Consider the following 72,089-nt stretch of genomic DNA (forward strand, 5'->3'; position numbering starts at 1 on the left):
AAAAATATTCAGGAATTTCTTAATGCTATGGGACAATTTATTAGAATTAACTAAGTGTTATATAACAGTTTATAGTAAAGCAGACACAGGAAAATGTGCTTTAGTTTACTTAAGAACTCATGTGCTTAGTTTATAAATGAGAGAACAATGACATGAAATAACTGTAATACTTGTTGTATTTTATGAAAATTTTAGTGACTAATTGAAATGTGATTTAGTTTAACTAAGAACTCTTGTGCTAATGTTATAAATGAGATAATAATGACATGAAATAACTGTTATACTTGTTGTATTTTATGAACATTTTAGTGACTTATTGAAATGTGATTTAGTTTAACTAAGAACTCTTGTGCTAGTGTTATAAATGAGATTACAATGACATGAAATAACTGTTATACTTGTTGTATTTTATTTTTTTTTAGTGACCAATTAAAATGAATAGAAACTGATTTGTTGTCATAGTTGTATTGTACTGCTTATCTTTCATATATCTATATATCTATAATGCTGGTTATTATAACTTTATGAAAATAGAAACCACACAATTCCCCAAAGAGGGGATTTCAATCATGGGGATTTTGATAGCCCTGTAATTTTCATGAAGGGGATTATGATGGCCCTAACATTTTTATGAAGGGGATTATGATAGCCCTGTAAAAATCACAGAGGGGATTATGATACCCCCTTCAAAAGTTTGAAGGGGATTTTGTAACACCCTGTCATTTTTTCAGCGGAGGGGATTTTGATAAACACTCATACCACAAGCCAATGTCAAAACAGAAAGAAAACGATGTATGAATAAGATTCATTGTGGTCACTGTCAATAAACTATTTTACATATACTACACATACAAAATCTTTGACAATTAAGAAGTGTATAAGGTATTTGTATAAAAATCGAAAACATTATCGGAAAAGTATAAATCATGATGCACCATTTTCATCAGATAGATAGATTAAAAGGTGTCACAGGAAAAATATTACTTAAACTAAGTTGTGAGAAATAAGTATTTTGCATATGTTCCAGAAAAGCTATCTGAATATTAATACCTGAAAACGTTCAGCTAGCCTTTCAAATGGTTTTAGGACTTATAACTGACAAGTTTTACTTAACAAAACAAATATGTTTTTGTACAGAAACTACTTAGTGCTTTCAAAATTAAAATGTCTTTCATTTAAAACAGGCTAAAAGACGTTTTCGCAAACACATTTTTTTTCTAGACACAAATAATTTTTATATGAAATGTTAATGGAGAGAACAGCGAGTGTCTTCCAATTTAGTCACATTGAAAACGGCTTGAATATTGATGGATACATAAATCTATGAAAGAAGATGACTCGGTTTGATTGAGACTGTTCATGAGAGGTAATATAATGTGCAACACCCCTCAGGGTTAGGGTTTATGTTGTCATGCAAACATTGTCCAAATTGCTCACCTAGTGAGAACTGTCCCGTATTAGCTACAAATGACTGACCCGAGGCGTATGTATATTTTTACAGCATGAGGCCAGAGTCGCATTTAAGACGGATCTAGATTGATAGATGACGGTTTCAGTTCTGACTACACCTCATTTTAGACCCAACCGCCACTAAGGAGCTAAAAAATTCTCATTAAATTCTATTATTTTATACTACACAGCAATTACTACTTCGCGGGAATATTTACATTATAAGTAACCAACTGGCAGGAGACACTCCCCATCCCAAATGTAAGGAAATAAGGGTCACTAAATAATCTACCATCCCCACCATACTTTGCCACCAAAAGAGTTACACAAGAGGAGGTCAAAATACCCGGAAAATGATCTAATATCTTTATTTCTGGTCCCATTGTCCTGAAGGAGCTCTTTAATTTATATGGATAATGACTGAACGTTATTTTCATGCGTGTACCACATGTCACCAACAATACTTTCCTGACCACCTTTGAACGTCTCGTCCGACTATCAAATTATATTTTCCTTCAGAGCAATATCTCTCAAACCTTTTGCAACATAGCATTTGTTTCTTGATTTTCGAGTCAAACCATAACCGTTTAACACTGATTTTCAAGCGAAGAATAACACAATATGCCTGCGAAACATTTTTATTATGTCACATTTACAATTTGACGTTATTGGCTTAATGCTTACACCATACATTGATATAAAAGGTAGCTTGAAAAATAGGTAAATTGCATGTAATATCTTAGGACATGTAAAATAGACAAAGGGAAAATATTATAACGGATGACGTCATATGTCGTTATTATGTGGACTTTTATTTACATATTATCTATTCAAAGAATGTATAGTTTTGATATATCAATTTAGTACTCCTTAATCTATATTATATACCAGTTTCATTTATTTTTGATGATACATGGAGAAATGAGAGTACTTTTCTGGGTATTTATTGAACACCAGTATTCCAAAACAAATGGAAAGATTTTTGGTTTTCCTATGGTTTTCGGGGGAAAATGTTGATAGGTTTGTAATGCAAGTCAACTAATGTTATGTTCTTGCTGGAGTTGGAATGAAAGTGCTTAACAAATTCCATTTACACAGTAAATATCAATTACATTCATACTTTGTTTGCTGTTTTGATTTTTTTGGGGGACGTGGGGGTGTTGACCAGCATTTCTGTATGAAGCTAGATTATTAAAAAAATAACAGACAGTCGCTATCCATTTAAACGGTATGCATTCCGTTATTATCTATGTGCAGCTTGAAAAAAAACACAATATGACATGTACATAATTATGTTTATCTAATAATTAATTACGTTGCTGCTGTCATTTGTCGCAATGTTCTACGACGCCGGCGAAGAAAAAACACCACGTAGTTTCAACTTTGGTATGATTAATTACGACACGGATGAGTTACAAGTATCTGCATCAAGTTCCTGAATCAACACTGCTCAGTTGTTTGTTGACCTTTTTATTCTTATTTAGCGTCTCTCAATACAACAAATCAAAAAACTATGGCAGATGATCCGTAATGTAAATCTGTAATTTCCGTGCAATTTTGTTTTACTATATGCTGTCTATTTAGCCTGGGTTTTTCATGTTCATAATTCCTAGGACGACCCCATCATGACTGCGCCCTCTTGTTTTAGAGGGTACGGACTTGGTCACGTAGGTGTAGAATATGGGTCAGGCAGCCGGTTAGCTCTTTCGATAGAGCACTCGCCCTGTAAGTGAGAGGTCCCGGGTTCGAGCCCCGGACTGACTGCACTTTTTTCTCATCCAGTGACATTTAACGCTATTTTGATCCTAAATGCTTGTTGAAACGAGTTGTCTGATTGGTTCATATAAAAATAGATTTGTGAAAATAAAAATAGCAATACCGGAAATCCAAATATACAGAACGATGAATGTGAATCTGCAGATCTTCGTTTAGATCAAATACTTTAGTAAGATTGTCAGAAAAATTTGCTTTATAGTTCATGTAATTATTAAACATGATAGACAAGCATAAATAAATTTGCAAATCATTTAACCTATCATACGCATTCAGGCAAAGATTAGTATAGTCGAATAGGACAAGTTAATTTATAAGTCAATTTCACAAATTCCTAGAAGACTGTATGTGCACACGTTATCATTCCAATGGTAGTTGAATTTTGTTCCAGGTATAATATCCACACAGTCCTCGCCTCCTCTTGATTCATCGGGCTGACTACTATGCCAATATTCATAGCCACTTGACATTAACGTGCCATCAGACCATCTGAATACACCTTCCCTTCCCTTGTCGTTGCCCCCAGTCCAGTAAGAGTTCGAATCTGAAAATAATAGTAAATAAACAGTCATTCGAATAGAAGTACATAGTTATCCGCTCTTCCCTTGTACGAACGCAAATCTGCAAATTAAAGTTAACATTAAGTAAATACATATGTATTGGAATACACTGTCGTGGCCTCTTCGCCATTGCGCAAGCGGAATCTTAAATATGTATGAATACATCTGGAATGAAAATCATGCCGTTTCCTCCACTTGACTACCATTTGAATACGATGGTCCTGCAAAACGTTCTGTCACTAATGGGCTTCCATAATTCTATACAAGGTATTCTTGAAACGCTTTATTGCACTAGAATGGTGTGTCGAATAGCTTACTATATCCGTTAATTTTGAGTAAATTGCTTATCAAATGATCGCATTATCGCAAATTGAAATACATGCAGTCATATACACTGACAAATTAATTGTCACATTGTAAAATGGACGAGAAGACTAAAGTTAGTAGCTATATTAATTAACGCATTAGGTTTGCTATAGATTCAAAGCAGATATTTAATGAATTGTGTGGTATATATGTACCCCTGGCCATTTCAATGCAAAAAGTGCTTAGGTGGGTTAAAGCTTTTAATGCTGGGAAATTATCCGCAGAATCTATATGCCTTTAAGTAATAGCTGTATGTACTTGCACGCAAAACTTTAACCAGGATTTTCTACGTCCAAAGGGGGCATAATTTGGCCATAATGCAGGTCAGAATTATGGGACTTGATGCTATCAACTAGTTTTATAACCCCGAAGACACAAGCGAAGTTTCAATTCAATATCTCCATTAGTTTTGGAGATAGTAACTTGCATGTAAAACTTTAACCAGGTTTTTCCAAAAGGGGGCATAATTTGCTTAAAATACAGAGTTATGGAACTTGAACCAATGAGGTTGGTAATTGACCTAGAAAAAGATTAAATACGTTTCAAAGCTATATGCCTTTAAATGATAGCTGTATGTACATGCATGCAAAACTTTAACCAAGGTGTGACGCCGATGCCGACGCCAGGGTGAGTAGAATAGCTAGACTATTTTTCGAATAGTCGAGTTAAATATTTTTTTGACCCTAGAGCCTTTCTCAGCGGGGATTTTGTTTACATTGTGTTACCTTACTTGTTGAAAATAGGGTAAGTGCGAGGTTGGCATGCCCTAAACGCATTTAAAACCCCAGTTTCTTTTATATATGTTACTGACCGTTCCAAGGCGGTGTCCCTATTTTCAACTGGTTTTCTGTCTGTCTTGTATTGTCTGAACATTGCGTATGTTGTCTTGTTTGTTGTAAGCGTGTTTTCCTCCTCATAACTCCCCCTTTCGCCCCTCCCCACGCCCGTTCCCCTTGCATTTGCGCCCCTTTTTCCATCCCCTCCCTTTACTTTGAGTTACTTTTCGTGGCTACCCTTTATTTTGGCTGCCGGAATCCTAATGCGGTACACGATTGTTTTTCCTGCTTATAGGAGTGCGTGTGTGTGCTTGTGAGTAAAGCGGTGCCCTACTGTGTTCTTATATCTTACTTGTCTGTTTTTCTATGTTAGCTAGTTGGGTGTGGTTGTGTGTTTATCTTTGGTACATGGATGTCCGCGCTATTGTGGTTTACGTTGTAGTGTAACTGTTATTAAGGAACGTAACATTCCCTTTGTATATTCATCCTTGTTCTACTTTCTCCTTCATCTTCCCCCCCCCCCCCCCCCACCCCCAGCCCCCCCCCAGCCCCCAGCCCCCGTTTTTACCCCTTTCCACTTCCTCCGCCTCTATATATATTTGGCATAATTTTATATGTACTTGTTAGATTTTTGAAGCAACCCGTCTGTAATATTTTTCCATTACGGCTTCTTTTTGTTGTGGGCCTACTTTGCAAACGCGTGACTCTGAGCTGTGTTTTTGGCACTCTATGCTTCCGAGAAATCTACCCTTACCTGTTTTCTTTGATAAAACGTAGCACTTAAGAAATCATAACCCAATGACAGAACTTTTTGCAGGACCCTCGTATGTGAGAAACTTATCTTATATCGAAATATATCTTCAATTTATCAAACAAAGATGTGAATAATGCTACAATATTATATCACTTGTATATTGAACACGGGGATATATCGTACCACTTTTTCCCCTTTAAGTTATATATTTTCATTCTTTAAACTGCCGCATTGTATCTCATTAAAGACTCTAAGACTATGAACGACTAGCTATAGGACAGCACTTCCCTAAAGATTAGCGTCTTATGGAAACACATATTTTTGAAACAAAATGATACATATTGAAATTTCGATATGAAACAAATTTTCAGCAAGGAAGCCCTGTATTCACTTCCTGTCAGCCGCCTACAGCGAACAAATTTATGATTGTCAAATAATGAATCAATATTTTCAACTGAGGCAACGCTTTTGACTAAGCACTAAAATTTAAATCGAAAAACAAGTTTCTTTAACTATATATTCAGAATCATTTTCCTTTAACAATCGGTTCATAAATGATTATGAAATGTTTTTAATTACATTTCGCATTGTTCATGTATCTTTTAATCAAATCTGTAAAACGATCCTTTGAAAGCAAAGAATGCCACCAAGAAAAAATAATAGCAGACTCGGTTTGATCGAGTCTGTTCATGAGAGGTAAGTCAATTTCGTTTTGTTGGATTCCAAGTGATGTTTGCATTAATGGAAACAATGATGCTGTTATGACAGATATAAGTATTTTCTGCGGCGTTTCCAGTGTAATGACAACTGATACAATTTTTGATAAAAAAGAAGCAGTTTAAGAAGTAGGAAGTAATTTATGCTCGATGACAATCAATGTGGAAGTAAATCTCGGGGTAAAATGTGACCCATTTTTTCCTTAGAAGATGCATGTAATAAACTCAGAGGAACGCTTTTAAGTACATGCAATTTTAATTACATGGTATATGCAATAGTGATGAACATCCGCTTAGATTGTGTTCGCTTTCTTCCAAAACACTATACGTATAATGCAAATGTTATTCCAGAAGTTTGTACGGAATGATATGTCTAGATTTGACATTTTAAAGCTGCAACGATTACATCATATATTGGGACAAGTACAGAATTTGCCTTATGTACTTGTAATATAGCTTTTAAAGAAAATATGAGTGAATATAAAAAACTGCAGTTTTTGGGTCAATCGTGCCAACTTGGTGAAGACCGTGTTCAACAACAGACTTATTAGATTTATTTGACGTTGACTCCTTGGGATTCATACCCGGATTGTTCGCATTTTGCAAAAGTATAATCTTTCGGCTGTTCTGCAGATCCATATGGATAGGGGAATATTTTTTGCAAAATATGTATTGAAGCGCATTCTGTCACAACATGTACTTAACATGGATTACCAGAACAGATTTTCAAGAGATTAAAACGTAAGGGTAGATTTCACGGAAGCACAGAGCACCCTAAAACACAGCCATAGGGCAATGCATAGCAAATTAGGCCCACAACAAATAGAAACAGTAAAAGGAAACATTAAAAACAGCGCTTTAATTAAAATATGCAAAATACAAAACTTGGCAAAGGAAAAAAGGTGGAGTAAGGGCCACGTTCCTAAAACGCAGACTCCATACACCGTAAACCACGACAGCGCAAATACACACACACAACTAACAGACATAGATACACAAACAGACAAGCAACAAGCAAGAAAAACTAACACAGTGGGGCTATTCGGGGCACTTAAGACATTTGTGGTTAATTTGTGTGATATATTCAAAGCTGGCAGTCACAGTGAGTAATGGCAAATATCAAGGAAGGTCCGAAAACCCGAAACTGGTTCCTGTTACAGGACGACTATACTCGGTAAGCTATATTCATGTGTGTCCAAAATGTTTTGGGATGACAGACGATATCATTGTGTATCTTCTTATCTTCTGTCTTGCAAACAGTTATCATCGGAGGGCGTTGTTGGACTGTTTCGTTACAAAGCTTGCCTCGCCTTAATTTAGCAGACTGATTTGCAAAATCCTCGTCGACAGTGTATTAGGTTAACCGCTGACACTTGTAATAAAACATTTATGAACTGTTTGCTCGTCAGGTACATATGTGACATTGTCTTCTAGGTACACATTGTAGTATGTATGAAACGATTAAGCAAATTATTACCTATTTTCAAAACAAACTAAAGGTTTATGTACATTATTGTACCTATATATAGCCCGTACTAGTAGTATTCCGTTATTGTAATGATAAAACTGTCTATTCATTTGTCATTTTAAAGTCACAATCAGGCTATCTCGCAAGACAAGGTGATGATACACTAGCTGTTATTAGCATAAATTATGACATTCTTTGATACCATATAACTATCATGAACAATTTTATAGATTAACAATTGGTATTGAATCATATTATTAATTTTTTTTCAAACACTTTTGTAACTTTTATGCTTAGGAGAGAAACTATAAGGTTCTTATTTTGAATTGTTTACATTCAACAGCTTCACTAAATTCTTAAAAATTGTTTCCAGTTCATGTTATTCTATTACATTCGGCCATTATAGTAATATGTATATATAGGCTATTCAATAAATGCATTTTATTGACTGTTGTTTTGTGGCATAGTCTGATACAATCGTGCATAATCAATTACCAGTTATAAATTGTAGAGGTTATATGCAATTTAAGAAATGGACTTTCTTTTAATTCAAATAAAGTTTTGATAAAGTGTTAATTTCCATAACATTTCTTTCTTCAGTCATGTTACTTAACCTTTAGCCTGCTGCCCCTTCGCGGCCAGTGCAGACCCAGACCACATCCGTACAGGCTGATCATGGTCTGCACTGTTCGCTATTCAGTCAGTAAATTTTTAGCGAATACCCCTTCAAATAATAAATGGTACTGCTCAAATGGAAAGATGAACCACTCCATTTTAGAAATTTAGCAGGATAAAGGATAAAAGGTTGCTAATTGTGATGAAAGTAAAGCTTCTGTTTATGTAAACGCTTCGATTCGCCGTTAAATCCGACTCATCACTTACTACAGTTTTAAACGATCATATAAAGTCATTGTTAAAAACATCATGAAATATGTAATCAGTTTTCTTATCACATATTTTTATACACATATATATATATATATGAACAAGAAATAACAAAAATTGTATCATAAAAATACTCTAAAACCCCACATTTTGTTTTATTAACTTACTGTCATTTGCTTTGATGAGTGTTACAACAAACTGTTGCTCCCCGTTTGAATTCACGTCAACCAAATGTCCACCAATAGACTCGCAATGTGACTGGAAAGTTAAAACCAGAACCATTAAACAAATTTCAGAATTGTTCTGAGTGTATCTTTTAGTTATAGATATCATACAGCGTTATGTAGTATTTTCTTGAAACTACTTGTATCATTATTAAATATGCACCATATCAAAAGAATAGACCTACCTAAACCCGGTCAAATTGACTTAAATGGGGACTGTTTATTCAGATCCTTTATTGTTTTGTTGTTGTTGTTTTTTTTTCAAATAAACTTAAACACGTACATAATGGCATTTGCATTAACAATTTGGTCACCCAAAATATCAAAACCATCAGACTCCAAACCTGGTGTTTGGAGTTTGGCGTGTGGTCGAGCTGGAAGCACTTGGACTTAAATAATGACATCATGATTGCTATCCGTGTGTTCCTCTTAAACCCACGTTATGCATAAGTCCCCCTATTCCGTCAATACGTGGCACAGGATACATGGAATATGAAGTAATCCTGACCGGTGTGGAATATCATAAACGTACACACCTGATGAAATCATCTTAATTTCCTTTTTGTCGTTACTTATGTTATCATTATATCATGTAAAGCACGCAAATTTCTGACCTTCGCCTCATTCCACGACTTTCCTTGCTTAATGACTTCATAGCATGATGTCCCGTACATCTGTTGATTGCTAGAACAACCTGTAAAAATACATGTAACTCATTTCAAACTGAACAATGTCATATACACCTTGGGAAAGTGTATTAATATAACGAATATGTGGACTGCTTTTACCTAATTAGTATGGTATGGGGAATACATATGCAATATTACTTTCGCACAGAAAAATCACCAAAATAAACAAAGTAGCTTATCTAATATAAATTTCGCTTTTTTATATACGAACTAATACACTTCACCATATACCTCAAAGCAATTTTCCATCCACTACGGGTTTGTATAGCCCTATATACACATGCCCAAGTTTTAAGATGATCTAGATGCAAGTCTTATCTTCCTGATGGTAAGGACTGGTATATCATCATTGCTGAGTTTATTCATTCCAAATATGAGCAGTTCAGCTAAACACTGCATCCCGCCCCCGCCCCAGTCCAAATCCAGGATCCACCCTAAGCATGTTTATCAATTCTGTTGATGCAACAGGTTTGTCATTTTCTTTAAAGTGGCATTGGCAACAATCCCCACATAAACAGGAAGTTATAAAGGACGTTGCAAGCGTTCTTGGTTATTTAAAACGTATTTATACACCCTAGGATTCCAAAGTATATTCTTACTTTATAGCTATCTATAAAAGGGCTACAAGTTTGCAAAGCTGAAGGCAAATACAAGGACAAACAAAACAATGCATCTGCATTCTCTGAATCCTTCGTAATAATGAAATATTATGACTTTTCTTTTTCTTTTTTTTTTTTTTTTTTTTTTTTTTTTTTGGTTTGCTTTTGGTGAGTTTAACCTCACACCGACATAATTATAGGTCATGTTGCAACTTTCCAAAATCAGATTGGTGGAGGCAGACACCAGATACGTGTCCCTCCGTGAATTATTCCATCACAGGCAGGCACCTGGGCATAATCACCGACCTTCCGTGAGACAGTTAGATGGCTTCCTCACAGGAAGGTTTCAGCACCCTCAGCATTTGAAATCAGTGACCTTTCCCGCTCGGCCACAGAGACCCCTTAAAATATATGAGCGTATACTACAAATAAAACGCATTGACTAGTGTTGTACTAAATCATGTGTTAACATTGTTCAGTTTAAATATGTTCATGGTATCAAATATGAAAAGGCTAAAACCAAACTGTTGTTACAAATCTAATCATGGTATGTGACATTTTATGAACAAAATAGTGACCATGTTGAATGTCAAGATTGCCGTCGTACCAAAAACCTTAAAATGGAACAAATGTTATTTGTACTATGATATCTTTCATAAAAATGTATTCCCAAGAATAACAAATATTTGAGCAGATTGACAAAGAACATTCACATTTCCAACACCATAAATTCTAAATTTTGTCAGCCTTACCCAAAACATTATATCTATAACGCTAGTGTTGTAGTTACCACATGATGGACTGTCACTCCAGGTACTATCAGCTTGGCATTCTATACTTGAACTTCCTGTAATGGTTAAACCAGCGTTACAAGTTATCTTTATAACAGACCCGTATGTGTAGACCGTGCTATCTGCAGTAGCGTATTGAGGTGTTGGATTTCCACAATCTGAAAAATGTTGAAAATGAGCAAAAATAAGAGATACGTAAACGTTTCCATGATGGTAGATTTCATATGACTAGTCCATAACAATGAGCGAGATCGCCTAACTACATTAGCCTGACAACCTTCTCTATCGTAGCGTTCAACTGAACTTGAGGATTACAAAGCAAACTCACGAGGACAAAACTAACAAATAGAGGAAAACACTGGAGCACCGCCTTGGAACGGTCAATGGCACAAGCACTAATGGGGAGCTTAAACCGGTTTATAGTGTGCACCCAACCTCACTCTTACCCCCACCGTGTTCCAAGTCACGGGGCAGTGTAAATAAAAGTTATCCCCGCCAGGTTAATAGCTAACACACGCAATGAAGTATGTAAACCACATCCCTATAAAATTTGGTTTTGAAATACATTAGCGCAGGGTGGTCTTTAAATTACTTCTGATTGTAAAATTCAGCAAGTAAGGGGTATAGTGTGTTTTTATTATGTGTTATTTGTGCTGCCCAATTTATATATATTGCGTCACTGTCATGAATACTACTCAGGTTCTTAAATAACCATTGGTTTATTCACTATAAATGAATTGTATCAGAAACTATCTACTACTATTTAGACATTTGTGTCTATTTTATGAATATCATGAAAAAAGTTAAGTCAGACACGAAAATGCATACCAATAAACGTGCACGTTGCACTTCCATCCCATCCATTTTCTGTACATGTCATCAACGTATCTCCCGAGAGGACGTAGCCGGTATCGCAATTCACGGTCACAGACTTCCCAAATGTTGTTCCGTATTGTGCATTAACTTGCCCGTTGTCTACTGTTGGTGTACCACAATCTTAACAAGAAAACAGCCTGGTTTATCAAGGTATATATAACAAAATCTGTTTGCGGAATCAGCATGTTTTTTTTTTTGTCAAATAGCATGGCACTAAACTGTAAACATCAAACATTAAACATCCAGAATATATGCTATTTCAATATCGAATATTCCTGTAGTGTGGATCACATATCAAAACAGATGCATGTAAAAAGATTTTCCTAATTTGATTCAATTAATTTTGTGGTATAACTTGTGGCAAAAGACAGATATAGTTCTTTAGTGTTGACTGAAAGTACTCAGATACGTTTGTTTACCCATTGGTGTGCACGTTCCGCTTCCATCCCAGCCAGACGCAGTGCAAGTTACTAAAGCATCACCAGAGAAGTCGTATCCAGGGTTGCAGTAAAGTGTTGCAGACATTCCAAATATTGTTCCTGATGTCGCTGTGAACTGACCGTTAATTAATGTAGGTGCTCCACAATCTGTTGAAGACAATTATACCTGAATCGTGACTAGTGGTTTATGGAATTTATTAACTCGTAGAAAAAATTAATAAACAGTTAGTCCATACATTCATCTTATGTCAGTTAAAAGATTTTTAAGTCAAAGATTTTACTGACGTAAACATAAATAATGTTCATCACAATACACAACACGTGGTGGTTCTAGATGATGGTATATTACGAAAAAACATGATATATTGTACAAATAGTTCAGATAGTACATGTATATATATACAACATTCAATTCTTGCAAAGTCCTAAATATTCCTTTGAGATACAATATACAATTTACAATTAAGTGGCAAGTTAATACTTACCAATTTGTCTCGTTTATCTTACGTGTAGCTTCATATATAAAGTTTGCTAAGAAAACTATTATTTTTGCCGAGTTGAGTTTAGAAGAATTTTGAAGTTGGTTATTGTTGGCTGTACACAATGAAATTTAGGCAATACCTCTCTTCGAAGATCTTTATAATAAGGACATACAAGTAAAGTGTGATAATCAGACTTTACTTAGTGCATAATACATTTGGTATACAAACGTTGTGTCCTATTAATGTTCTATATTTCCCCTTTTCAAACGTGATAAACCCTTACTATACTTTTCATTCTCTAAATCAGTGGCATCATTGGTATGCATTGTTGTTGCATTTACATCATTCCACAGGTATGCACTCCTAAATCTGCTAATAAATTTTTGACATTGTAGACCAATTATTTATTACATTCCTATAACAGTCCAACATACATCAATTTATATGTTAATGTATTTGGAGTTTTACTAATTGTATGCCAGTGTTTGATTATTTTGATTCTGCATATTATTGATAGCGGAAATTTGCCTAATTGTCCCAATACAGCGAAAGAAGAAGTTTGTTATCGAACACCCAATAGGTGTTTTAGAAATTTTAAATGTATTTTTTCAATATCGGCTGCCTTATGAAACCCCATATTTCTGATACATATGATAACATTGGCATGATCATACATTCAAACAATCTAATCTTTCCAGTTACGTTTAATGATACCGAGTCAAATAATGAGTTTATCGAATACAAAGCTTTTAAAGATGCTTAGATAAAAGGTTTTGAACTAGGTAAAAGTTACAATTAGCCGAAAGTGTGACACCTAGGTTTTTAACAACTTTCATTAGTATATTGTTATAACAGAACTGCACAATTTAACTGTTTCCAGATCTAAATGCCATTATCGACGTTCACTGATATGCCCCATTTATCACAATAGTTTGAAATGTATTGAGTAATAACAGTCATCCTTCTTTTGAATATGAAAATAACAAAGTGTCATCTGCAAAAAGAAGCAAGAATATTTGTATATCGCCTGATTTAAAGGTATTGGCAATGTTATCTTTTAAAATATCATACATATCATTGACGAATAAAAAAGGTGAAGATAATGACTCCCCTTTATCACCAGTGCAATTGTTAGGCGCCGTATTGTGGCTTTAAAATGTCCCCCTCAAATTCAGTTTTGTTATATGTCCTGATCCTTTAGGATCATGGAGTCCATTCAATATCTATGAAATAAAATTGCGCTTAAGGCGAGGCTTGTGGCGAGAGAGGTGATGCAATTTCCATCACCTCTTATGAACAGACTTGATCAAAACGGGTCTGTTATGCTTGGTTTTATTCTATGCTTCTAAAGGGTTATTTTACAGATTTTAATGGTACGTTCGCGCCTTTTTACTACCATCTATATACGTCTCTTTGTTATTACTAAATCCCTATTTTGATCAGTGCTGAATTTATTAAAGATTTTATTAGCATGTCTAAATTCACGATGTACATTTTTATACTTCGTATCAAACCATGGACTTTTGAATTTCCTTATCTCGGGCGATATATGTATATACGTTTACACAAGATTGTTACCGTTTACATGACTAAATGAAACTTATTTAGCGAACTTGTGAGTCTGAAATATGAATCATATTTTTAAAGAGAGAAATACTACACAATAGTGGACAAAAAAAGTTGTGTCAGTTTCTTGTTTTCTTAGCAGTCAAAACTCTGTTTTCTGGACAGTAACAATTACTCGTAAACTTTTCATGTAAATATATACCTATCGGCGGGCAGGTTGCACTTCCATCCCAACCAGATTCTGTACAAGTAATCAAAGAACTTCCTGACAAGACAAATCCAACATCGCATGAAAGTGTGGCAGTCATTCCTTCTGTTGTTCCCGATGTTGCTGTAAAGCTCCCATCCGCTATTATCAATGATCCACAGTCTGCAGAAGTTATAATTCGAACGAAAATATTGGGTGGTGTACCAAATAACGACTGTACAGTCAATACCGATTCTGTTACTGAACCTATTGGTTTAGTTACCCCTTTTGAATTGCGGCACATTAAATGCACTTTCTTGTTGAATTTTATTGTTAACTGAAAAAATTTTAAAGTTAAAATAAAAAAAGTGGAAAATCACAGCCGCCAACAAGACATAAACGAAAATGTTGCAGGCTCGGTTAGATTGAGCCTGTTCATGGACGGTAGTGGGGATGCAAGCTACCGTCCACGCCCTCTAGTAAAACATGTTAATCTTCCTCTTATCTTGTTATACACAACAAACTATCATGAATTATTTAAATCGAACATAACTTAAAAAATGGCCTTTGCTTCATTTACAAAGAAGCGGAAATTTTTTATTTACAATTAAAATAACGATGAATTAAAAAATGGCAAGCATAGAAGACTTTACCGTAAATACATGTAAAGTCAGTCGAGCTCCAAGTGCCGTTCTGTTGACATTCGGCGATGTTTGTGGTGGATATATTGATAATATAGCTAGTGCTACATAGATATTTTATGCTATTTCCTGGAATAAATTGTGTTCCATAGACAACAGCCTTCTCTTGAGAGGGATCATCACATCCTGTAAAAATATAAATACGTATAATTTGCAGCTAAAGCTCTGACTGTAAGAAGATTGAAAAAGACTATTTAAAATATTATCGAGGAAGACTGCAGATGCACTTCGGGCATGAACTCAAGTACAGACGGGCACCATAATTACTCTACCATAAAGGACCATGGGTACGTTGGTGTCGTTACGTAATCTGATGAAGTACATATTTACTTTAAGGAAGACAGCCACTTGGTAAACCTTCTCGTGTTGTAATATCTGTGTGAGATTAACCATACAATACCATACAGATGTTCAGATTTCATGTTTGCAATTTAAATTCATTAACTTACCAGACGTTTTACATGTAGTTGATATTGATGATGTCACGTTTGCATTAATGATACCAGATGAGCAGGGACCTATATCTTGACATGTTTCACAAATTTCCTCGTCACCCTGTGTAGTAAATTCATAATTTGAATGTAACACTAAATATTGTCAAAAATAGGCTTTTTTCAAGGGTTCATGATCATCAATACAAGTAATTTTATATATCAAAATGTTGGCAACCGTTCAAAGTTTGTGACTGGACAATTTGTTGATATTAAGAGCTTACCTCTTACCAGAATACATCACAAGCAGTCAAAGTATAAAATTACACAATTAGCGACTAAGATATGGAACAAAAAAAGGCAAAGATGTTCCGGTTTGTGAAGAAAGCACCAAATTTTGCATGAAATGACTTTAAGGTATGCCAAATCCTACAAGAGGAGACACGTTATATCTGCCCTGGAACCTCCTTTTAAATCAGTTTGAAGAAGGGACGTAAAAATGTCTTGAAAAGAAAAATGTTTCTTTTAAATTGAAATTTATCTATAAAGTAATGTCTTTTTATGATCTATACATGGATAAAATATCACTAGCATAGACAAACAACCATTTAGTATTGACAAATATACAAAGTTTACTACAAAATACTCTTATTTTTCAAGATACATACTAAAAGGGAGGTAATCAGATTTTACTGTGTGTTTAATTTCAAAACTGCGTGTGAAAACATGTTTATTTTATGCTCTTCAGTGAAATACTGAAATTTATCAGTGAAATAAAATTGATATGTTCACTGTTTCAAACAGTGAAAATATCATTTTTATTTTTCACTGGTACGGAACTACACTTGAATGCGAAATGATATGAATTATAAATGATAGAAAATTCTTGCAAAATATTCTTCAGAAATGTATAAATGTACAAAAATAATAACAGGATCATAAATATTTACATTCTTTTATAAATAAATGTAAAAGAAATCGGGAAACATAATAGAACTATTTATATTTTTTCTACAAAGATATTCTGACGTCACGATATTATTGACGTCATGATGCGACGCACGTGACGTTGCGCGGACAAACTGGATATAATTTAGTTAAAACCGTTAAAAATGCATAAAATAAATAGAAAATTTGTTTGTTTCAGTGTTAGATTGAAATATATTTCACTCGTGAACACCATAATTTACATTTTCACTCGTGGCTGCGCCACTCGTTAAAATATTGCATATGGTGTTCACTCGGTGAAATATATTTCGATCTTACTCTGAAACAAACAAATATCCTCTATTTCTTATGAAGCATGGAAGTTTGCATTTAAGTATTATAAAGTATACTGGATCAGAAATGGACTACATATACAATTTGTTGGCTTGAAAAGGCCAAAACCTGAGGCCCCAAAGGGGAACAACCTTTTATTTATTTCAATTAAATATACATAGAACAATTTCAACAATGTAAATTCATTACCTTAACCAATTATAACCCTTAGAACAAAATTTATTCAATTAGATTTTATACGCATTCAATATACATGACTCAGGAAAAATAATACGAGGTCCTTCAAGGGAAAGTTGTTAAAAATCACATTTTAAGGGCAGACTAATTTATTTCGTTCGTTAAATATCATATTACTGAATTTAACGTAAGTACAGAAACAGAATTCATGGATCTTGTATATGAAATATCGAAAAAGTAAAAATATTCACATGTTTAGGTCCATGAGGTAACTTATATATCTGGATTTATTAGGGCAATAGATTTATATAAAAAGGAGGGGCTTTTCAATGGAACATTTTCCATATTACATAACAGTATATGAAATAATCATGTTTTCAAATCAAATGACTCATCCATAAAACATAAAATAAAAGAAACTTATATTTACACCCATTCATTAGATATCTAAGAATTGTAATAGGTTTTCCAGTACTTCTCTAATACATTTGTTTTACAAATTTTAATTTACATGAATGTGTTATTGCACTGGCATTTGATTGGTTCTATGAAGCGTACATAGTAAAGAAAGTCAAGTTACGTTACTGGTCAATCCAGATTCAACAGAATTAAGCAATGCTAGGGTCAAAATTAAGGTATACAGAACCTAGATAGATAACTTGCGGGGAAAAAATCATGGTAGTCGCAAAATGGTGCATTCAAAAAGTCCTCCTACATTGCTCTGTGGAGCTTTTTTCCTTCCATTTTTACATTTTATTTTTGCTGAAATCACATAAAAGATCTATCCTTGACATATAGGAAACACAATCGCAATAATATGATAGCATGACAGATTTATTATGGAAATGTAGGTCATACAATTTGGGGTATCATTTTAATTGATATTGTAGTTGGTTTGTTTGACTAAAATATGAGCCCCAATTTTCTTTTGATTTTTTTTCTCAGCACTGACAATATTCTTTAAGAAAATGTAAAAATGTAAGCTACATTCATTTAAAACGGGTCCTGTTCTGTGCTGTAGCCATTTGAAATTTGTCAGTTTTATCTAGAATAAAGAAGGCCAGATATTTAGTATGTTAATACCTTAATGTCTCTCCTCAAACATGGCTTCGTATAAAAATATTAGGAATGTGAACATCAGGTAATTTAGATGTTTTCATGCTGTCTGTTTCCTTTTGGAACTAGAATGGTATCTGGCACCATTTACTGACTTACAGGTGAATACCTTTGTTTATAACATGACCATGTATTGTTCCAAAAGTTTGAAGTCACAATATATGGTGCACTAACTGGTATGCGTGCGACTTGGTACACATTTGTTTGCCCCAGATGCATAAAAACAAAACCACGAGGGGATAATCTTACGAGCAACCAACACTGATACACACAGTTTGCTAGTTGTAAGCTGTAGCTTCATTTGCCTGTTCCAAACAGTTCTAGTACATGCTGACTAATTCCGTAGCAAGCCGTCTTTTTGGCACAAAAACAAGGACAAAAATCCAACTGGAAAAGACACATCCAAGAACGTAGACGTAAAGCTTACATTCTTTATAATGTATTATTTTGTTGTGATACTGTCTCAATATGTTTGCAAGGCATAGGATATCTTAACTTATTGTTATGCCGTTTTAAAAGATTCAAGAAGCGCACATGACAACTGAAGGAGTAGATTGTTCTTTTATGCAAAGAAATATCAAAATGAAGCCAGAGTATATATTTTCTGAAGCAATTAGACGTAATGAAAGCAACCACCCTGAGAGATATTCAAATATGTAGCAAATAACTTTATATTACGCATGTTGTAGACAGGCATTTATAGCATACATTGACATTGTTAATCCTGTCAACTGGAAATGGTCAAGAGAACTGGTACCTGGCTTCAGTTATGTAATACGCTTCATAATTAGGTGCTATAAGTTGGAGGAAACTCATCAATGTAACTTCAAGAATACATACAAAGTCAGATATTTATGCATCAAGCCAATCCTGTGTACTTAGACATTTTGAAGGCATGTGTGCCAGAGAGTGAAATATTGGCAAATTACAGTCTTAGTTAAATATTGAAAGGGTTGTTACGCAGAAAATTAAAACTTGTTTGTTTAGGGTAACCGGATCGTAACTTTTCTTTCAACTTTTGTAAGTTTATCAGATACATGATATTATTATCTGGGCCGATTTGGAACCTAAGACAGAAAATACACTATTTCTTTATTTATCAAAAGGCTTAATAGGCAAGATAACTGTAGCTCAGTATATTTTAAGGAGACATTGTTTATAAACTAATCGATTAATCTTTACCTTAAAAAATATACATCTAACTCTATTTGGTATGACTTTCTTTATTTCTGTATGATATTTCCATCTTAACATATTTTATATGAATCTATTTGCGTTCTTGGGGTGTCTGCAGGAAATCACTGCTCTGTGGAGTGGTTCAGTGGGAGACACCGTCTAGTGGTAAAGGTGCTGTCAGATCAATAGGAAGGTCGTTGATTCAAACCGTACAAAGGTTAATCTATCATACAATACTAGTGCTATTTTTAAGACAACGGAATTTAGACTGGTTCTAAAACTTGAAATTTTAATCAATTTCAAATAAATTAGTATCATTGAGTGTAGTATAAATTAGCAATAATAAATACAACAATACATTTAGTTCACATTCCCTTTTCTTTTGTTGTAAAGAAAGCATTACGATGATCGTATGCTTTAGCTTGAATTCATTTATTGTCTCGAAAAATATATGAATTATATTTTGTATGATATGTTTCACATCAATTTACATTAGTTATTGAATTTACAAGAAAAACACAAAATAGCTCCTTCTTTAGCTACTCTTTTGAATGCTTAATAATAATATTCATATGGAAATCGAACTATCGGTACTCCATGTAAAGTTTAAGTACGGTAACGTTGATTATGAATTACAGTATGTACCTATATGTAGAATACCCTTAATGAACCTCAGAATGTAAAGAATGTTTAAATAATATTTTGATATAATTAAATACTAAACTTAGTTTTGTTTACCTGAGTGATATAATATTCACAATTAAAAATAAAGTCATCTTGTAAATGAAAGTTTTAAACAATCTTCCCACTTTTAGGGCCTCATCTATGTCATTTGTATGTGTCCTATATATTGAATGTGTATAAAATGTAACTAAATAAATATTATGTCAATAATAGTTACTTCTCTAGGTTATAAATTAACCTTTTGGACATTGCTTACATTATATATGATTAAAATAAATAAAATGAAGGTCTCATTTTAAGCTAATTGAGGTTAGCGAACAGCGTGCCTCCTCCTTTTTTGGATTCAGCATACTTCAAAATAGTTACATACAAAGTTTGGTGCTTTCTTCACAAAAAGAAACATCTTTTTCCTATAACCTACTCACTAAATACTTGTTTCAGTTTTCTTCCTTTATTTTATATAAATAATTAAATATAGAGACTTCATTTCCAGTATTTTAGTGGTATGAAAACCATCTAAGCCACTTAGTATAACATGTTTTTTTAAGAAGAAAATAAAAACAAAATATTGAGATGTTATGTTACTTATAAGATAAATAATCTGTCCTGAAAAGCATCACCCTCTGAAAATGCTCCCATAAATTTGCCGTTTAGTAGTTACGTGTATCTAGACATTTCCTCAGTGAATAAAACAAAAACCTAGAAATTCACTATGAATGTGGTCCAGATCTTTTCTCAATACAATAAGCAATAAAACTAAGTCAAAAATATAGCTGCAACATCCTTAAATGTCTTATTATTTCATATTTCATCAACAACATGGAAATATATTTTGGACTACTTCACCTGTAACACTGAGTACTCGCTTTCTTATTTCAATTTTTTCTCAGCGCATGTGGGCGCGGAGCATTTGCGATGGCTTTTTGTGTGTGCAATGTATGTCCTAAATGACTATTTTGTCCTTTCGATTAGTTTTATTTTTAATGTCTAGCCTGGCCCAAAATAATGGCATCAAACGAGAAAAATAAGTTTCATAAGAGCAGGAAAGAAATCAAAGAGCAGAAAAGAAAGCAATTTTTGTCGGACATCACGTGGAAAATTCCTTTCCTTTTTGATGAATACGCCAGAAAGAAATAGTTTTGATCAATAGACTCTAAACCATGTGAATTTGTATTTCTCAAGCACATATTGATGACTCACCAGTATTATTTTAAAGTAAGCGTATCTAAACATTGTTCAGTGTGTTGCAATAATTACCGTTTGCATAGTAATATTTACAATAGCTCTGCAAATATTACGCGCAAATAACCAATATGCGCGTAGTGTTGCAAATCGCGCACGCAAATAAGCAATTTGCGATCAGTGCAACGATTGGTAAATCCGTCGACCTTACTCATATTTGTTAAGCGCGCAAGGTAGCTTGCCTAGTACGTTTGGTAATTCAGTCTGCGCTAAAGACATAACGATTTTATCTTCCGACAAATTTCACAAATTGTTTAATGATAAAAATGACAAAAAGCAGACATGATTGAAGGCATGGATACGTTTACATTACATAAAATAATACAACGGGGATCCATATATTTATGCACTTATTTGAAATAAAGATAATTACGTCCTTCGTAATTTATGTACTATTTCTTTCGTATGTACTAAAAATAAATCATGCTGGATCAACCAGAAATGAAACACATACCAAATAAACCATTCCGGCTCAACAATACATTGAACACCTATTGACATATATATTTAAAATTACACAGACTAAACCAGACACTAGGCAAATATTTACATAAATTATGCTGGCTCAACCAGACACGCAACACATCTCAACTAAGCCCATGCTAGCTCAACCAGACATGAAACACAAGAGTACCTGCACATGTCAGTACCCGTTAAGATCATACTGGTTCGACCAGACATGAACGACGTAACTACATTAACACATCCTAGTGCAGCCACACATAAAAAAATAATGGCCACAACCATCGAAACAATGAACCACTGATATCAAGACCAAACATTTACAGCCAACTGTCTACTTACATACTTGGTGGACGGATGTATTTACGGAACGCATCCGACTTCCAACAACACAAGAGCCTGATTCTTGAATCAGTCAGATTACATTCGTAAGCATGCGTAGCTCCCCCAATACGGAAAGAATGAGGGGTGAATAATTTCGTATCCAACTTACATCTGTTTAGACACGCTCTTAAAACCGAACGGAATAACGTATCTGAAACTGGACGTCCACAGGGAAAACAGAACAATGGACCCTTGGATTTGCCACTGAATTGGGCACATGTATATTTGTTCTTTTGACGATGAAGTGTGATAGTAGCAGATAAAGTCTGAAAATGCTTGAAATTGACCAAAATCAATGATGCCTTAACTGGTTTTCCCTGTGAATAATGGAAGTCCAAATTTTGAAATCTGATAGTATTCCGGTCACCAGAAGATGAGACGATGAGTTCACCGATCCGAAGCAATGCAAAGAACGCCGTTAAAAACATAGCTCTGCACAGAAGCTGCATGTTTGGGTTCCTAACAACATTGGGTAGTTGGTCAATAAGCTGCCGTAAGATAACGTATGAAATGGGTTTTCTAGTATCTGCTAGATTTTGCTTCTTTAGCCCAAACAACAACTTTTTGATCACAAAAGCTTTAGGGAGATCTTTCAAAGCACAAACATTGTGAATATATGCAAGAGCAGAGACCATGGATGTAACTGTCGAACCCTTTAGAAACCTATCATGGCTATAAATAATAAATTGGGCTACTTGCTCAGTTGAAACCCGAAATAAGGTCTTAGTGGAATAGTAGATGTTATGAAAGCTAATGTAATGACCAAATGAATTCCTGTAACTATTTGATGTTGTCGGAGCTAAAGTGGAGTCCAATAGCTTTGTGACAGAACGATTTAAATATCCAACAGATGGTCTGGAATAACCGTGGGTGGTCGGTCCATATTTGTGCATAAAGCTCTGAATTGTCGATCTGTAAACGTGAAAGCATATCAGGTAAAATATTGTTGCGCCCTGCAATATGGGCAGATGTGACTAAGATATTGTAAGTCATGCAGTTCCGCGATCCTAGGTGGGATAAAATACTTCACATCTGTCATACAGATTGTCTTAGCGTGACATTTAATATATATGTTATTATAATTAACCAAATGCTTTTATTTTAGTTACTATAATGTAAATATATACCTCATTTAAATCATTTGAATATTTTTTTTCACAGTAATATCGCACATCAAGTATTGTTTCATTTGGTTGCTAACTTCGTGTGCTCTAGTAAAGCAGAAATAATACAAGAACAAAAATAGCCTGAAAGGTACCAGATTTAAATCCAAAGGACCGATGTGTGCTAGCCAGAGGAAATCACACCTTCACACATGTTTGGGTTTTATTGAACGTTGTATCAGATTCGAGATAATGAAACTTGGTGACTGATTGCTTTTTCAAGTGAAATCAAAATTCATTCTTCAACAACATGTACATATTCATTACCAATTACAATGTGGCGGTACATGCACATATCACAGAAAAGTTTGAGTCATACACTGTATGACCGGAATGACAATCAGCTATACATATATATAGTTACCATATTAGATATACATACAAGCATGTAAAGTAATCTACCCTTGCCTATTTTCTTTTGTATTACAGCATTTATTTGAACAATACTATCAACATAAATCCATAAGTATGAAAATCCTAGATCGGACAACAACGTTTCACATTTTGTGACCAACTATACACTAATGTTCCATTTGTATCGGTTAAAACATTAATTTATGTAAAAAAAGAGTCTAGGGGTTTCGTGATCCTAAGCCGATTCTAACTTTACGCATGATCTTGTTCAATAAAGGAAATCGGCCAAATTCACCAAAAATTGCTGAAACTGACGTTTGCTGTCGCACACCAGGAATCTGTTTCAAATACTTGAAATCTATTCATTCAATATTTGGTGCTTATGAAATCCCCAAATCTCTGACCCGTACGACCGAATGGGCACGATCTGGCGATCAAAAAGTTTTAAGTTTTCTACAACATTCAAAGCAACTTTATCAAACAATATATCCAAAGAATATACCACCTTTATCAGACAATGAAAAAGCTTGAAAATAGTTTCCATTCGACGATAGCGTAACGCTTAAATACATAAATATCTCGACAACTTTCAATTGTACATTACTATAGTATTATACAATTCCACATTCTCTTATCTGTTCCCGGACTTAAACACTATGACGACTGTTTTGTCAACATTTACAGTTATGCTCCATTAGTTACAATAAGTTTGCAGTTGGTTAAGTAATGATTGAAAACCAAAATAAAGCAGTGTTGCCTGCAGACAAGCAGAGGTTTATTTGTAATTACTGATGTAGAATGACAAAATGGAAAATGGAAAAAAATGGAGACAACTCCACTGAAACTTTATTATAGGCTTAGGTGGCTAAGTACATAATATCTCATGCAAAGCATGCACTTTTATTTCTAGGCACGAAAAAAATAATGCATGATTAGTAGACATTTTTGTGGAGAAATTTTTCAACAAACAGACAGAATTTCACAAGGTAAGCTATTGCTGGAAAAAGAATGCGCTTTGCTACCCGTATATATGTGTCAAAGTATGGGACAAATATCTAAAACTATGAGAAAATCAAAGAAAACAATTTCGGTACTATTAGATACATGACTGTGTTATCATGTATAGCATGTAACGTAGATAGCTTATTTTTCTATTGCACATGTATAACATGGACAGGATTATGATTGTAAAACGGAGTTCACTCAACAATTTCACTCTAATAACAGATTGTTTCCCTTGTGTAAAGAGGGCTTAGTGCAAGTCTCTACATAGAGAGCATTCAATTTCACTATAAATGATCTCCGTTTAAGACGGTGCTAGAGGGGGGAGGGGGGTGAGGTGAAGGGTATCGCTTATTTCATTATCTCTCAAGAACAGACTCAATCAAACCGAGTCTGCTGTTATGTTGCTTGATTTTGTTCGGTGTTTCTAATGGATCTTTGCATATGTTTATCTTATTTTGTTAAACATGCTTGATAGCATTATGTCACACGTGAAGTTAGCCAGATAACTGAAAAGAATTCAAGTATGATTAATAATATTTGTAAAAAGTCCATTATTCATTACAATATCAATCTAAATTGTATATAATTTCAGAGGAAACACAAGGCTTTACATCATGCTATGATTAGAGATTTATCCAACTTGTTCAGAATAATGGTATTGGTAACATCTGAGCTAAGTTTGAAACTTATTTGGGATGAACAAGTACGTCAACAGACCGAATTGAAGAACAACCTTGTGTACTCTTTATACCGAAACCGTGTAAGCCTGCTCACAATGCAAGCTTTAAGGCAGTATTTTTCTCTCCAACATTGATGAAACACCATCAGATTGTCTGTTTGCCTAGAGTCTTAAACAAAGACACCATCATCGTTCTATCACTACCTTGTTTCGTGCTTGTAGCATTGTATTTTCGTTAACACTACTTCGCTTCAGAATGTTTGTGTTGCATTCTGTCGAATTCGACATGGTCTGTTGCATGTTAGATAAAAATGATAGCATAATAACTTAATGAAGCGGAAAGGAGAAAATTCAGTTGGTTATATTTAATGACGTTTTCCATTTCTTTTCTTCCAAAGTGCGGTAAAGTTCTTTTCAAAGATTTATATTCCCATAAAGAACTTTATCGCTACTTTGGAAGAAAAGAAACAGACAGTGGTTGCAAATCCACTTACAAAATAACGTTATATCGGCATTTTCTACAATATAGAAAATGCCGATATAGTTATTTAGTAAGTGGATTTTATCTGAATTAAGAAACATGCGACTAAGTGGTGTTCAATTTAAAATTATATTTTTCCCAAACCAATAACTTCAGACATTTGCCAACATTTTAATATGTAGTGTTATACTTTTGCGATCACCCCGTGTTCATTGTTTTGCCCCGAAAGACCTCTGCTAATATAAAATAGCATTCATTTAAGTATTTATCTTTATTTAATTATGTTTCACTTCTACAAACTTTCTAAATTGGCAACAATTGTAACTATTTGCATACTGTAAAGAAACGATATTATGCAAATTGTGTTGTCAGTAAATATTTACCCTACACTTCAAACTATCCGTATGTTGCCGTAAATATATTTTCAGAGTCCAAAACTGAACAGCGGCATAAACTATTGATAAACAAATATAATGTTAATATATAACTAAACTGGTTTTATTTATTTATTTTATTAAATTTATTTTGTTGGGTTTAACGTCACACCGGCACAATTATAGGTCATATGGCGGCTTTCCAGCTTTGATGGTGGAGGAAGACCCCCAGGTTGCCTGGGTAGAACCATCGACCTTCTACAAGCCAGCTGGGTGGCTTCCTCACATGAAATATTAAACACCCCAAGTGAGGCTTGAGCCCACATCGATGAGGGGCAAGTGATTTGAAGTCAGCAACCTTAACCACTAGGCCACGTAGGCCGCAACTTAACTGATATCATGGCACATCCGCCGATAGCAGTGTGGGCAAAGCAGTTTGGTTACCTATTTAAGGTTATGGATACTGGTCTTAAGACAAACACTGTCATGTTCTTATTTTATATTTATCTGCAAACTGGTTTGAAGATCATGTCAACTAATTTGTATTCCTTCTATGCATTAATGTATATTGATAGAAATGGCAGAGAAAGAAAGGAATTATAGAATATGCTCTGTCAAACTATCGATTGAAAATGACAAAAGAATGAATTATGTAACATAAAATGCATCATGGAAAAATAAAAGCAATATCAATAAAATTGCATACCGAATTGGAACCTATCATAACTTTTTTCATAAATCAGAGGTTTTACCTCTACGCCACTGTGTGATCGACTTACTATACTGTATTGTAGTAAGTATCAATAATTTCAGTGTGTAATTATCGCACTGAATAATGGAAACGTACGTATATATTAGCGGATTTTACTTACTGACACTTACTGACAAAATATCACGAGGAATATTAGACTAAGTATAACTTACAATAGCATCGTCTTTCTAATATGTTTATCTATTTTGTCATATAAAACAAAACCAAAACACACAAGTGCACACTAACGAATACAATCGCGCTTTAAATGAAACAATTTCTCAATATTTCTCGCATGTTTTGCAGTTTAATCTTTCTTTGGACATAATTATATTGAATGCTTATCATGCTTTCATTTGTTAAAATATTCATTTTTTTTTTCATTTCTTTATCATTTAGATTGTCAAATATCTTATTTGTGAAAGTGTCGTCAAAATTCTTATTTTCACGGTTGACAACACTGGCACCAGACCAGAAAGAAAACAACAGTGCGCATGTAATACCCTACCGTTATGTATACTACAAGAACCATGGTCATGAACAGGCAACTACATTATGGAAGTTTATCTAAGATTTTTCTTTACCGTTGACGAAAGCAGAAAGTATGCGGGGTGTCTCTGCGATATGAAATATTGAGACAATGTGACTGGAGCACGATGGAAAATAAATTACCTCTTGTGTAGTATGCATAGTACCCATTTTTCCCAAAGTGCGCGTTAAAGGCGAGTAATGCGCATTTGATATGCTTTAGTACATTTTTCCGTCCATGAGAATGAGGTAGAGTAGAACATGTACAGTGGCATTTTCTTTCTGTTCTGGTGACAGTGGTTGGCAACAATTCTATATAAAACGTATATTACTGTATAATATGATCACACTTTGCAATTTTTACTCACCGGATCCCATTCCTTGTTTATACCAAAGAGATAACCAGGCATGTCGGTCAGTCTTGTTAAGGCAGACGAAGCAGATATACTCACTCCTCCATTGGTGCCTAATAAAAAGCACGTGTTCGAACGCGCGATGTAATTTACAAACTGACACCGTTTTCTTGACTTACAATCTTCCATGCATTTCCTTATACTAATATTTTGAATTATATAAAAGACAATGATATCCACATTTTCGTTTGTATTTGTATCTAAGTGCACTGAGATGTAAACTTTATCAGAAGCATAAACAAACGCAAATAAAATTAAATGAATAAGCAAAACAGTTGTATAAAACATGTTTGAATATACGTCATCTTCACATAAATATTTAAGTAGGAATGTTTTATCATTTTATATAGACCCAATACTTACATAATGGCTCTAGTCCTGTTTTTTGAACTAAACTATTGTCTTATTCTAAATGTTGCCAATATCCCGGTAAATAACTCTGTATTTGTTTAGATATTGATTCTCATTCATGTTATAATGGAACGGTATGGTTTGCGTATAAAGTAGTCTATATAAACTTTGGCATAAAACGGGCTATAAGGGCATTTATTAAGTACTAGCATACTTTCATTATGAAAATACTTTATTATAATAGAAGATATTACACGAGTGTCTTTTTATAATGGATGACTTCAATGCGGAAAGACACAACTGTAATATTCTTTTATAAAATGTTAGCCTCTCCTGATGAAACATCAAAATTTCTTCTTTCTTTACTTATCATACACTAAGTCAATTAGAACAACTCTCCTATACTTAAAACGACGTCAACGTCAACGCTTTATTACTAAAATTATGTATATCATTTGCGTTATTATAAAACAACCACAAACACCATGGCAACGTTTGCAATTCTGGACTAACATTGCCCAAATGCTGTTGATTGCATCTAAACAATAAAATCTGTAAAAAGATCCTTCGGAAGCAAATAATGCAACCAAGAGAAATAATAGCAGACTTGGATTGACTGAGTCTGTTCTTGAGAAGTAACCTAATAGTTCATGGTTACGGAGTGCTACTTGTAGTTTCCGTTCATTTCTGGACATTTTTCTGTCGGAACCGTTGTTGGTGGCTTTCTGCTGAACTGTTTTTACACAGGTCGCGAATAGATGTAAGATCAATTATAAGGAAAGCGCAGATAATACGTATTGCAGTGTGGTGAAGTTGATCCTCGGGTGACCCGTATGGTCTCCGCTGTGATAAAAAACATTGTGTCTGAAATCATTTGTCCTCCATTTCTGACTGATGTAGAGAGGTTGACACTAATGGAAAACATGTTACTACGGGTACCAAATCTCAGGTAAGGTTAACTACCCGTCCAAACATACATAACTGAAATACATTCGTAAACTGAACCAAGGAAGGCTAACAGCATGTTTCATGGTCTTGTGTTGATTAAAACTGAGGTCAAGTTCCTATAGGCAAATGTTACATGTGTTCTTTAACCTCTAAAGGAACAGCAAACTAGTTTCTACATTGAGAGTATCTTGTTGCAAATATGACAAAGGTAACGTTTGTCTTCCGTCGTTCCAATGGATGATCTTTATGTGTGCTTTCAGCCTAGCGTTGGCCGTAAAATAAGGACACTGGCTACAAACGAGTTTTCTTGCCAAACATGTAAGTAAGTATAAATAAAGAAAGGATAAATGACATTGTTAAAACTATTGGGGCTGGAAAAGGACTATTTGACTAAATAAATTTATGCGAGCGACGCCATTCTCTGGGCGCAATTCCATTCCCATTAATTTCTGCCAATCCTTTTCCCAAAAGCAAAATTTTCTTCAAGAATATGTAATATTCATGACTGTATTACAAGCGTTTGATCATTAGAAGCGTCACATGTTCAGAAAGTAGGCACACGAGTCAGAAAACTGGCATTTTTCACGATTCCGTACGTTTTCTTACGACACACCTAAAATGACACGAGACACATTTTCCGGATTTTTTTTTTCATTTCGAAATAACGTAATATCTTTTCGTAAATACGAAATATATTTCATAGAAACGAAATGTTATTTTATTAAAACGTAATATGATTTCAGAATTACGAAATGTATTTCGCAAAAAACGTAATAGCCTACACGTAAAATCAATTCGTTAAAACGAAATAATATTTCGTAAAAAAGTAATATTATTTCGTATTTTTACGAAAAAATATTACGTTTGTACGAAAAACATTTCGTTAAAACAAAACGATATTACGTTTTTACGAAATAATATTACGTTTTTACAAAATATATTTCGTAATTACGAAATAGAATTACGTTTTCACGAAATAATATTACACTTTTATTTCGAAATAAATTTTGTAATAACAAAATAATATTACATTTTTACGAAATATTATTACTTTTTTACGAAATAATAACACATTTTTCTAATAGATATTATTACGTTTTATCGAAATAGTATTACGATTTTACTAAATACATTTCGTATTTACGAAAATAGATTACGTTTTTACGAAATACATTTCGTAATTTAGAAATAAAATTTTGTTTTCACGAAATAATATTACGTTTTTATGAAATAAAAAAAAAGATATTACGGATGAACATAAATGTTTCTCTTGTTACTTTAGGGGCACCGTACTTTCTACTGTTCGTGAGTTTTCTTGATAACAGAGTCGATTCTAAAATTGCAATTTCACACATGTGATCTTTATTCATTTCGAATAGCATTTTGCTTTTTCGGAAACAATCGTTAGTGCGTATTAATCAACGAAATAAAAATCCCATCTACCTTGATATTAGATATCCTGGTGCGCAACACTAGCACCGGAAGTCGCACAACCTATTTAAAGCGTATTCCTAGCTGGAATTGGATTGCGCGTTTAACACACGTGAGCATACAGTAAGATATTTAACGAAAATAACACAACACTAAAGTCTGTCCCACCTAATTTTGGACCTCCGATAATTTATTTATACTGTGTGTAAAATTGTCAAAAATGACATCGTTAATACCAGAAGGTTAATATCTCTTGGCACCTTTTACATTTTTTTAATGTAAAAAGAAGTTAAAAATCAAGATTTTATGTTTTTTCTCATAGACTTGCTTGCATTGTAAAATGACGTGACGTCCATTTTCAGAAGGCGGCGTCCATACAAACGTCATTTGGGTAGTTGCTCACAGTTAGCGACGTCTGATCAATCTATTGCTGAATAACAGACATGGAAAATCAAAACAAACTTTGTCCAAAATTTGTAGGATTTACTTGCATGGAAGGCCCTGAATTCACATTACATTTCAAATTAAGCAGATAATTCCATTTCAGGTTTTCAGCTTTTTATTTTTTCTGAAAATGTGTTTATACTTATTCGTTAGCATTGAAGTAAATTAAATTCAAGTCAAGTGCGTACGTGTCATTTTTTTAGCAATAGGTCAAAAAACGGAAATCAAAATAGCTCAGTCCTGGTGGGTTTTAAGAACTACTTATCATAGAGTCCTCCATCCGTTCAGTCACACACAATCAAAGAGGAAAGCGTAAGGTCTGAACACCAAACATGCGGTGTGTCTCAAAACAGTTGGGTCATAACCTCTTTTAATAAAACATTTAATGACTTTACTAAATACATTTGGAAAATTGCCATGACCCAAAATCTTACGAAGTTTATAAACCAACGAAGTTTGTAAACCACATCCCCATAAAAACGGGTTTTGATATGTCAAGTGTACAATAATACAATCCACTAACATTGTCTCATTTCAAGAAGAAGTAATACATGTAATCAATCTAAAGTTTAAATAAGCTTTTCGGGGAAAGTAGTGTCTTCTTACTACTAAATTTGTGAGATTTCTTTACTACACACTGTCTCATTACGCCTTTCGTTTTTCTCAATTTAATGGAAAAAGTACATGTATACATTGCCATGCGTCTTCCTTTAACATACAATCTCACATATCCCCTGTTTTGATGTTGTACAACTACCATCATTCCATCGATAACCAAACTGAGGGACTATAGATATGCAGTCTTCACTTTCTGTTCTACCATCGGGTTGTCCACCACTCCAGTTGGTAGCTACTGGATACCAGTGTATCATCAGACCATCGGAATTTACCTTCTGTTGTAATGTCGTTGCCTCCAGTCCAGGCAGCGAAACCTGAAGAGAAATGGGGATAACGTGTTCATGGAAATTCAAATATACACGCATTCATCATTGTGAAAAGGCGCACCTCAGTGTCCGTTTCATGAAACGTGAAAATTGGACAACGGTAATCGTCCATAACTAGAATCCATTCAACATCTGGACAATACAAATTGCCCATATCAAACATTTCCGATGTGCGGTTTTAGGACAGATTGAGTTAGAGGTTATTATTACATATGCCTGTGTATTCATAAGTAATAATGGTGCTTATGTTTCCACCTTGTAGGACGTAAGTAAAGTCCCATAAGGAAAAAAGCAGATGAAACAGCTATCCGAAAGAAGCTAGAAGATATGCATTATTATATGGTTAGAAAAGCGCTACTTTTGATACTCCACACGAACGTTTACCGTTGATGTCATAAAGGGAGGTAATAAAAAACAATGGATTCAATAAAACTTCCTACTTTGTCCGTCAATATTTAAAATAATGACAAATACTAGAGAAAACAATTATGTTAAAAAGGATTTAACACGGAACTGTTATATTTTATGTTCATAACGGAAAAAGTGGCAGCATCATTTTAAACAAAGGCATTATGAGTCTTTAAATTTTAATAAATCATAAAAAAAACGTTGTCCCAGGTTAGGATTCACTAACAAGTAAACAAGTATTTGTAATAAGTTGAAAGCACTTAGCCATTTATTGGTCATTTAGAGTTCAATATAAAACAAATGTAAATATTTATTGCCGCCTTAGTGTTCATAAAATTAATTCATCACCATCAACTTTGTTCACTACAGGTTGTTCCATGAGAAGGGAAAAAAAAAGAAATGAGAACAACGTTGATCCTTTATAATAACTTTCATTCTCCCCTACAAGACTATATCCCATAAACAATAAATCTGAACAAAAGATTTACTCATAATAATTTATTTACACATTCAACAAATTAAACTATATTTTATTTTTAAACACCTTTTACGCTATGCATATATCAGTCTAGGTTGATGATTTAATCACACGTTTACTAACAAATATCCTGACATGCTTTCCACTTACTTTATTTCAAAATCAGTTTTGACAGATTTTATTGAACATGAATTCGAACAATAATAACGTACTCCACCCACTTACCGCCATTTGCTTCAATAAGGTCTTCTATGATAAGTTGTTCTTCGTATGAGTTTACGTCTACCAGATGTCCACAGAGGGATTCACAATATGACTGCAAAATAAGATCTATTAATATATATCAAATTAATACTTCAAAATCCCTTTTGCAGATGGTTGTGTCAATTTCTTATGGGTATACGAGTATGTCATTATTTAAGGCGATTAAAGGCAAACATGATGTTGTAAGAAGTATCCCCGTATTTGGACTCGGTGTTCTGTATTTTCTATCCTTTGGGAGTCCATTCAGTGTTTTCTTATGAAATAAACGAGTTCCGCTTATGCCAGTTAAGGGGACGTGAGGCGTTCCGCTGATAATTGCCTCTCTTGAACAGATCGGACAAAACCATGGTTGTGTTATGTGTTTTCAAAGGTTCGTCCTAGAGATTTTATTGATTGTGCTGTCTCTCTGTACCTGTCTTTCTACCTCTCTGTTTAACTAAGGTAAGTAAATATCAATAACAATGTAATAAAATAGGCTCAATGTAATCGGCATGTAAACTTTATAATCAATCTTTCACTTACCTTTGCAGCAGACCATATCATTGCCGGTATGATTTCATATGGCAAATGTTGGCTACCTGTGGTTAAAAAGCAGGTTTTATTCACATATATAACATAACATATATTGTCCGAAAATGTTTTCTTATTGAATCATCATTGACTATAAAGGAATTTGAACTTTAATACAAATTTAATACATATAATCACGCTGTCAGTGAAACAGTTTATGCTATAAACGATGTTCCATTTTATTATGTTAACTATTCTGGATTGTCTACAGTTTGTTTGTTTTGTGTATAACGCCGTCTTTCAACAGTATTTCAGTTATGTAACGGGGTAATATCACCTAACCAGTGTTTCTGGATTCTGTACCAGTACAAACCTGTTCTCCGCAAGTTACAGCCAACTTCCCCACATGAATCAGAGGTGGAGGACGAATGATTTCAGACACAATATATTTTATCAAATCGTCACGGAGAACATACGCCTCGCCCAGGGCTCGAACTCACGACCCTGAGATCCGTAGATCTGCGCTCTCCCTATTAAGCTAAGCGGGCGGGCTGGATTGTCTGTAGAGATATCATTTAACTGACAGTGATAACGTAACATCATTTACCGACACATAAACATGTTTGCTATCATTATCTTGTATACAATATACAAATCAAGTATATATGTATTTGTCATTTAGGAATAAATAACGATCAAATTACGATGTGAAAGTGATAGGAGATCAAACTCCTACAGACCAGTGAATTTTATATTCAAGTGGTAACTACCATAACCACAATTTTATAGTTTTGTTTTCTTTTACCTTCATATTGATATATTTGATTTAATGTTCTACAGTTGTATATATCTAAAACGACAAAATCGTCTTCAAACGGCGGCAGTTGGAACATCAAACGTAATGTCGGATAACAACAAGTATGTAAACAAGCGTGGCCAAAAGAAGCCTCGTGACCTCTGGAATTCTCCAGAGTTGGGGTTATAAGATTTATGGGGCGTGGTTTACACCAACTGTTTATAGGATTTTCTCAGGATACGCATCTAGACGGTATCTGTTGTATTTAGAGCAAAAAAGCACAAAAACTTTTACGGCTGATTTGATTGAAATGTGATAAAAAAAAAAGCTAACCACACACAGACTATGTGTCCAATATTACGAAAACTTGTTCCCAATATAAATGTAAACATCATCTATTTTCGGTATCCGCGGTATTTTAAAGAACTCAAATCATAGCAATTAAAAACATTTATTATAGGGTTAAGAAGTAAGTTACACATTAAACGTACCTTGTATTGAAGATGTATAGCATGTTTCGAAGGAAATATGCATGAAATGTGCTTAAAGTAAAAGTAACTAAATGCAATTTACTAAATTAGGCATACTGTGACCTAGGCTGATTTTAGATATTTAATTTGTACATATCCCGTCAGATTAGGACCTCAGCGTGTAACATAAAAACACAGACGTCTTGTATTTCTCTTGTTTTTCTTTTAAGGGTGCGGACAATGTGTTTACCTAATGGTACGCATGTTGCAGTGTCGCTCCATCCAGTTTCAGTACATGTAATTAAAGGATTCCCAGATATTTCATATCCAGAATTGCAGGACAGTTTCGCAGACATTCCAAATGTTGTTCCTAGTGCCGCTGTAAATTGTCCATTTTCAATAGTCAGTTTACCGCAATCTACAAGGGACATATAACATGATTTATGCAAGTACGGAGGCAATGAGTCGTTCAGATTTGTGATTGGCTTAAACATATTACAAACATTTTCAAAACACGGAAATTGAAATAGTACTTGTTGGTTTCATTTAGTCTTTTATAGAAGGATTTTAGAACATGTGCGATTGTGTATCAATTGTAGGGTCCCTTTTCGGAACAATCTCTCATATACGACTTTGAATTCAATGCGTTGTGCCTTGGATTGTTATTTGGTATAGAGTTTAACTGATACAGTTATGGCGATATTCACAGCTTTTGATGGAAGACCCCAGGTGCCCCTCTGAGCATTATGTGTGTGTGTTGAGCTTGTTTACCCTCGCCACCGGTTAAGACCATATGGGCGAGCATAGCTTCAATTATATAACAACATTTTATAGGCTACGTGTAGAGTGTGTACCATAATTCACAGTCTAAAGTAGGTCAAAGTGACCTCCAGTGGACTGTGAATAAGATGGGAACTTAATCCCATACATTTATGATAAAAACTATAGTTAGAAGAAAAGACTAACTTATTTCACCTCTTCATTTTTATGTGTGTCTTCTTTCATGTACCTCATATAGTGTGTCAAAGCATTTTGTTTTCCCCAATTTATACTATATTAATTATTAAGACATATTTTATATTTAAAACTATATTTATAAGTCTGACAGAGACAGCAAAGTCCTAAATTTATTGAAAAACTTCTGTTTGTTTACATTTTTCAGCCGAACCACGGTTTTGGCAGGCCAACGCTGATTGGTTAAAACCGCGTTGTCTGCTTTGTCGTGATTGGCTGTCCTAAAGTTGTTTACAAATCAAGTAGGTCAATCCGATTTTTCTGAAAAACCAGAAAAAACGAATTGAACCACCTGATTGTTACTGTAAATAGAAAATAAATCATTTTTGGTGTTAAATAATATGTTTTTACATAGATCATAATCATTTTTATATACTGCCTCTGTCATTTTGCCTAAATTTTATTTTGGCATACTTAACTATTATCTGGACCTTATTATTACTGAATATTGATGATGACCATATAAGAATAACAATGTTGCCAGATATCACATTGAGATTCTAACAACTCTGAAAAATCTGAGTTGTAGACTAAAGCCCCATTTAGCTATCAGTAATGTCTGTATTGCCTGGTATGTGGTGAAACTGTCTTGTTGAACATATATAAGATAGTTTCACTCTTGAATGGGCTCATGATGACTTTTGCTCCATATTATTTACATTGAGCCCATTTCTGCAGTAAACTGCTAAAATTACTTATACTATATAAGAGACATAGTATATATTTATGTACAGTATGGAGACTTTTTTAACATATCAGGCAACATGTAGCTCCCTTCCTCCCATATAATTATTAATGGTCATCAATCAAACAATATTTAAGACAATGCCTTTCATGTGACCCTGTTTAAGATATGAATAATAAAAGCTATCCAGTATATAGAAAGCACCGTTTCACGGCTTACTTTTTAGGGCCACTGTTAAAAATATCAACATGTCTAAAATAATTACATTTGGCATATTTACAGATAAAACATAAGGGTCACATGATATGGCAACAATTAAAACCTACACAATTATAGTATATATATTCGTGTGCACCTTGGCGTCTGTACTGTATTATAGGAGGGATAGGACAAGAAGCAACAAACATAGTTTTTTTTTGTTATTATTCTTTCTATAAGCTTATTACTGTCTTTATCTCCTTTGCTGAATCAGCCATAACAATTATAGCTGATTGGTAATTAATAGAGTTCCTGGGGTGACCGGTTATATATAAATATGATGAAGCTCGACTATTCTTGCTAATATCTCGCTTGACCAACATATATTTTCCAGCTATCAGTATATGACCAAGAATGTCGACAGTTTAATCTTACCGTCTAACTATTTTTATTTTTTATTTAATTATAATATGATTTCGGGTTGATATCCAGCTATGCAGAGGGATGTAAGACAGTTCACACGATCCTTACATTCACCAGACATCAACCTTACTTTTTTTAATATTACCCTTTAAGGGGACGCATATTGCTACATTCACAGTTCATACAGCAATGCGGAAGGGGTGCATATTCAAGAAATCGATGGTGGGAAAATAAAAAACATATTCCTAAACTGATATAATACTGATGGACACCTGTAATATTCAGTATTTTGTGGATAAGGATGTGGTACTATGAATGTAATAGGAAAACAGAGGTGTTTGTGAAAGTACATTCAACACAAAATATTAAGCTTTTGTATAAGGAAAAAACAGGTTTTTTACAATAACAGTGTTCCAAATAATGTTGAAGGGATGAGATTTTCTTTCTAACACACCAGGTTTGCTTAAACATGTAAAAATTTAACGCCACGTCAGTTCATCTCGGGATGGACGCCATATTTCTCATTGATAAAAAATGTAAACAAAAAAATCAGAGTGGAATTAGCATTGCAAGGACATAACATGACATTCTACACAATGAATACCTTAGAACAGATATCTAAGATGCTACACAGGTCAGGCGGGTTAAATGCATAATGTCGATCACTTGAAATTCATCTTGAAAAGGTGGTTAATTTTAGTTTGTTTACATGGTTTTTAATTTTCCCACGACTTCTCGGCGATTCACTGCAAATGTATTACTGCGCCGGACGAAAGGTAACTCTAATAAACAACGGGAGACAACTTAGGTGTCAGCACGTGTACGATTTTTAAATAAACATGTCGATGATTATAATTTCTTATCAAATAATGAATCCTATTCAGATATTCGTCTTTAATATTAGAAAATTATTAATTTCTGTGGACATTTGTCAAAAAATATTACTTACAGTGGACTACTTTGCGCATCAAACTGGTTTCCGCTTCAGCTGTGAGGCACTTCCGTTATACTTTTGACAACAATAACAAAACACAAAATGAATCAATAAAGTCACTTATAAACCGACTGCTACTTAAATCAGTGTAAGTAAAGTTGTTGTTACAACATTATACATGTTCGTTACGTTATGAGATAAAGTTTATCTTGAACTGCATAATCCATTAATTACGTTTAGATGATATTGCATTTACAACTTATTTGACCCCATTTTTTTACGTGAATGACAGCATTCTCGTGCAACTCGTGCAAACAGAGTTATGAAAAGTATGGTGGAGAATTCAAGGACAAATTATAAATGACATTAAAGTGAGGATAACTGTATATTCGTCCAGTTTTGATCATTCATTGACATTCCTGCTGTGTATTAGTAACTTTTGTGAACAAGATTAGAATGCTACTTTTGCACATATACACATTGATTGGACCTCTCAACTAAATTTCATACCTTATTTTAGGGATTTTTAAGACAGTAGATTTTCAAAAGTTTGTTGAATGTGTTTTGATATTTAAGTGCATTGCAGTTCATGAATACCAAGTTAAAAATTAATAATGGCAACATTTCTGGGCCTTTATTGTAAGCCACTAGACTTCTGTAATGATAAATGTTTAATGTATTAAGGGGAATATACTCTTTTAGTTTTGTAATGTGGCATTCCTTGACCACCGTATCTTTTCTTATGCACTACTTTGTAAACAAACTAAATAATGTGTTTTAGCTCACATATGCCAAATGAAAAGCAAGACAGTGAACTTATTTCACATTCTTTCTTTAAATTAGAATCTGTAGGACATTGATAAATGTTTGGACAAAGTGAAGCACTATTATTTTCGCACCAAAAAGTCTTAATTGTTGACTTTGAATGTACACAAGAAGTCTTATGTAATTCAACAATAACTTTCTTGTTTCAGTTTTTCTCATTTTTATTTTAGTGAGCAATCCTTTGTGTACTTATAACAGTTGAAACAGTATTCATTTCATTTACCAAAACCGTGTACTTTTTTGCAGGTAAATTTTATAATACCCCACCCACTTTTTTCTAATTTCAAAGTATGCGTCCCCTTAATAACAATCATTAAAATATATAAGATCACTACTCCGTAATTATATTGGTCTACTGACGCCAGAATAATACATGTAATTACCTAAGCTTTTTGCTTTTGTCAAAAGAAAAAAAAGGACTTATCGTCTTTGGCTATTACTCATGATTACCCAAGCAACTGGGTCCTAAGTGCCATTTAACTATTTTAAAGTTTTTATTTAAAGAATATATGTAAAATGTTGATAATCCAATGGATATCTATTATAAATTAAATAGAATAGAATAGAATATACTAGCACCCCTATATCTGTTCAGTTATTATTATTATTCTGTGTTTACTGCTTACCCAGCTTTGTGTTCTATATTATCAGAGTAAAATAATGAATATCTGACACAATTTTATTAATATGTATTATTCTATTTAATTTTCATTTTTTCTTATTCCATTATATTAAATACAATGGGGATGTACGGCAAGTCCGCACTCCTTCAAAAAGCCCTATTTGGGATTATATAGAAATATTAGGTATTTCTGACAATACTGACAAATTCTGTTTATACTCTGGTGTTGTCAAGTATAAACCTCATTATTATTTAAATTTCTTATACATGTACTATTAATATTATTTTACACTATAAAATTATTATAGAATTATGCAATGCTTTATATAACCAGATCTTTTGGTTATATTGTATATTATACATTTCTTTCTTTTGTCAAGTATGAAAATCCAGTATAAATCTTACACTATTTTGTATTTGATATTTAGATTATGAAAAGAAACACATGTGGGAAGCAGAAAACCTTAATAATGTTTATTTTAGATTTTATCAGTTAATCTACAATCTAGAATAAATATTTCTAATGCTTTAAAGACAGCTACTCTATTAATTTTTGGTGGATCTAATATGTTTTTTATTGTATAATTGAGGCCACAGAATGATAATGATTGTTTTAAGGCTTCTCTATTGGTGCCAAATTCACCACAGTCCAGTAACAGATGTTTAGTATCATATTTCACTCTACACTGGGCACAAACCGGTTCAATCTTCTTGATATATTGCCCGATACTCCCGGGCAACAGGTTTGTGCCCAGTCTCAGCCGTGTTATGGTCTTATCCACCTTTTTATCTTGCGAATAGACCACTGGACGGCTGAGCCCCACTGAAGTCTTAATGTGTTTATTTTTCGGGTCACCTATAGAAACGGCCGCTTGCCATTTGGCCAGAATATAGGTTCGAATCCTGGAGTATACTTCAGTGGGTGAGAGGTCAATATGTTTAGTTACGCTGTCAAACATCAGTCCCGCCTTGGCCGCCAAGTCAGCTCTCTCATTGCCAGATATACGGATACCTATGTGTGCTGGACACCATACTATGGTGACCTCTAGGCCTGCGTTCAGGCCCTCATTATATAAATTAATTATTTCTGACAACAGTTCTGGCCTCGACTGACTATTATTTGATTTCAGTGAGGTCAGTGATGATAGTGAATCCGAAAAAATGGCCACTTTGCTTGGTTTATTGGCCAAAATCCAGCACATAGCATTTTTAATGGCAAGGAGTTCTGCTGTATAGATGGATGTATTATTGGTTAACCTATCGATTTGTTCGAAATTCATTGATGGTACTACAACAGCAGACGCTACCTTGCCTGAATTCGGACATTTGGATCCATCTGTATATATATGAACATGACCTGAATATTTTTCGAAATAGATTTTTGTTTCTGTATTTGCGAATTGCGGCAAATCAGATTTGTTCACTTTTTCTGTTAATAGAATATCAACATCTGGCAATTTGAGAGTCCATGGCGGAACCACGGAGGGTCTGTGTTCGGCAACATTTACATCTCTTAGGCCACAATTCTCAGCCAATTCCTGGGAGTGAGCCCCAAATGGAAGACTGTGATTTTTGAACTTTGATTTAACAAAATAGCCTGTACCTAATAAGGTGTGTACTGGGTTATTAGTTTTAGAGGCCTTAATTCTGGTCCAATATTTTAATGTTTGTTCCATTCTTCTTAGTTTCAGGGGAGGTATTCCTGCCTCTACCTCAAGGTCCTGTGCAGGGGTGGAGCTGAGGGCACCCAGGGCCAACCTCAGGGCATTGTTTTGGACTCTATCAAGCTTATTGAGTAGAGTATTGCTAGCACCAGAATAGATTTGAGCACCATAATCTATTTTTGAACGTATAAGGGACTTATATAGTAGTAAAAGGCTATTTTTATCTGTCCCGAAATCTGTGCCTTTTAACATGCGCATAACATTTAAGTCCTTCTGGCACCGTTTAACCAAATCTAATATATGTTGATCGAATGTGAGTTTTTTATCCAATAATACTCCTAAAAATCGAGCAACTTTAACAAATTTTATTGGTGTGCCGCCTAAATTAACGTTCAAAGTGTGCTGTATTTTATTTCCAAAAAGAATAGCTACTGTTTTAGTTTCTGAAATTTTAAATCCCCAGTTTTTAGCCCATCCCCATAGAGAGTCCAAACCTGCCTGTGCATCCTGGGCTAGTTTGACCAAATTGGACCCTGATTTCCATGTTCCAGAATCATCTGCGAACTGGCTGATGACCATCCCAGAGTTTAAGAGAGTATCTGGGAGACCGTTGATTATAATAGAAAAGAGCAACGGTGAAAGGATCGAACCTTGAGGAGTTCCACGTTCAAGAGGTTCTTGATCCGAAAGTACCCCATCTACTCTAACAGAAATTTTTCTGCCCTCAAGGAAGGACCTTAAGTACTGGAAGCAGGCGCCTGTGATGCCATATTCTTTAAGTTTATATAGTACTCCAAAATGCCACGTTAAATCAAAAGCTGCAGTTAAGTCCAAAAATATTGCAAGCACTGAACGTGATCTGTTTTTGGCTTGTATCACATCGTGCTGCAAACGCGCAAGCTGATCCAAAGTGCTTCTTCCCTTTCTAAAGCCAGATTGAAAGGGGTTTATGATATTTTTTAATTCCAGAAAGTGATCTAAACGAGCCTTTACCATCCCCTCCAGTAATTTCCCTGAGTGGGAGGTAAGGCTAATTGGTCTATATGATTTAGGGTCGTTTTTATCTTTTCCATTTTTATGTAATGGTATCACACACGCCTCCCTCCACACTGCTGGGTACACCCCCCCCCCCTGCCACACCCTGTTGTATAGTAACAACCATAACTCCAATATAGTATCGGGCAGGTGCTTAAACATTTGATAGGACAGGATATCCAGCCCCGCCGCAGAATCACGCCTTTTATTAATGCTATCTTTTAATTCCTGAAGAGTAAAAGGTAGGTTTAAAGGGGTATCATTTTCCCCCGGCTCATATACTGTATTTCTGTGACGTGACTCAAAATCTGCCTGATATTGAAGGGTTTCCGGTAACATATTTGAGTCACTTGAGACCTGTTTGTAGTGCGTCACCAGAAATTGAGCCTTTTCAAGGGGAGTTTTTGCTATGTCATTATTTAATTTTAGTAGTGGTACAGGGTTGGAAGCTATACCTTTAATTCTTTTAATTTTTTGCCAAAATATTTTTGCACTACATTTACTAGTTGATACATTTTCACAGAATTCTTTCCAATTCTGTTTTTTAGCTTCCAAGATGACCTGTTTGGTTTTATTTTCTGCTTGAGTCAAATTGTCAAGATTATCAGGACTAGGGTTTCTTTTAAATTGATTTATTGCCTGTTTTCTTTCCTGTACCACATTTTTACAGGCATCATTCCACCACGGGACTGACCTGCCCTTTCTTGGCCCAGAGGTAGAGACAGGAATAGATTTCTCAGCCATGTCCAGTATCTTTTCAGTTAAATTTGTGGTAAAGGTGTCAATGTTATCACTGTAGACATCCTCAGGTTCAATGCCTAAACACAACTGATGAAAAGTAGACCAATCTGCCTTTTCATAATTATATTTTGTCCCATATTTCTGTTCTATATTTTCTTGTATTTTTGTATTTAATGATATATATAAGGGGAAGTGGTCTGATCCCATATTATCATTAACAACTCCCCATGCCAACTGTGCCGAAATCTTGGGACTGGCCAAAGTGAGGTCTATACAGGAGAATATACCTCTACTTTTGTCTAACCTTGTGGGGGTACCATCATTCATAATAACCAAACTATAATTTTCCGCCCAGTTCCAAATATCCCTACCCCTCTTATCTGTGTAATTTGACCCCCAATGTTCATGATGGGCATTAAAATCACCTGTTATCACACAGTCTTGTAGATTGTTATCTTGAACAAGATGTTCTGTTATCTTGTTCAGTGATCCCAGGTTACCTCCCCTTGCATATAAATTGACCAGGAATAGAGGAGATCCTAATGTATATATTTTTATCAATTGAATTTCATAGACCACCTCCCCATCTTTGTCCCTGGGGCTGTCTACAGTGACCACCTCATAGTTAATTCCGTGCTTAATATATATTGCTAGTCCCCCAGCAATACACCCTTTTCCTGTTTTTGGATTGGAATAATGTTTAAATTCTGAGTAGTATCCAGGAATAGTCCTAGTATAATTACTAGTAAATTTTGTTTCCTGGACACATATTATATCAATATGATGGTTATTTTCTAGAAAAAGTTTTAATTCTGTATGTTTGACACTAGTCAAACCTTGTATATTAAAACTAATAAGTTCTAAGGACTTAGACATGGTTGATATTACCTCCCCCTACTTTATTACTTAATATTGTTTTAATGAATGGAGACTTGATCAATTTAGTAATTTGCTGTCTGCCACATTTTAATTTTCTAGGGGTGCTAGGAATATTACATCCCCCACCGATCATGGCCGTGCCCCGGGTAGATGTAGCTCTAAATATGGTTTTTTTAGTGATTTTCCTGTCTAGCACCTCTTCCTTATTTGATTCTAAATCCAGGCCACTGATTAATTTATTTTGAGTAAAAAAATATAACTTATTTTTTGCCGGTCTAGCTTTGCTTGCTATGATGTTTTTGATGATTTTAGTCAAATCGTCAATGGTAGTATGTTTTACTTTTTCTTGATGTTGAATTTTGAAATGGACAGATTTTTTTTGACCAGATAGAGGTGAAGTTTGTGCAGATCTGTCAACTACTATAGACTCCATTTTTGTTGGAGTTTCTTCAATAGCCACCAAACCAGAAATTGATAAATTACTATAATTTTCTGTTTTAACTTTACTCTTATTTTTTGGAGGAGAGGTGCTAGAGTTAAAAAGTGAGGAGTGTAAGGAAACTATTGAGTCCTCATCTGTGATGTCGAACCCTCCGTCTTCACTAACGGTGGTATCCTTAGATCCCATAGAGACTGACGGAGAGTCCGGTACCTCAAATGGGACTTCACTATTAATCTCTATATTCTTATTTGTTGTTATTTTTTTTGGAAGTGAGATTTCTAGTATATTTTGAACCTGGTTTTCATTTGTACATTTAGGTCCCATTGGGGTAGATGCTTTTTGTGCGGTATCATGTATATTACCATAAGAATTATTTTGTACAACTTCGGACTGGTTCGAATCCCTGGCTTCCGGGGACCCAGCCCTCCCCCGCACACTGCTGCCATACAGATCATTTACTGTCTGACCGCTCTGTAACCGGTGTGCCATTTGCTCCCCCTGTTTTCTAATTGGTGAACAGGTGGGGGAGGGGTCAGTCCCCGGACCCCGGGCTAAGTTTTCTTGCTCAATAATGGCAAGTTCTTCCGCTAAAATAACTTCTGCTCTACCCCAAGAAACTTTTCTATTTTTTGATATGGCTGTAATAGCCGTAGCTTTTGTGTAATGAACACAACCCCTGTAGGCCGCCGCATGATCATCTCCGCAGTTTATGCATTTGATATACGGCGAACTACAGGAGTCGGTTCTATGTTGCCCGGAGCATCGGCAACAACGGGGGGGGTCTTTTACAGCCACTGGCCGTATGGCCATAATCCTGGCAATTAAAACAGCGAGTTGGGGGCTGTATATAAGTTTCGGTTAGATACACTATATTTGTATCTTTTACCCTAAGTTGTAGGGGACATGCACCACTAAATGTAATTTTGATAGCCCCGGAATCTTTACCATATTTGGTTTTTAAACGCTGAGCTCTGAGTACAATAGCTCCTCTAGTTGTGTCAAATTCTAACTGTTTGACAAAATCTGAAGCATTTTCAGAAACCGGCACCCCATGTATTACAATGTTAAATGTCGGAACTGAAGACGGCAGTTGAATATCACAAAAAAACCCTCCAATATAAACATTAGAGAGGTTTAAGGCCATAGTCAGTGCTTCCGCACTTTTAAACTCTAACAGCAAGCTGCCAGACGCCAATGGTGTGACACGTATTACGTTACTAAGGGTTTTTTCCTATCTCCGACGCTATCTTCCTCAAATTTAAATTTTGTATGAGGTTTACAGTTTTACCCTTTATAATACAAATATGCCTTGACACACTATACCGGACATGATGTTCCTCTTTCGGGCCTAACGTAGAACCAACAATTCTTGAAATATCAAGAAAATGTCGACCCGGACCTTTTCGTGCAACTTTGTTATACATCATACATATGCGGCACAGCCGCTGTGTAAATTTATGTTTTGTGTGTTGGTGTATGTACGGCACAGCCGCTTATAATGACAATATGTTTCTATTTCAATATATATTAAACAAGAAGTGAAAGAAGGAAAGATAGTAGACACACTCTACAGGTAAACAAGCTCAACACACCTAGCTGATCCAATATGATCATATAGATTAAAAATTTAGTAATTTAAAAATGGAGGAAAAGCATGTAGATACAGCTGGGTGGGGCAAATCTTCTAGTCGTCGTAGCCAGACAGCGCGATGATGTAGAGCACCAAACTCAACGTTCGTGGTTAGCACTAATATAATGTTAATGATTTGTAACAATGTCCGTGTTTATCTTGTGCGTTTAGTATAACAAATTTGCAATTTTGTAACAGAAGATTTACTTCCGTCTGTTTACATTTCAGACCGGAAACGGTGTATAGATCAGATCTGAGCATTATTTCAGGCATGATCAGGTAATGTACGTGTAGAACAGCTTGAAATAATTTGTTCCGCAAGATGTTTTCACTGATTAGATAATCAGTTTGTAATTGTAACTTCATTACGCAACTGTCATACCTTCCGCACATCAGCTAAACGAACTGTAGTTCACACGTTTACATATCATTTTGCTTGTTTTTCATTCTATGTTTGATCTTATATCAATGAATTCAAACAAAAAAAACGTTTAACTTACAAATACAGTAAATATTTTCTAGTGAATTTCCCGAGGTTAAATTTTTTTATAATTTCTTTTTTTTTCTGTTGGAAAAAAAACAGACATGATTTATTCTTGTATCAAGGAACTGAAAATTAATCGTACGTATTACTATAAATCATTCTTTGTGTAAATACCTATTCAGTCGTATCAACGTGATATATGTCTTACCATATAAGCAAGTAAAATTTATCGCGCTCCATTCTCCATTTTGTTGGCATTCAGCTTTGTTTGTACTGGACATGACTAAAGTGTATCCGTTTCTGCAGACATACTTTACCTCATTTCCAGGCATGTATTGTGTACCATATAAAATAGTTCTGGGTTCCGACGGATCTTTGCATCCTGTTAAAATGGTATATTCACCTTTATTATTATTTTTTAAAGTGTTGAAGAAGCTGTCATATAATTTAACTGGAGCGAACTATGATTTACTGAAGCAGACTATGACTTACTGGAGCGGACTGTGATAAACTGGAGTGGACTATGATTTACTGGAGCAGACTGTGATTTACTGGAGCAGACTGTGATTTACTGGAGCGAACTATGATTAACTGGAGCGGACTATGATTAACTGAAGCGGACTATGATTTACTGGAGCGGACTATGATTTACTGGAGCGGACTATGATTTACTGGAGCGAACTATGATTTACTGGAGCAGACTATGATTTACTGGAGCGGACTATGATTTACTGGAGCGGACTATGATTTACTGGAGCAGACTATGATTTACTGGAGCGGACTATGATTTACTGGAGCAGACTATGACTTACTGGAGCGGACAATGATTTACTGGAGCGAACTATGATTTACTGGAGCGGACTGTGATAAACTGGAGTGGACTATGATTTACTGGAGCAGACTGTGATTTACTGGAGCAGACTGTGATTTACTGGAGCGAACTATGATTAACTGGAGCGGACTATGATTAACTGAAGCGGACTATGATTAACTGAAGCGGACTATGATTAACTGGAGCGGATTATGATTTACTGGAGCAGACTTTGATTTACTGGAGCAGACTATGATTTACTGGAGCGGACTATGATTAACTGGAGCGGACTATGATTTACTGAAGCGGACTATGATTAACTGGAGCGGACTATGATTTACTGAAGCGGACTATGATTAACTGGAGCGGACTATGATTTACTGGAGCGGACTATGATTAACTGGAGCGGACTATGATTTACTGAAGCGGACTATGATTTACTGGAGCGGACTATGATTTACTTGTCATAATTGAAGTAAAAACATAAAGCAGAGTTGTAAACCAAACATAGGTTTTATATTTTACTTAATTATTACAAGTTTTAATCAAAAGATTAATTGACGAATATAAAGAAATAAAGCTGTGAATGTTTTACCAATGTTCTAAATATGAAGGTTACTGCTAGCTTAAATTCACTTTTCTTCTTAGAAACCCGAGGCCAAGTTAGGTTTTAAAATGACTTACCAGACGATTTGCATGTACTGTTTGATACCGCAGATGTGTCATTTGCATTGGCAATAGATGAACATTCGCCGTATTCTGGGCATGCGCCACAAACCTCCGTGTCTTCCTGAGAAATGCCATACAATCCACCAGTATTATTTTCAAGTTCGTATTGATATTATACGGGTAAAATAATATTCATTAATTTTTACAGTGAAACTATCTCTCCTGGGCGTATTCTACAAATTTCGTTCATGCAAAACGTATACCGTAATGAATAGAAAAACATTCATATTATACGAGGAATCTTTCAAATTATATGCCATACTTAATTTACCCATCATACAAAACTTTTTTACTATGATAAAACAATTAAGTAAAGTAAGAACTGACTTTTAAGATCGGTCGTAGAAATCTAGCGGTGTGCCGTAACCATGGAAAGGGCTACAGAAGCTGGAAATCGCGGAAACCCCAAAAAACTTCTTTTGTCATATTTCCAAAGATAGTAGTATTAGAAACTGATTGTTTTCAAATTTTCATTGAGTTATGAATACCTATTGTGTTTGCAGTGATTATATTCTAAATTATTTATTTAATTTCTTAATTGACGCCAGCACGTGCAGTTTTAGTAATAAGCACGTGCATCTCAATTGTAAAACTAAAAAGGTGTCTTTTTAAACCAAAAATGTTTTCTGGACTTAATTTACAACATTGCTGATTTTTTGGCTTGAAATGTTGTATAATCACCAATAAAAAAGTCTAAAAATTTGATACGTCAGTTTAAACAGCATTTTATTTAATAACTGCAGCGGATTGCTTCCATATAGGGCTATTAATTCGTTTCCACCTTTTCAATAAATATGGACAATGAAGTTAATTAATAATGCTTTAAGTATCGCTTGGAATTTTTAAATAGATATTATATGAAAAACAACAAAGTTTATTAGTTAATTGTTGGAAAACATGTGGATAAATGTTTTTGGTGACATTGCCTTTTGTTAGCTGTCAGTATTGTATAGTACGCTTAACATATTTATAATGCAAGCATAAAATTTCCCTTTTTCGTTGATATTTTTACTATTACTGTTAGAAATCAAGTTTTTTTAGATTTGATACTTCTATTTCTTTTAATAACTAAAAATTTACCGGACTTTCTCCATAATTCAGCGGAACCATTATTGGGTAAACTAGCCTAGATAAAGGGCTTCCAGTGTATGTAAGCGGTTCTAACCAAAGTGATGCTAATGTACATATAGAAGAATGTACGATGAAATTTGCGAAAAATAATAATGTTTTGCGTATTTTATTTTCGGGTGGGTCAGTTATTGTTACTCTGTTAAAATCTCGTATTATGCAATACACTTTCCGGGATATCAACACCATCGCTTTGGTTATCAAGTACTATATCACGGTATTAAACATGCCTCGGCACTGCCTGTGCCGACGAGGATTGAAGGCACCTTGCTTCCTGTACCCAGGTACTTCGTCAATGTTTACAAAACGAGCGAGATCGGTGAGTGATTTTTGTCATTTTTATCATTTTGTGACTGCATAAAAGCATTTTTTTTCAAAAATCGGGGAATGTAGCGGGTGTAATGTATCTTATCTACATATCCATGCAAAATTTGGGGCAAAAGATCAATTTCCTAGAACGTAAGGACTAATAAGTTTTGGAATGAAACGTGATTTTTTTCACATCAGTGACTGTTTAGACTCATTTCTTTTCGCTGACCAATACGATGCCGTCTCTTGCCGTCGTAAGTCATATTTATAAATGACATGTCATCTGCTAAAACATAAAATGGGGTCCCAGAAAAATTCCGAATTTGAACGTTATACCAATTTTTGAAAAAGTGCCGCAGGCATTTCGACGATGCCCGCAGCCCCTTTCGAGGTGCCGCAACCAACTTCGAAAAGTTTCATAAATTTTGGGCCCATAACCTAACCAAACTCAATTTACTCCATTCGACGATTATATTTTATATCACAAATATAAAAAGTAGCCAACCCCGGTTTTTCTTCGCGGGTAATCTTAAACTCTAGCAACGCTTTGTTCCGGTCAGTTTATTTCCCAAATATTATGCCTTTGAAAATTGCCTCTCTGCCCTCCTATGCTGCCCGATATGTTATTCTTTTAATATTCAAAGTTTTGTTGCAAGGAAACGAATAGGTTTTACCGTACATGTAAAACTTTTTTCTCCCCGTTGACGTTTATGAGCTAAAACTTATTATGTTTCCATTTTTTCTGGAAAAACTTTTTACACTATAGGCCATATTTTTTTTTTGTAGATTTTCTTAATATTTCCAGGAAACGTTAAAGGCAAATTAAAAAACTACAGAAAATTTTCAACATCAATACATTTCAATTTATATCGAAACCAAAGTAAATGGTCTAGTAGTAATGTTAGCTGCCCCACAATTGGGCTCTACACAAATGGTAATCGAGATTGAAAATGTAAACCATCGCAATAATATTTACACAAACTTCTGACTATTGAGACTCTTATTAAGAAAACTTCGCTTATCAGATAATTTCCTTGAAGTAACTGTGGAAAAATGGTCTACAAGGGAAGTGAAAATCTAGAAACTGTAACCACAAAAAACTTGTTCAGCTGAAGTAGCTGAATTTTATCGAAATTTTATTGGTAGATAAGTGCCATATACCACCATAAAGGATTGAATTTTAAAGCGTTACAAAGGTTGGCCCTTTTATTTTAACACGTATAAAGTCAATTTACTACAGTACATCATGGGGCATTTAGTTTCCGCCCTACTGTTTCTCTGTTGTCCACTTGTCTAGCTTCGGCCAATTTAATGTCCCGATACTTTTTGAAATGCCGCGGCATCGCTCGAAATGCCTGCGGCACTCTATCTTCAAAATTGCATAAGTTCAAATTCGGAATTTTCTGGACAATTTTTGTGTTTTAGCAAAAATGCATTATAAATATAAATTACGACGGCAGAGACGACATCGTTTGGGTCAGCGAAAAGAAATCGAGTCTAAACAGTCACTGATGTGAAAAAACAACTTTCATTCCCAACTTATTTGTCCTTACGTTTTCTAGAAATTGATCTTTTGCCACAAATTTTAGCACGGATATGTAGAATAAATACATCTACACACCCGCTACATCCCCGATTTTTGAAAAAAATGGTTCATGCAGTAACAAAGATGACAAAAATGACAAAAATCACTCACCAATCTCGCTCGTTTTGTAAACATTGACGAGTACCTGCGGTACAGGAAGCGAATGCCTTCAATCCTCGTCGGCACAGTCAGTACCGCAGGCACTGTTTAGTACCCGTGTATATATTTTGTATATAGACCGGATGGAAAAATATAAGGAAAATACGATGTTTTTGAAAGAGTATGTCTCTATTTCTTTCATGCACATTTGTAATAGCAATATACATCCTCTGCATGCGGTTACAAAGAAAAATACATATGTTAAAGTGACAGTTTGCAATGTTATCTTTATACATTTTCATTCCGGCTCCGTTGCTTCAATAAGTCGCATATTTCTAGTTATTTTATATACAAAACACTTACAGTTCATTGACAAATTGAAAAACAAAATGAAATCCAAATGATCGTTTTACTATGAGACTTACATTCTAAACATTGAAAAACATACACATACCATCATCTCGTTTTAAAAAGCAAACAATACGTAAGTATAGGACTATGTTTAAGGACGAATTTCAAGTGTTAATGAATAACTGCGGATGGCCAAACCCCTGATCCCCCACCCCACACGCACTACCACTTACTCAGATTGAGCAACTTGAATAAATCCTAGACGTCTCAGTGCTAGGATTTATTCTTTATTGCAATTTTGTACGACTGTTCCGTACTTATCAATATGCACACTATATTAGAATCAATTTGCTTATAGGGAAAATACCAAAATGGTACAAGGTTACATTCTTCATTTGTTTCATATAAACAATTAATCATGAGCCCCTCATTTTCAGTGTTTTACAGCGTTTCAAATGATATAAAAACACATATATAGCCATTAAATATGACATGTATTCTCACCAAAAATGAAAATATATATATTGAATGCTAGGTTACATATATTAAAGAAACATTATCTGTCTGAAAACATCACCATCTGAAAATACTCCATAAAATAACCCGTATACATGTAGACATGGAAATTCACAGTGAAAGTGATATAGATCTTTTCTCAATACAATAAGCAATACAGCTAAGCCAAAGCTATAACTGTCACATCCTTATCTGACTCATATACAAGATCTCATCAACAACATGGAACTACATTTTGAATTGCAAAAACAGATCATCTAACATCATCTTACATGCTTGGCGAACTTCTGTTTTCGTAACACTTGGGCTCATTGTCCCTGCGCAGTTAGCGGGGACCGATGCGCTATGCTAACTGCCAATGCTAAATTAGAATTGTTATGCTAAATGTCAATAGCTTAATGTTAATGTCACATACTAAATGCTGAATGCTACATACAAATACTAAATGCTGTATACAAAACGCTGAATGTCATAAAACACTACATGCAGTCACAGGAAAACAGTGCAGCAATCACAAGGCAGAGACTGAAGCACTCATAAAGGCCGTCACAATGGTTGAAGACTCGGCAGAAGAAAGCTCCTCAGTCGTCTTTCTCACATATGCACTGTCTGTTATGGAAGTTCTGATCAACAATAAAGCTCCGCACTAGCCAGGAGAATGCAGAGCCCGAGTATAACCTGCAAAGTAGCACTTCAGTGGATTACATCCATTGTGGACTTGCAGGCAATGAAGAGGCAGACCAACTGGCTAAGCTAGAAGCTCAGTCAGAACAACCAACAAAACCTGTGAGTTACAAGAAGAAAGTCAACCATCATCAAGGACTAACGAGACCAAGGATAGAAAAAGATGCTTTCATCTCCTTGAACAGTGATGTTGGTCAGGCTTCGCTCGGGTCACATCAAGCTCAATGCTCACATGTACAAGAAATACAGACTGGCACCATCGCCAGCTTGTTCATGTGGTGAGGAAGATCAGACTGCGGAGCATATACTTCGGAGGTGTAAAAAGGCATGACTATGAGCGAGCTGCGATTTGGCCGATAGATACCTCAATGCACCAGAAACTGTATGGGGGCATTGAGGATCTGCGGCAAACCAGAAGTTTCGTCAAGGCTACTGGTCTGACAGTGTAGTTGCGAAAAAGAAGATAAAAACAAATTCTTTTTGTCAAATGATAAATGGTAATTCTCAAATTATCAATCTTCTTGATCTTTATCTCTTCAACTAATGAATGTAACTTTTACTCATTTGGAAAAAAAATGTGATGCCTGTCTAATTTAAAGCAATAACGTTGTAGATGTTACAGGGACATGGAACCGAAACATTTTGCTGTAAAATGTTTATCATATAATAGACTAAGATATGTAACAGAGAAAAAAGTTATGTAACTAAGGGCAATGATTACATAACTGATATATTCAGCACTTTATTTTAATGGAAACTTAGCAGTGAGATTTTGACATATGTTGTTTTATCAAAAAAGCATTTATCATTGACAATTACCGTTCGAAAGCCAATATTTGAAGTTAAGCAGTTCGTAAATAGCATTTTTCATTTTGCATTACCTTTTTGCTGTTACCATTGCGCATATCATATTTGGCATTTTGCATTAAGTGATTGGCATTTAGCATTAAGTATTTGGGGTTTAGCATAAAGTTATTGGCATTTTGCATTAAATAATTGTCATTTAACATTGGCTATATTCATAGGCGCACTGGCCTTCAATACATATCAAATGCCATATGCCATATCCTTGTGCTAATGCCTATAATTATTGTCAAATGACAAATACACTCGTCAAATGCTTTAACTTTGTGAGCTAATAATCTGTATCCCTTACACTAATGAATGTTACTTTTAATCACGTGAAAAGATATGAAGTTCTATCAGCCTGATTTGAAGCAGTAACATGTTCTTAGTGTTATGAGATGATATGATCGACACTTTTCACTCTAAAATATTAAGAAATATTTTAATAGAGACAAAGTTGTGTTACAAAGGCCAATGACTATTTACAGGATGCATTTATACACTGATATATTCAGCTTATTATCTGAGTAAGTACTTAGCAATACGCATTGGCATTTATTGTTTCGTATTTGCATTAACAATATCATTTATTATTTGATAATTACAAATGTACCATTCATAGGCAATATTTGACATTAGCATATAGCAAATAGCATTTTGCAATAACTGTTTGTCATTTAGCATTTGGCAATTAACATGGCACACCAGCTTTCCATAGCCTTCCATAGTAAATAATAAATGTCATTTCGTATTCAAAACATTTTGCATAAGGTGTTTGGCATTTAGCATTGTTATCCGATATTTAGCAATTGACAAATAACATAGCGCACCAGGTTTCCATATAAGCATGTACGTTAGCATCACCTTGGTAGAACCGTTTTACACACACTGGAAGTCTTTACTCTAGGCCTAGTTAACTCCCATTATTGTACTAAATTATGGAGAGAAGTCCGGTTATATGATTAATTATTAAAGAGATAGAAGTATGAAATCTAAATTACTTGAATTCGTAACAGTATCAACAAAAATAAGAACAATTTTATGCATGCATTATATGTTAAACGTATCTGTTACAATATTGATAGGTAACAATTTCACAAAAACAACATAATTTATTCACATGTTTTCCAACAATTAATTTGATAATCATTTTTTTTCATATTATGTATGTTAAATATTCCAAGCAGAGATTCAACGAGTTTTTCCCTAACTTCATTGTCTATGTGTATTGAAAAAGGAAGCGAATGAATAACGTATATGGTATGCAATTGCAATCCGCTGCATTGATATATGAAATGGTGTTTAACTGACGTATCAAAATTTTTAGAATTTTAATTGCATGCGTATTATACAACATTTTCAAGCCAAAAATCAGCCATAGTTGTAATTAAGTGCAGAAAACATTTTCTGATTAAAAGAGGTACCTTGTTGGTTCACAACTGAATGCACGTGCCAATAACTAAAATTGCACGTGCTGGCGACAATTAAGAAACTTAATAAGATATTTAGAATATAATCACTGCAAACAATAGATATTCATAACTTAATAAAAATATGAAAAAATCAAGTTTCTAATACCATTGTTTTTTGAAATATGACAAAAGAAAGTTTTTTAGTTTCCGCGATCATCAGCTTCTGTAGCCGTTTCCATGGTTACGGCACACCACTAGATTTCTACGACCGATCTTAAAACCTCCATTTGTTGCAGCACTGTATTCTTATATAGGTGAAAAAGTTTTGTATGTTGGGTAAATTAAAATCCTTACGGAGGGCCCGTACACACGAAAGCTTCTTCAGATATATTGTCTAGAACTAAATGGATCAGAAAATGCTCATCAAACTACATCCAAATTTTGAAAATATTGATTCTACAGCGGCTTGTCGTAACTTACTTCCTTTCAGTGCTTATAAATTTTAACTTAGCTATCAGTCTTTGAAGTAAAGATTAAAAACAATTAAAGGCGATATGACTCAATTGAAAAAACAAATGTATTTTACTCACTGAAAACCACTCTTTTCTTGCACTGAAAAGGTATCCAGGCATGTAAGTAAGTTTTGATGCCATATTACCAGTAGATGGTGTTACACTACTGTTGGTGCCTAATGAAAAACACAAGTGTGACCGCACTTGATAGTTGATGAAATGGCAACGTTTTCGAGACTTGCAATCCTCAATACAATCCTGTAGGCTACTTTGATGTGCATAAAATACGTGGATGCCTGTATCATCGGTCATGTGCGTGTCCAAGTACACTGATAAGTACACCTTTTCCAACGAAAACCCAAAACCACACAAACAAAAATATATAAACAATAATTTAGTATCATACATTTTGTACAAACGGTATATCAAAACGGACTGTTAAACTCCGTAACAATTACAAGTATCAATTTGTTGGTACTGAAAGCAAGTGCTGTTACATTTGTCTGATTTAATTGCTTAGCACTTCTGTGTATTTTCTGTCTGCACACAAAAATTGAAAATGACTGTTTATGACGTTGCAATGCAACCTGCCTGAATACGAAAACGAATATACTAGCATGTTTTTCTTCGATTTTAACAAAGCTATAAAGAGTTGAAAACAATTTTCAAATAGTTTCACAAAGCTTTTATGTTTTCTAATGCACCCAACTAAAAGAGTAAACAGTTGTTTCCATTTTAGGTGATTCACAAATCACTTTCTAAATGCCAGGATATTTTTCACCATCAATAACAAAAATACGTTGCTGTCACGTAAGCAAACAAAGCTTTAATGTTTCTTTTATATTTCTAATTTCTATGCAATTTAGGAGAGCAGATTTATAAGGTATAGACTATTCAAACGTTTATCGACTTTTCATTATTGCCTTTAATGGATATCCTGTAACGTGTAACGTTCTGAATTACAAAACAACTACTGAACAACAGTTATGTTGGTTTATAAAGTAGGCTTTTGGATGCCACTAGTTAAACTAATAAACGCGAATAATTTTGTACACATATATAGACAATTTCCGACGCCTTCACATCTGTTAAATATAGCTTGCTCCACCTATATTCAGTTCTTAATCAACACCCCCACGCTTTTGTAAGGTTTTAAAGTCCAATAAGACTAAAAACAAATGAAATACCTGTCTAAATAGATGCTATACACGATCACATGGTCAAAAATTGCAACTTTTAATACTCTACATGAATGCTTACCGTTAGAGTAATAAAGGGAGGTAACAAAAAACAAAACAACAATAAAATTCAAATAAAATTTCTACTATAGTCAGCAATTCTCAAACCATCAACAAATAATTTGAAATAAGGCACTGCCTCAATCGGGAACCGATCAGACTTCAACTCATCCCTTTAACATTTAAAAAAAAAACTGTCTACTAGGGTGTTAACAGGCAAATTGTTGAGAAGCACAATGACAGACTTAAGGTGATCACATCAGCTCACACTGTGCTCAGGTGAGCTAAAAATCATACAAGCTGAAAAGTTACTAGATTGCAACTCACTGTTAAAAAGACTTAACAGACAGACACACATCAACAATCTATTTGCACCACCGCAGGTTAAGAGCTCAGTCTAGGGAGACATATTTGCCTTCTTGTGCAGGCTTGATTTTTTTCTATTTGTGTTAAGTGTAATTCTGAAATTACTCGTAAAACAAATCCTAATTTTGCTTTTATATACACATTACAAAGACTTGCATTACACTTTATTTATTGAATAAAATGTTCACATGTTTAAGGTTTATCTGTATACACATTTATAATGATCACAGATCACATAATTTGTTTTATCCATACAAGAAATAGAGCTGAACTGTGAATAACAACTTTTAATAACAGTACTGGATACTTTTGTCAGGCTTTGAAATAAGTATTGTCAAAATAAAGAAAATGTGACTTGCTGTAATCTGTATTCTAAAATGTACAATTTCTCTTACAACAAGAACAAATAAACAAGAGGGCCATGATGGCCCTGTATCGCTCACCTGACATATTGACCTAAAGATCATCAAGATAGCATTCTGACCAAGTTACATTAAGATATGATCATAAATGTAGCCTCTAAAGAGTTAACTAGCTTTTCCTTTGATTTGACTTGATGACCTAGTTTTTGACCCCACATGACCAAGATTCAAACTTGACTTAAATATCATCAAGATTAACATTCTGTTTAAGTTTCATGAAGATGCAGTCATAAATAGGCCTTCTAGAGTGTTAACAAGCTTTTCCTTTGATTTGACCTAGTGACCTAGTTTTTAATCCCACCTGACCCAGATTTAACTTGGCCTATAGATCATCAAGATTAAAATTCTGACCAAGTTTCATTAAGTTATGGTCATAAATGTGGCCACTACAGTGTTAACAAGCTTTTCCTTTGATTTGGCCTGGTGACCTAGTTTTTGATCCTAGATGACCCAATTTCAAACTCGTCCAATATTTTATTGAGAGTAATATTCTGACCAAGTTTCATTAAGATTGGGCCAAAATTGTGACCTCTAGAGTGTTAACAAGCTTTTCCCTTGATTTAACCTGGTGACCTAGTTTTTGACCCCACTTAAGCCAGATTTTAGTCTGATCGATGGATCATTAAGATTAACATTTTGACCAAGTTTCATTAAGATATGGTCATAAATGTGGCTTCTAGAGTGTAAACTAGTTTTTTCTTTGATTTGTCCTAGTGACCTAGTTTTTGACCCTACATAACCCAGATTCAGAATGGACCTTAAGATCATCAAGATAAACATTCTGACCAAGCTTCATGAAGATATAGTCTGAATTGTGACCTCTACAGTGTTAACCAGCTTTTCCTTTGATTTGACTTTGTGACCTAGTTTTTGATCCCAGATGACCCAATATCAAATGTGTCCAATATTTTATTAAGGTTAACATTCTGACCAAGTTTCATAAAGATTAGGTTAAACCTCTAGAGTGTTAACAGTCAAATTGTTGACGACGGACTGAACGGACATCGGACACAGGGCGATCACAAAAGCTCACCTTGTTGTATGGAAAAGGTTTAAATGTTCCCCGTCATCCTGACCTTTGGAACTCTAAATCAATACAGGTAATCTGCTGGTCAAGACCAACCTTGTACTAAATTTTGTGTTTCTCATCCCAAGCATCCTGAAGTTATTGTCCAAAAACTGTTTTAAAGAACCGTTATTTTGTTGAATTTAACATCACACCGACACAAGATAGGTCATATGGCGACTTTCCAGTTTTAATGGTGGAGGAAGACCCCAGGTGCCCCTCCGTGCATTATTTTAAAGAACCGGGTCAGTGTGACCTTGACCTGTGACCTACTGACCTCAACCTCATTAGGGGTCACCTGCTGGTCATAATCAACCTCCCTAACAATTTTCATGATCCTGTGCTCAAGCATTCTCAAGTTATAATCTGAAAAACATTTCACTGTTTTGCCTTATTATGACCTTGACCTACTGACCTCAAAGTAAAACTTGACCTGTATTTCATGATGTGACACCTGTGTACCAAACTTTATCATCCTAGGCTCAAGGTCTCAAGTTATCATTCGGAAACGGTTCAACTGTTCAAGGTCACTGTGACCTTGACCTTTGATCTATTGACCTCAAATTCAAACATTTTATTTTATTTATTTATTTATGTATTTTATCATGTTACACCTGTGTTACAAAAGCTATGATCCCAGGCCAAAGCGTTTGCAAGTTATCTTGACCTTTGACCTACTGACCCCAAAGTCGTCTTGACCTGTACCTAAATCGGTCAAGCTTTTCATCTGGAAGCCATGAAAACCTACTGACTGAAAGACAGACAAGCTTACTACATGGGGGTATAACAGAACATTCTCTTTAAAATCTCATGAAAAGTATTACTTTACTGTAACTATGTTAATTACAATGTAGTAAACATTCTTTACAAAATAAACCAGAAAACAATTATCTAAAATAAGATTAATGAAACTTTAGTATGTTTTATGAGAACTAGATGCCCATGGGCAATATGTCGAGCCCGCCAGCTGTCAAAAGGACTGGGAGTTGTACATGACACTCCTTGTCTCATTGAGGCAAACATTTATGCCAAATAAAAGAGATTGCAAAAAGTTACAAACTAAATTATTTACAGTAACATGTTAACAAAGGAACGTAAATTTAAAAAAAAAAATTTAAAAAAAATTTAAAAAAAATTCTAAGTCCTCACAAAAATCCGCACCACCAGAGATAGGTCAAAATACACCTGAAAATTGGATGTAACATGCATGTTGTACTACAGAAAAGTGGTCTTGATTTTTCCCTATGACCAGTAATAAAAAAGTTACAAATGTAAGCTATTTTATAGTAACAACAAAGGAAGTAATTCTAGGATCTTATGCATGACCCTCCGTCGCATGATGATGAACAATTGTGCCAAGTTACATCAAAATCCCTCTATGCATCAAAAAGAAATGCTCCAGACAAAGTCATTCTTGTATCTGACTTTTGACCTCTAAGTGTGGCCTTGATCTTAGACCTAGGGAACTGGTTCTTCCGCATGACACTCTGTCTCATGGTGGTGAACATTTGTGCCAAGTTACATCAAAATCCCTCCATGCATGAAGAAGAAATACTCCGGACAACGTTGTCATTCTTGTATCCTTTGACCTCTAAGTGTGACCTTGACCTTAGACCTAGGGACCTGGTTCTTGCGCATCACACTCCATCTCATGATGGTGAACAATTGTGCCAAGTTACATCAAAATCTCTCCATGCATGAAGAAGAAATGCTCCAGACAAAGTCATTTTTTAATTTGACCTTTGACCTGTAAGTGTGACCTTGGCCTTTGAGATAGGAACCTGGGGTTTGTGCATGACACTCCGTCTCACTGAGGTTAACATTCATACCAAATATAAACAAGATTGCTCCATGCATATCCAAGTTATGGTCTGGACAAACAAATCCGGACGGACGGACGCACGCACATACACCGAACAGACATTTGGACAACTATGTCTTCGCTTCCGCAAGCGGGCTCGACAATAACAAAACCAATGTGTTAATACATTATCTCTTAAAGTAACAGAGCTTAGTCAATCACTGCTGCTCTCAAAATAAATTTAGTTTCCAAGGAAATCCTGAATTCCTATCCTTAAAAGTTTTTTTTTATTCAAGTTCCCTTGTATTTCTGTCTTTTCATATTTTCTGGTGTTTTTCTGCTTTTTCAAGTATACTGGATTTGTTGACCTTCCATTTTGTAGCTGCCTGCTCTCAAGAAGTAAACCTGTAAAACACAAATCAAACATTGTAAATTGATAAGAAGAGACCCCAACCAACTTTCATAAAGATCCCATGAATAATGTGACCGCTAGAGTGGTCACAAGCAAAAGTTTACGGACGCACTCAGCGCGATCACAAAAGCTCACTAAAAATTCAATATCTGAGAACCGCTTCCTCCGGTAATACTAAGCTGTAAACAAAATTAAACCATTTGTTGATGTGATTTTTGGGAAATGTTACCTTGCATTTTGGGATGCTGGGAAAAAAAATGCAATATTTTTGGGTTGGGAAGTGGCCGAATATAGGCCTCTGTCATATAAGGATGAAAAGCCCTGCCGGCTAACAATTTCTGACAAGAAATCATTTTCAAAGTTTTTCTTTTCGGTGAGTTCTATATGGAATTAAATTCTTGGGTAATTTTGAAAGAGGACCACCCCATGATCATTCTGTGAAGTTTGGTGTAAATCTGCCCAAGGGTTCTGAAGAAGATGTTTTACAAATTGTTGACACATGACGAACATCAACTCATGTTGTCACCCTGTGACATGTGATCGAGCTAATAATTGTTTAAATTTGCATACATGTATTAATTTTTATGGTTTTGTCCAGAAATGTTTTTTCATCAAGAAAATGAAATGGGAGTCTTTACTAAGGCCTAAAAAAAATTCTTTGTTTCCGGTAACATGCTAAAAAAATTAGGGTAGGTAGGTCGGAAAAACTTTTTCTTTGGATTTTTTAAAATTATTTTTAGGGAGACTTTTTGGAAATTATTTTTGTGTCAAAAAATAAATACAAATAGGGGTGTTATGCCTCTAGAGCATTAGTAAGTTGATTTATAACATCACTATCCATGTTTAAATCATAAAAAGTGCAGTTTTGCAACTTTTTGTCAAAAAGTTGAAAAAAAAATGTTCTCAAAGGCCATAAAAACATTTAGGGTCTGGCCAAAAATTTATGGTAGGTCAGGATACAGGAAACAGACAATTTTTTTATGCCTAATGTTCCTTGGTATTTGATTCTGTGCACTGACTCAATCGCAAAAATCTGTCCACACAAATACTAATTTGTATACAGTAATTATCATGCTTTTTGAATGATTGAAACTGCTGCCCACAGCTGCAACTATATAATAAAGAAACAGAAAGATAGAAATACCTTATGAGCTGCAAGCAAGTGGTTTCAGTCTGTCAACAAGCACTTTGGAGCAGTACAACAATACTTTGTATAATAGACCAAGATGCCTGAAAATAGTGAAAAAGTGAGCAAATTAAGAAAACATGGACAACCTGCAGTTTTGAAATTTCAAAGGTCTAAGGGCTAACTTCTTTTTTGCAGTTTTTCAATTTTCATGCCAATAAAATGACCCCAATTATATTATTGGCATGGCGGGAGAAATTTGTGAAATAAAACTTTTTTAATGAAAATAAAACAGTAGCAAATTTTGTCAAAATGTACAATGAAACAAAGTAAATGCGGTTAAAAATTTCAGTTCTGAAAAAAGAAAAGTCACTGTATGAGTATATATTTGTTTACACGACTGACCAGCCAGAACAACAAAACATTACTTTAACCCAGCGAATTCCAGGTACCTTTTTGACTTGGTGGTCTATGACCTTCACATTGCTCGATATCATTAAAAGGCAAAAACAGACTTGTAAAGCAGCTAGAAGAATCTGTTCTGCCTTCCTCAGTTTAGTATGAACACAGGAGCCGACAAAATGCTACAATTGTTTATTGGTATGTGACGGTCATGATTCATAAATGTATAAATATAACTTTAAACATATTTGAGTATGTGTGCAGTGTACAAAATTCAGATTTCAACTAACCCATTCTGGCAACCAGATAGAAAATTTTCCAAGCCTGACACCAAATTATTATTTCACATGCCTGAACTTAAAGCTGAATTTTGAACCATAAAACAACTGGTCTAGCTCATACCCTCAAAATACTTCATCATATTGTTTGGGACATGATCGACTGGGGATTCCTAGAAGAACAGGAATAGAATGCATCGGAACAACAAGTAATGTGAGCGGCTTCAGTTTGCATTTGCAGAGCTCAAATTTAACTTTTTTGACCAACGTACTGCAAATTTTAGCACGTAGCTTTTTTTTCTTGTTGCTAAATCTGAAATCTACTTGCAAATTTAGACTTTCAATTAAAAATGTTAGAATATCCTAAAAAATCATGCTAGAACATCAATATTGTTTGCACGGTTTTCCTTGGCATACAATTTTGTGCGTTATAACTCAAAATGACCCTCAAAGTAATTCGGAACGCATCATTGATGGCGTAACTTAACTACTGGCTGAAACTACGGCAAGGCAAATTTTCGTACTTAATATTATAAATACCGATTCAACTGTATACATGTAAGAATTAGTAAGATAGCCTGCGTTCTAGATTTAATTATAAGATAGACCTCTACATTTCTTTTAATATAATCAGTAATCCATTCAACAAAAAATGGCTAACCAAAAAAGATGTTGTGTTTTCTGTTATCCTCAAATGAAAGCGAATCTACAAACATTAACCAAAACCGCAACAATTTTGACTATTATTTGTATTTGCAAAATAAATTGTGTGAAATTTTTTCTTATCGCTTCATGAAAATTCATTTGCGAGCAAATTTGAGCCTGTATTTGTGAGTATTACATTCTGCATGATTATGGTCTGACTTACTCTTAAACTCTTGCATTTATGGAACAGTTTGAATTCAATTCCTTCATAATTCTGACCAACTAATCGAGCATGCTTCAGAGCTCCAGATAAGGGCTGTATTTTTGTAATTACGAATTTGTTAGGGATCAGATATGACTTAATCTTAAAATGTGGCCATATCAATACGGATCAATACGGATTTATTTTAAAATGTAAACAGTATTAGGGAATCGATCCTACGGATTTTCGAATCCCACTACGGTAACATACGAGGGTATCCAAACAACACATACTATCCAAATAAAACAATATGGAGTTCCGGTTTAGACCATGGGCGTGCGACGACCCCGATGAAATTCGGGATATCACGGTCTTCGTTAATGTTAATAAGCGTCCGTCAGATCAGTAGGCGAAACGCAATATCCGCACAATAAGATGTCTGCGACCCGAAAGAATATTCAAAGTAAGCTGTTAATTTTGTTGCGTCAGAAGCTAATCAGCCGGTAACGTGACTACACTGATATAATTTGTGAAACAAACATGCTTTATTCAATACTGAGTAGCATTTTTAAACGGCGACATTTTGAATATTTTTATATTTAGAGTGAGAGTGGATACAGTACTGTAGCTTAAGATCTTCAGCTCTCTCGGTTTATATACTGGATTTGGACGGGCAACTATGAAAAAAAATAAAATATAAAAAAGCGGCATTTAGAGTTTTGGATGCCAGGACTAACAGTACTGTTACACTGGCGCCGACATTTTGAAAATTTGAGAAAACAAAAACATTCTCCAACGAGTTCTTCAGCTCGGGGAATGAGAGAATAGATTCACCTTTGTGTCGCTTTTCAGATCGTATTTTAATTCCTTTCCGGTACTTTAGTTTCTTTGAACTTCTCTGTTACTCACTAAGCATACAGTATTGAATTTTTAAAATTAAGAAATCCGTGATTTTACTTGCAGGCATGACTGATAAATGGAATTATTTTACTTTTATATAGAATATGGACGGCACTCCAGTACAGCATGTGCATTATAGTGATTTTTCACTATACAGGATGCCGAATTACATGAAATACAATGATATCTGGCTTTGAAGCTTAACAGATAACAAGGATGCACAAAATGAACATATATATCAATACTCACAGCCGACGAGAGTCTGGATGAAAGTAGATTTCAATGTAAATATGGAACACAGCAAATATGGCTTCTTGACAAGATGGCTAGAACTTTCAGAATGCCTCTCATTGGCTGATCCCGCTCGTGACCTCGCTTGACCTCACTAGCGCCCTCTACTCTGCACCGGTCTCAGACCACTATTCACTACACTCCTCCCTTTCTTATAAACCAGGTCCCCGGGGTAGAATCTTTGGGTCTCCCCAGGGGTGGGGCAAATAAAAGGAACTAATCCTGGTCTATAGGGATGGCCTAGCTAAGACTGAAACCGGTTAACCTAGGGGGAGGCGAAATTGCCTCTAACTCTAATTTGACCAAGTTTGGCCCCTACTCTGGGGTGAGTGGATACATGACCGTTCGGGAATGAGTGAAATTCCACAAACTGCTCGCAAAGAGAAGGTACAAGCACAAGCATATAGGGACAGAGGACGAACGGGATTTTTGGGGACCAACATCCAGGTGGGACATAATTGTTACTCCCTAACCGCTCCACAGATAAAGTCCCATAGAACGAGTAATACAACAGATAGTAAGATTAACCAAACTAAATACTAAACGGACAGGGGTCTCATCACCCAAGTTAAAGGCAAAGAGTACCAAATTCAACAGAAAGACCACAGAAAGACAGGCCAGTTCACATTCTGGACATGGGGACATGGGAGCCCGAGGGGAAACCCCCGGACATAGGCTTATCACGCACTTAGTCGTGAAAGAACAACTTGTTCGCATTATCACAAGTGCGGGACATAAGCACCTGAGGGGAAACCCCCAGGATACGGGCCACCAATACTGCGGTGATACCCAGCAAGTGTGGGGCGTTATGGGAATACCCACGGGGAGCAAAATAGGGCGCGTCGGTTTCCAAGAGTAACCTATCGGAGGGGATACTCTTCAGACCAGCCAACTGGTCTGCGTCAAAGCTTCCCACCCCATTATTCACACTGAAAAAGGTGTTTGGGAAAGCCTCCCTCCACCGATTTAGTAAATCGGTGGATCCCTGGAAACAATGCAGCTGGATAAACTGCATACTGGGTACCCCAGCTGCCTGACATAATGTCAGGAGCCTCAGGGTCGACTCCATGTTGAGCCTATCCCGAGGTACACCCCGGGCATGAAGGACTAAAACCCCCTCAGGAGGCACCCACCGCAGCAACTCCTGCAGGAACTCCTCCTGAGCCACCCACTCATATGGGTGAGTGGTCCTATCCAGCCCAAACTCCCCATAACCCACCAGGCGACGGGAGTCCCAGAGTTGGAACATGAGCTCCCGCTCATGCCTGGTTAGTGAAGGTACTTCTTTAGGATGTACCCCCACTGTGGTATACACCTCCCGGGACCGTAGCTCCTCCACCCCCATGAGCGAGGGGAAGGACTGGGGATCACAAAAGGAAGTGACCACCCCTTTAATCCTAACCGATTGACCTGCTGGTGCCTGCCCCACGCACCTGATGATATCCTCATATGAGGCAGTGACAGAAAGCCCCAATTCCCTGGTCAGGCGGTCAAGGTGGAAGTGAGTATCGACCACCCCCACTTCTCCCTCAGTTGACCTCTCGGACAAGTTTACCCTTTCCGGATTTGCTTCCTGGGTGTTGGACTTCGCCTCCGGGGATGCGGGTACGTTTACCCCCTCCCCCACCGGATGCAGCTACCCCCCGGACAAAGGCCAACTGGTCAGCAGCGGATAGCAGGTTAACCGCCACTGCCAGGCATCTCCAATCCCCTAGGACCATAGGCGACCGGATGGGCTTGAGACTGGGTATCAGCTCACGCTTCACCCGTTGACCCTAGCGAACAACGCCATGTTGGCGAGCTGTTCACTCTGGAACCCCTGTTCCAGACTGGGGACTCCCTCCTGCTTTATCAGGTGAATCAGGCAAGGGAGGGTGCCATCACCCCCCATCACTCGACTCGCCAACCACATTATATGACGCCCCCGCTCCCTAAGAGTGGCGGGGTTACGCGCCCCCAAACGAAAGGGCTCGGGCAAATGCGACCTTCTGACGTGAGTCTTCAGGTCTACTACCTGGACCGTACAACTTCGGACCGGGCACAATCTCTTTTTGGTGCTTCCCTGGGACTTGGGACGGGCTCCTCCCCAAGGGGCTCCTTGGGAAGGGTTGTTACTTGGGTCTGGGGCAGAGCCAGCCCCACAAGCCTGGCTCTCTTCAGGAGGGACAAGAATGGGTTCAAGTGAGCGTTGTCTCTTAGGCACCCGTTTCAGGCTGCCGGAAGCAATCTCACTTCCCAACCTCCCCCCTAACTGCAGACCTTTTGGGGAAAGAGTTAACCTAGGTTTCTCGGGGGAATCGAATGATGTTTCATTCTCCCCCGAGTCAACCATTTCAGACAAGTTAAAAGGACGGATGATAAAATCCGCCGGGGACGTGGGCCTTGATGAGGAGGTCGACATATCCGCCCCAGATTCCTCAAAGAGAGAGCTAGAGGCATCCAACTCTCCCTCCTCCATCGCCCAATTTACCCTGATTCCCTCGCACACTGCTCGGACCCCCTCCTCCTCGCAGTCCTCGTGGTTGCCTGGGGAATCTCCTCCACTCACCCCAGGACCCTGGGGTGGGGGGGGGGAACTACTGGCCAAAGGATTCAGGCCTTGGCTCAATAAAGGGAACAGGGACCAAGAGGGATGTGGTCCGCCCCCTCGGCATATCAGGGGAATTGGGATAAACTTACCCCTGCCATGCGTCTCCGCGGGCTCTCCGTAAGGGAGGGGGACCTGGACCCCTCACTACGTGCCCCGATGGTATCCTCCCCGGGGTCCCCCAGCTCTATATCTGGGTCTCTCATAAAGGTGAATTCATCCACCACATACACTGACCGGGCTGCGCTTACCCTTCCACGACAGTGCCTTCTCATGGTAGCCTGAAACAAGGTCAAAAGGGTGTCATATTACTCTTACACATGGCTTAACAGAGGAGTATCTTCCCCCGAAACCCGGAATGATCTGCTTCAGGGACACATGGCCTAATAGGGGAGTATCTTCCCCTGGAACCCTCCGGACAACGCTGGCCAAAATCTAAAACCTCCTTGTCCAATGGAGATGAAGTCCCAGTGTTCTTGGACAACACTGGGTTCTACTGACCCAACTTCAACCAGAGTACCCATTTTATATACCATATACATTACATCGGGGGTGATCCCCGACAACCAGTGAAACCATTTTATATATACGTATCAGGGTGATCCCCGATTTATCTCCGCATATCTTATTTCGGGGGTGATCCCCGACAACCAGAGTAACCACCCTGTATATATCAGGGTGATCCCTGACTTCCCCCCACCCAAATAGCTGGTACAACCCAGCCCTACTTACAAGACGACCGGGACTGGTCTGTAGGTTCTGGTACCCGGTTCTGCCCATCTAGTGTTGTACCAGGCTCCAGTCCTACAGAACACTCCAATATAGCCTCAACAGTTGGAGGCCTCCAGCTGTGAAAGGCCACTAATCTAGACAACCGCAGGTCTGGCCCCACACGACATTGGGGCATGGGTGAGACAAATTAGGCCTCCCGGCAACCGGGCAGATTACCCTTGTCGACCAAACCCTGGTTAAAACCTGTATTTGAACCTAAGGGTAAATGACCCACAACTACCTGATACGAGCGCTGTCGTATCACTTGGCTTTCAGTGTCACAGGTCTCCCTTGCTCTACTCCCCACAACAACCCTAGGCGTGTCCATATGACCACGATCCGCCTGGGATGCCGGGGGTATTTTTGATATATTCCCTTCTCTGTGGGTCACAGTTCCACAGAGTGAATCCCCATATGGCCCCACTTCCCCCGCCAAATGTGCTGCAAGTATGCTTTCTCCCCTATCAGCCACCATTCTAGGGGCTAATGGCGTCCCCATAACCTTTTCTAAGGGAATGGCTGGAATTCTCCCCTCCCTGTGGGTCATACTTCCACAGGGCAGTTCTAATGATGACTCTGCCATATCCGTGGGAGGCCTTGCCCCTGTATTTCCTGCTAGAAGTACTGCCCCTGATGGAAGTGTTTCCATAACATCTGCTACAGAAATGGTGATAACATTTCCCTCCCTGCAGATCACTCTTATACAGGGTGATTCTGTCAACAGGACATTCCCCTCCCTGTGTGTCGCGGTTACACAGGGTGATTCTGTCAATACTAAATTACCCTCCCCGTGTGTCACAGTTACACAAGGTGATTCTGGCAGTAGGGTCTTCCCCTCCCTGTGTGTTATTGACTCACAGGGTGGTTCTGTCAGTAGAATTTCCCCATCCCTATTGGCTACAGTTTCAAGGTCACCCTGACAATCCGACCATTTAACAGCTCTATCCTCTCCCTTACCTAATTTACAAAGACTTTCTCCATCTTGATTAGACTGAATATCTGAGCGTGCCGTGCTTTCCGAGTAGATAGTAGACTCGGTGCCTTGTGGTAAATTAAGTTGGGGGCTTACTCCACCCTCTGTTACATGTAGGGTATTCTCTTCCCTGTGGGTCACAGTTCCACTGGGTGAACATTCGGGCGATGCATTATTAGCTTCTAGTGAGAGTTCCAGATGTTTATCATCCAGATACTGAAAAAACTGTTCTAAGTCATCATTCAAAAGGATAGGTTTATCAAGCCGGTAACCATTCCTATCTTGACACTGTTCTTCTTTGCCCTCAGTCTCTCGGGACAGATCTTTGACCAAACTTAACGGAGACTGACCACTGACCACAGTTTTATCAGACTGGCCCTCAGCCTCAGTAATAATTGACTGACCCTCAACAATATAAAAGGGTTCAACTTCGGTTTTATCATACTGGCCCTCCATGTGATTATACAAAGGCTTAACCTCAGTTTGAGTGTACTGACCCTCGACAGTGTACAGGGCCTCAACCTCACTTTTAATGTTCTGACCCACGCTGTTATACAAGGGCCCTGTCTCCCTGTTAATGAACTGAGCCCCAACGTAACACCAGGGCTGACCCTTTGCCTCTGTATAGGTAGTCTGATCCTTTACCTTAGTACAAGACTGACCCTCGACCTTTATATTTGGAGACTGACCCTTAGCCTCATTATGTAGGGTCTGACCTTCAACTTTAGCATTAGGAATAGGGTAAAGGGACTCTGCGTGACTGGTCTGACACCTTTCCTCAGTATAATGGGACTGTTGAGCATTTATTCCCTCGACTTCGGTACGAGCGGATTTGCTCTCGGCCTCGACCTTTTGGGTTTGGCATTCAGTATATAAAGCACTTTCTACCAATGCTTCCAATAAGGAATCTTCAGATTTATCTTGGGATTGATTTTTAATAGGCCTAGGTGTAGCATGCTGATCAGGTTCGGTAAGTACCTGGTGTAAATTATCATAAGCCTTACACAATCTTTTACTTTGTTTTACAGAGCTTAATAGCTTGGCCGCTGCGCTCAATGGGCTGATTATTGTCGTTTTTATAGGGGTTGAAGTCATAGGGCATTGCTGGGAATAGCATTTCTCAAAAGAAGCCTGATGTTGAGGTGGCTTTGTAAAACAATCTGATGGCCTTGGTTGTTGGGGGCCATACAAACTTTGAGATGGATTGGGTTCCCCAAAATCGGCTACTTCCCCCTGATCCAAAATTAGTTCCCAGACCCAGTCACTGTTCTGCAAAAGCTGTGGCGAATTGGTATCCACAGTCTGGGGTATATATGAATCGGAGTTACGTTGCAAATGGGGGTTTTCCCCACTCTGCTCTGAAATATCACGCATGCTAGAATTCTGGTCTTGGACTACGTAACTTTGTGAATGGGCGTTGTCCCCATTTCCGGGTAACATAGTCCATCTGAAACTGTTCCTATCTGGGCTTATATGGTTTGGTGTATTGGAGCTGCCCTCGGACCTCGGGTGTAGAGTCCCTGTGTGAGGAACCCCGTAAGAATGAGGGTTATCCTCACACCTGAGTGGCATATACCACCTGGTAGGATCCCAGACAAAACCTGATTGACATGATGTACAAGGGCTTGGGTGGCATTGGTCATCTACATGGGAAGTGACCCCCGGTATCCCGGGGGGTGGCCCCCAGCTAGATTGGTTAACAGGGGGTGCTCCCCCGCTAGCCTGAGTTGCGGGTGGGGGGTACCACGATGTAGGGACAGTGTGTGAGGCCCTATCAGCAGATTGGGTAACAGGAGGTGCTCCCCCGCTAGCCTGAGTTGCGGATGGGGGGTACCAGTTTGGAGTAGCTTCTGTAGGTCTCCGGGTTGTTACCCCTGGGGGTAACCACGTGGGGGTATGGCCATAGGTGCAGGTTGCTGCATCCTAGACTGGTAGGTGGTAAATGTTGCACCCCCAGTTTCGTTTGTTGGGGCCCTAGGTTGCACATAACCGCTGGGTCCCTGATTACCCGGATAAAAACTGGGTTGGGCAAACCCAATCTGGCGTGCGGGTCCAGGGGTACCGGGGTAGGTACTGGGTTGGCCAAACTGAGGCTGATAAGCCCCAATGCTTTCACCGTAGATAGGTGGGGCGTCAGACTTTGGGTCACATTCCCCATACTCCGGTGGGGGGTTGTAAGCATTATCACCATACTCTCTCTTAAAACACGAACGTTGAGCAGCCGCTTGTTTTGGCGTATCGCCAAATGTACCCCAATTCGTTTGGCCCCCTGTTAGGGGTGTAGTCCTAGGTGCAATAGACCCCGCCGGACCCTGGTCCTTGACTGCACATTCATCATAATCAAATGGACCACCCTTATCGAATAGCCACTTATCTACCTCCCTCTCAATTTCTAACTCCTCCTCCCTATCAATTACTTTTACTAGGTCCAGATTCTCCACAAAAACAATTCTATTAACAATTTTCTCCCTATCTTTTATGTTACGCATGTGCATGAATGCGTCATGAGAGATGTTCCCATATTTCTTTCTATACCTGGCAATTGTTATTGCCCCCTCACGGGAAAGACCCGGGATCACCGACCTCATGTGGTATAGCTCGGTAAAATTTATAAAGATCTGGTCGGTACTACCCGACGTTTGAGTGTGATGGTCCATGGTAGATACACAATATACAAAACAAGTCACAAAGCAATTATTTTTGCAATTTAATACAAAAACAAACAGCGAACAATATAATATTGCGGAAGGCTAACGGTAGCTATGCGCAATATGGTTTCGCAAAGAAACCGGAAGCCGGGACCACGCCGCGTCCCGCGCGCAGCTGTTCTGCGCAGCGGTTTCCCTGCCCCAATTTATATACTTATTTTATATCAAAAAGTCACAAATACAAAATAGAAATATTAAAGAAACCTATTTCAACCTCCCCTATTAAATTCCCCACATCGGGATGACCTCCCGGTACGCTATAAGTTTATAGCTGGTAGTGCCCCGGGCCCGTAAGA

At 36.3% G+C, this 72,089-nt stretch overlaps 2 protein-coding genes across 2 annotated transcripts; both read right to left on the bottom strand.

Annotated features, from left to right (window-relative positions):
• Positions 1–31,274: 31,274 nt before the first annotated feature.
• LOC123535335 (sushi, von Willebrand factor type A, EGF and pentraxin domain-containing protein 1-like) lies at positions 31,275–56,142 on the bottom strand. The gene is made up of 7 exons (XM_045317952.2): positions 55,684–56,142; positions 48,119–48,224; positions 46,832–47,005; positions 35,298–35,465; positions 33,794–33,849; positions 33,233–33,323; positions 31,275–32,109 (listed from the first exon to the last, which is right to left on the bottom strand). Exons 1-7 carry the CDS (start codon positions 56,011–56,013, stop codon positions 31,994–31,996), a joined length of 1,041 nt encoding a protein of 346 aa, XP_045173887.2. The 5' UTR covers positions 56,014–56,142; the 3' UTR covers positions 31,275–31,993.
• An 8,719-nt stretch (positions 56,143–64,861) lies between these two features.
• LOC123533503 (uncharacterized metal-dependent hydrolase YabD-like) lies at positions 64,862–66,362 on the bottom strand. Its single transcript, XM_053520415.1, has one exon. The coding sequence runs from the start codon at positions 66,097–66,099 to the stop codon at positions 65,443–65,445; it is 657 nt and encodes a 218-aa protein (XP_053376390.1). The 5' UTR covers positions 66,100–66,362; the 3' UTR covers positions 64,862–65,442.
• Positions 66,363–72,089: the final 5,727 nt, after the last annotated feature.

Source organism: Mercenaria mercenaria, chromosome 12, assembly GCF_021730395.1.
Source record: "Mercenaria mercenaria strain notata chromosome 12, MADL_Memer_1, whole genome shotgun sequence".
In the NCBI taxonomy this organism is placed as follows: Eukaryota; Metazoa; Mollusca; class Bivalvia; order Venerida; family Veneridae; genus Mercenaria; species Mercenaria mercenaria.

Excerpts from the sequence above, each read along its gene's own strand:
- LOC123535335 (XM_045317952.2), bottom strand. The coding sequence starts at position 56,013 with ATGTATGATACTAAATTATTGTTTATATATTTTTGTTTGTGTGGTTTT. Across the intron at positions 48,225-55,683 it reads CAAGAAAAGAGTGGTTTTCA|GAAGACACGGAGGTTTGTGG; the intron begins GTGAGTAAAATA and ends GGCATTTCTCAG. Across the intron at positions 33,324-33,793 it reads TGATATGGTCTGCTGCAAAG|TCATATTGTGAATCCCTCTG; the intron begins GTAAGTGAAAGA and ends CTTATTTTGCAG.
- LOC123533503 (XM_053520415.1), bottom strand. The coding sequence starts at position 66,099 with ATGGGGGTGGAGGAGCTACGGTCCCGGGAGGTGTATACCACAGTGGGG.